At 31.5% G+C, this 72,089-nt stretch overlaps 1 protein-coding gene across 1 annotated transcript; it reads right to left on the bottom strand.

Moving 5' to 3' along the window:
- Positions 1-24,347: 24,347 nt before the first annotated feature.
- Positions 24,348-53,142, bottom strand: LOC139859833 (uncharacterized). The gene is made up of 4 exons (XM_071848602.1): positions 52,953-53,142; positions 51,930-52,889; positions 24,575-24,898; positions 24,348-24,463 (listed from the first exon to the last, which is right to left on the bottom strand). Exons 1-4 carry the CDS (start codon positions 53,140-53,142, stop codon positions 24,348-24,350), a joined length of 1,590 nt encoding a protein of 529 aa, XP_071704703.1.
- Between the last annotated feature and the right edge of the window lie 18,947 nt (positions 53,143-72,089).

Genomic DNA, 72,089 nt, shown 5'->3' with positions numbered 1-72,089 from the left:
TCAATTGTCTATATGAAAAATATTTCAATTAATCAAGTCTTAACAAGTTTGATTGCTTAACATGTTGGAAACATTTAATCATGTAAATATCAATCTCAATTAATATATATAAACATGGAAAAGTTCGGGTCACTATAGTACCTACCCGTTAAATAAATTTCGTCCCGAAATTTTAAGCTGTTGAAGGTGTTGACGAATCTTCTGGAAATAGATGCGGGTATTTCTTATTCATCTGATCTTCACGCTCCCAGGTGAACTCGGGTCCTCTACGAGCATTCCATCGAACCTTAACAATTGGTATCTTGTTTTGCTTAAGTCTTTTAACCTCACGATCCATTATTTCGACGGGTTCTTCGATGAATTGAAGTTTTTCGTTGATTTGGATTTCATCTAACGGAATAGTGAGATCTTCTTTAGCAAAACATTTCTTCAAATTCGAGACGTGAAAAGTGTTATGTACAGCCGCGAGTTGTTGAGGTAACTCTAGTCGGTAAGCTACTGGTCCGATACGATCAATAATCTTGAATGGTCCAATATACCTTGGATTTAATTTCCCTCGTTTACCAAATCGAACAACGCCTTTCCAAGGTGCAACTTTAAGCATGACCATCTCTCCAATTTCAAATTCTATATCTTTTCTTTTAATGTCAGCGTAGCTCTTTTGCCGACTTTGGGCAGTTTTCAACCGTTGTTGAATTTGGATGATCTTCTCGGTAGTTTCTTGTATAATCTCCGGACCCGTAATCTGTCTATCCCCAACTTCACTCCAACAAATCGGAGACCTGCACTTTCTACCATAAAGTGCTTCAAACGGCGCCATCTCAATGCTTGAATGGTAGCTGTTGTTGTAGGAAAATTCTGCTAACGGTAGATGTCGATCCCAACTGTTTCCGAAATCAATAACACATGCTCGTAGCATGTCTTCAAGCGTTTGTATCGTCCTTTCGCTCTGCCCATCAGTTTGTGGATGATAGGCAGTACTCATGTCTAAACGAGTTCCTAATGCTTGCTGTAATGTCTGCCAGAATCTTGAAATAAATCTGCCATCCCTATCAGAGATAATAGAGATTGGTATTCCATGTCTGGAGATGACTTCCTTCAAATACAGTCGTACTAACTTCTCCATCTTGTCATCTTCTCTTATTGGCAAGAAGTGTGCTGATTTGGTGAGACGATCAACTATTACCCAAATAGTATCAAAACCACTTGCAGTCCTTGGCAATTTAGTGATGAAATCCATGGTAATGTTTTCCCATTTCCATTCCGGGATTTCGGGTTGTTGAAGTAGACCTGATGGTTTCTGATGCTCAGCTTTGACCTTAGAACACGTCAAACATTCTCCTACGTATTTAGCAACATCGGCTTTCATACCCGACCACCAAAAAATGTTTCTTGAGATCCTTGTACATCTTCCCCGTTCCAGGATGTATTGAGTATCTGGTTTTATGAGCTTCTCTAAGTACCATTTCTCTCATATCTCCAAATTTTGGTACCCAAATCCTTTCAGCCCTATACCGGGTTTCGTCTTCCCGAATATTAAGATGTTTCTCCGATCCTTTGGGTATTTCATCCTTTAAATTTCCCTCTTTTAAAACTCCTTGTTGTGCCTCCTTTATTTGAGTAGTAAGGTTATTATGAATCATTATATTCATAGATTTTACTCGAATGGGTTCTCTGTCCTTCCTGCTCAAGGCATCGGCTACCACATTTGCCTTCCCCGGGTGGTAACGAATCTCAAAGTCGTAATCATTCAATAATTCAATCCACCTACGCTACCTCATATTCAGTTGTTTCTGATTAAATATGTGTTGAAGACTTTTGTGGTCGGTATATATAATACTTTTGACCCCATATAAGTAGTGCCTCCAAGTCTTTAATGCAAAAACAACCGCGCCTAATTCCAAATCATGCGTCGTATAATTTTGTTCGTGAATCTTCAATTGTCTAGACGCATAAGCAATCACCTTCGTTCGTTGCATTAATACACAACCGAGACCTTGCTTTGATGCATCACAATAAATCACAAAATCATCATTCCCTTCAGGCAATGACAATATAGGTGCCGTAGTTAGCTTTTTCTTCAATAACTGAAACGCTTTCTCTTGTTCATCATTCCATTCAAATTTCTTCCCTTTATGCGTTAATGCAGTCAAGGGTTTTGCTATTCTGGAAAAGTCTTGGATGAACCTTCTGTAGTAACCAGCTAGTCCTAAAAACTGGCGTATGTGTTTCGGAGTTTTCGGGGTTTCCCACTTTTCAACAGTTTCTATCTTTGCCGGATCCACCTTAATACCTTCTTTGTTCACTATGTGACCGAGGAATTGAACTTCTTCCAACCAAAATGCACACTTTGAAAACTTAGCGTACAATTCTTCCTTCCTCAATACTTCTAACACCTTTCTCAAATGTTCACCGTGTTCTTGGTCATTCTTTGAGTAAATAAGTATGTCATCAATGAAAACAATGACAAACTTGTCAAGGTATGGTCCACACACTCGGTTCATAAGGTCCATGAACACAGCTGGTGCATTAGTTAAACCAAACGGCATGACCATAAACTCGTAATGACCGTAACGTGTTCTGAAAGCAGTCTTTGGAATATCATCTTCTTTCACCCGCATTTGATGATACCCGGAACGTAAGTCAATCTTTGAATAAACGGACGAGCCTTGTAGTTGATCAAATAAGTCATCGATTCTCGGTAGTGGGTAGCGGTTCTTGATGGTAAGTTTGTTCAACTCTCGGTAGTCGATACACAACCTGAATGTACCATCTTTCTTCTTGACAAACAAAACAGGAGCTCCCCACGGTGATGTGCTTGGTCGAATGAAACCACGCTCTAAAAGTTCTTGTAATTGGCTTTGCAGTTCTTTCATCTCGCTAGGTGCAAGTCTGTAAGGAGCACGAGCTATTGGTGCAGCTCCTGGTACAATATCTATTTGAAATTCAACGGATCGATGTGGGGGTAATCCCGGTAATTCTTTCGGAAATACATCGGGAAATTCTTTTGCAATGGGAACATCATTGATGCTCTTTTCTTCAGTTTGTACTTTCTCGATGTGTGCTAGAACAGCATAGCAACCTTTTCTTATTAGTTTTTGTGCCTTCAAATTACTAATAAGATGTAGCTTCGTGTTGCCCTTTTCTCCGTACACCATTAAGGGTTTTCCTTTTTCTCGTATAATGCGAATTGCATTTTTGTAACAAACGATCTCTGCTTTCACTTCTTTCAACCAGTCCATACCGATTATCACATCAAAACTCCCTAACTCTACTGGTATCAAATCAATCTTAAATGTTTCGCTAACCAGTTTAATTTCTCGATTCCGACATATATTATCTGCTGAAATTAATTTACCATTTGCTAATTCGAGTAAAAATTTACTATCCAAAGGCGTCAATGGACAACTTAATTTAGCACAAAAATCTCTACTCATATAGCTTCTATCCGCACCCGAATCAAATAAAACGTAAGCAGATTTATTGTCAATAAGAAACGTACCCGTAACAAGCTCCGGGTCTTCCTGTGCCTCTGCCGCATTAATATTGAAAACTCTTCCACGGCCTTGTCCATTCGTGTTCTCCTGGTTCGGGCAATTTCTAATAATGTGGCCCGGTTTTCCACATTTATAACAAACTACATTGGCATAGCTTGCTCTGACACTACTTGCTCCGCCATTACTCGTTCCGACACCATTTGTTCCTTTCGTTCTATTAACCCCTGGTCCGTAGACCTCACACTTCACCGCGCTATGACCATTTCTTTTACACTTGTTGCAAAATTTGGTGCAGAACCCCGAGTGATTCTTTTCACACCTTTGGCATAACTGCTTCTGATTGTTGTTGTTGTTGCGGTTATTATTGTTGTTGGGATGATTGTTGTAGTTGCTGTTGTTGTTGTTGTTGTTGTTGTTGGGCCGTTTGTTGTAGTTGCGATTGATGTTGCGATTGTTGGGATAATTGTTTCGATTATTGTTGTAATTGCTGTTGTTGTTGTATTGGTGATTCTTATCACCGTTTTCCTCCCACTTTCTTTTGACTTGCTTCACATTGGCCTCTTCAGCAGTCTGTTCTTTAACTCTTTCTTCAATTTGGTTCACGAGTTTGTGAGCCATTCTACATGCCTGTTGTATGGAGGCGGGCTCGTGTGAACTTATATCTTCTTGGATTCTTTCCGGTAATCCTTTCACAAACGCGTCGATCTTCTCTTCCTCATCTTCGAATGCTCCCGGACACAATAGGCACAATTCTGTGAATCGTCTTTCGTACGTGGTAATATCAAATCCTTGGGTTCGTAACCCTCTAAGTTCTGTCTTGAGCTTATTGACCTCGGTTCTGGGACGGTACTTCTCGTTCATCAAGTGCTTGAATGCTGACCACGGTAGTGCGTACGCATCGTCTTGTCCCACTTGCTCTAGATAGGTATTCCACCATGTTAACGCAGAACCTGTGAAGGTATGCGTAGCATACTTTACTTTGTCCTCTTCAGTACACTTACTTATGGCAAACACCGATTCGACCTTCTCGGTCCACCGTTTCAATCCGATCGGTCCTTCGGTTCCATCAAATTCCAAAGGTTTGCAGGCAGTGAATTCTTTGTAGGTGCATCCTACACGATTTCCTGTACTGCTAGATCTAAGGTTATTGTTGGTATGTAGCGCAGCCTGTACTGCGGCTATGTTTGAAGCTAGAAAAGTACGGAATTCCTCTTCATTCATATTCACGGTGTGTCGAGTAGTCGGTGCCATTTCCTTCAAAATAGTCAAATGGAACAAGTTAATCATACAGAATATTAAGAGTAGTTAATAGTATTTCGTAGCATAATATGAACTCATTTATAAAAGCTTTTTCTTCATATTAGCGTTTTATAAGTTTAAATTCGGGTAGTACCTACCCGTTAAGTTCATACTTAGTAGCTAATATACAATTCAACTACTACAATTCTATATGAAAAACTGATTATAATAATATTTCGCGTTCAAACTTTTATACAATATTTTACAAACTTACAATACTGCTTATTTTACATAAAGCATGAAATATAGCACACAATAACTTTGATACAAGATAGTTGTGAAGATAATTCTAGCTAGTACACAAGTCGTTCAGCAAAGGCAATAAAGACACGTAATTCATACGTCCAGAAACAAGTCATGCATTCTGGTTTTACTAGGACTACTTCCCATCCTTGGTCTTGTGGAACATAACCGTTATGGCCGTTAATAAGACAGCGTGTTGTAACGTCGTCAAAGGGACGAGGGTTACGTAATGTCCAACAGTCCCGTAATAATCTAAAAACCTCATTTCTTACCCCAATTACCGACTCCGTCACTTGTGGAAACGTTTTGTTTAATAGTTGTAGCCCGATGTTCTTGTTCTCACTTTGGTGAGAAGCGAACATTACTAATCCGTAAGCATAACATGCTTCTTTATGTTGCATGTTAGCCGCTTTTTCTAAATCACGAAGTCCAATATTCGGATATATTGAGTCAAAATAATTTCTTAACCCATTGCGTAAAATAGCATTTGGGTTCCCCGCAATATATGCATCAAAGTAAACACATCGTAACTTATGGATTTCCCAATGTGATATCCCCCATCTTCCGAACGAAATCCTTTTATAAACCAAGGCATTCTTGGAACGTTCTTCGAATGTCTTACAAACTGATCTCGCCTTAAATAGTTGTGCCGAAGAATTCTGACCGACTCTAGACAAGATTTCATCAATCATGTCTCCGGGTAGGTCTCTTAAAATATTGGGTTGTCTATCCATTTTGTGTTTTTATACTGTAAAATAGACAAGAGTTAGATTCATAAAAAAAAAATACTTACTAATACAAGCAATTTTTACATATATCATAAAGCATAAGCACACTATATTACATATATTACACCACACGAATACAACTATCTTATTCCGACGCGCTTGTTTCTTCTTCTTCGGTTTTGGTTCGTTTTGCCAAGTTTCTAGGGATATATGATGTTCCCCTAATACGAACCGTCGTTTTCCACATTGGTCTAGAAAAACCTGGTGGTTTAGAGGTTCCCGGGTCATTGTTACAACTTAAGGACTTCGGGGGTTGACGATACATATAAAGTTCATCGGGGTTGGAATTAGATTTCTCTATTTTTATGCCCTTTCCCTTATTATTTTCTTTTGCCTTTTTAAATTCAGTTGGGGTAATTTCTATAACATCATCGGAATTCTCGTCGGAATCCGATTCATCGGAGAATTGGTAATCCTCCCAATATTTTGCTTCCTTGGCGGAAACATCATTGACCATAATTAACCTTGGTCGGTTGGTTGAGGATTTTCTTTTACTTAACCGTTTTATTATTTCCCCCACCGGTTCTATTTCTTCATCCGGTTCCGATTCTTCTTCCGGTTCCGATTCTTCTTCCGGTTCCGACTCTTCTTCCGGTTCCTCTTCGGGAACTTGTGAATCAGTCCACGAATCATTCCAATTTACATTTGACTCTTCATTAATATTAGGTGAGTCAATGGGACTTTTTCTAGAGGTAGACATCTATCACATAATATCAAACGCGTTAAGAGATTAATATATCACATAATATTAGTTTCCAACAAAATTTGTTAAGCAATCATTTTTCAAGTAAACACGGTCGAAGTCCAGACTCACTAATGCATCCTAACAAACTCGATAAGACACACTAATGCAAAATTCTGGTTCTCTAAGACCAACGCTCGGATACCAACTGAAATGTCCCGTTCTTATTGATTAAAAACGTTCCATATTAATTGATTTCGTTGCGAGGTTTTGACCTCTATATGAGACGTTTTTCAAAGACTGCATTCATTTTAAAACAAACCATAACCTTTATTTCATCAATAAAGGTTTAAAAAGCTTTACGTAGATTATCAAATAATGATAATCTAAAATATCCTGTTTACACACGACCATTACATAATGGTTTACAATACAAATATGTTACAACAAATAAGTTTCTTGAATGCAGTTTTTACACAATATCATACAAGCATGGACTCCAAATCTCGTCCTTATTTAAGTATGCAACAGCGGAAGCTCTTAATAATCACCTGAGAATAAACATGCTTAAAACGTCAACAAAAATGTTGGTGAGTTATAGGTTTAACCTATATATATCAAATCATAATAATAGACCACAAGATTTCATATTTCAATACACATCCCATACATAGAGATAAAAATCATTCATATGGTGAACACCTGGTAACCGACATTAACAAGATGCATATATAAGAATATCCCCATCATTCCGGGACACCCTTCGGATATGATATAAATTTCGAAGTACTAAAGCATCCGGTACTTTGGATGGGGTTTGTTAAGCCCAATAGATCTATCTTTAGGATTCGCGTCAATTAGGGTGTCTGTTCCCTAATTCTTAGATTACCAGACTTAATAAAAAGGGGCATATTCAATTTCGATAATTCAACCATAGAATGTAGTTTCACTTACTTGTGTCTATTTTGTAAATCATTTATAAAACCTGCATGTATTCTCATCCCAAAAATATTAGATTTTAAAAGTGGGACTATAACTCACTTTCACAGATTTTTACTTCGTCGGGAAGTAAGACTTGACCACCGGTTGATTCACGAACCTATAACAATATATACATATATATCAAAGTATGTTTAAAATATATTTACAACACTTTTAATATATTTTGATGTTTTAAGTTTATTAAGTCAGCTGTCCTCGTTAGTAACCTACAACTAGTTGTCCACAGTTAGATGTACAGAAATAAATCGATAAATATTATCTTGAATCAATCCACGACCCAGTGTATACGTATCTCAGTATTGATCACAACTCAAACTATATATATTTTGGAATCAACCTCAACCCTGTATAGCTAACTCCAACATTCACATATAGAGTGTCTATGGTTGTTCCGAAATATATATAGATGTGTCGACATGATAGGTCGAAACATTGTATACGTGTCTATGGTATCTCAAGATTACATAATATACAATACAAGTTGATTAAGTTATGGTTGGAATAGATTTGTTACCAATTTTCACGTAGCTAAAATGAGAAAAATTATCCAATCTTGTTTTACCCATAACTTCTTCATTTTAAATCCGTTTTGAGTGAATCAAATTGCTATGGTTTCATATTGAACTCTATTTTATGAATCTAAACAGAAAAAGTATAGGTTTATAGTCGGAAAAATAAGTTACAAGTCGTTTTTGTAAAGGTAGTCATTTCAGTCGAAAGAACGACGTCTAGATGACCATTTTAGAAAACATACTTCCACTTTGAGTTTAACCATAATTTTTGGATATAGTTTCATGTTCATAATAAAAATCATTTTCTCAGAATAACAACTTTTAAATCAAAGTTTATCATAGTTTTTAATTAACTAACCCAAAACAGCCCGCGGTGTTACTACGACGGCGTAAATCCGGTTTTACGGTGTTTTTCGTGTTTCCAGGTTTTAAATCATTAAGTTAGCATATCATATAGATATAGAACATGTGTTTAGTTTATTTTAAAAGTCAAGTTAGAAGGATTAACTTTTGTTTGCGAACAAGTTTAGAATTAACTAAACTATGTTCTAGTGATTACAAGTTTAAACCTTCGAATAAGATAGCTTTATATGTATGAATCGAATGATGTTATGAACATCATTACTACCTTAAGTTCCTTGGATAAACCTACTGGAAAAGAGAAAAATGGATCTAGCTTCAACGGATCCTTGGATGGCTCGAAGTTCTTGAAGCAGAATCATGACACGAAAACAAGTTCAAGTAAGATCATCACTTGAAATAAGATTGTTATAGTTATAGAAATTGAACCAAAGTTTGAATTGTGATGACCCGGGAATTTCCGACCAAATTTAAACATAATCTTATATGATTCGACTCGATAAGCAAAGTCTATTAAACCGAGTCTCATTATGTTTGAACTATTTCATGATAACATTTGACCTTTAACTATTTCCGACGATTCACGAACCTTTAATTGTAACTAAGAATGTAAATATAAATAATTATATATAAAACTAATTATATTAGTATTAATGAACTATTAAGTAATTTTGTTATTATAAAAGATAACATTTAATAACTAAAGATTTTCATTTTGAATATATATAGTATATTGTATATAAATGATTCAAACATATTTTACCAACGTTATCAAAATATTAAATGTACAATGTTATACTTTGTAGTTAATTGTTTAATATACATAATTAATCATCTACTCAACATTTAAAACATGATTTTATATATATGGTAGTATACATATATACATAAATATAACTATATATATATGATTTTATACATAATTATTATATTATGTATATGTAGAAATTTATAATATATCTATGATGAAATAATGTACTATTTTAATAAATATATATAATACTTACATATATAAAACATTTATATTTTTCATAATTACATACATAAGTATAATATAATTAGTATGTAAATAAATATTATAATATATTTATATTAAAATGCATAAATATATAATATTCAGTATATGTTACAATACATATTACATAATTATTAAATATTACATAATAATAGATGATATTAATAAATTAAATTTAAATACAAATATAGTTGTTGTAGTAATGTTATTTGTATCGTCAAATATCAATATTTGTATTCATAATATCACTTTATATCATATAAAGATGAAATTGGATGTATAAATTAGATTATTATTACTAATATTATTATTATCGATAAAATATTAATATTATCATAATTAGTATGGTATTATTATTATTATTATTATTATTATTATTATTATTATTATTATCATTTTTACAATTATTATTATCATTAATATTATATTTATCATTATTATTAATTTTATTAATATTATTAGATATTAATAGTATTGTTATTATATATTATTATTATTAATTAAAAAAAACAGTAGGGATCTATATTATACGCTTGACCTCTGTATCCTTTATCTCTATTATTATTTTTTTTTTTGTTTCTTTCCTGCTCCAAACTCGTGAACCTGTGTTGACATTTTCTCCATTTTTTATCAACCGATCTCTATTATTACAAAATGATTATGTATAATTGCAAATCAAATAAAAAGGAAATCCAATGGGATTAAAGAGCACAGCGATATTTTTTTTTTCTTCTTCTCTGCACGCTCCAATTTTTTTTTCTCTTAATTCAATTTCGAATAAAGTTTCAAAATCTAAAAATGCAGAAAGGTTAGAAATCTTTCTTTGAATCTATCTACAAAATCTCAACTCTCAAATCTTTATATCGATCTTGAATTTTGAAGTCAAAGTTTAGTTTAAAAAAAGTCAACAATTGTTCTTGAGACAAATTCGCGTTCGTGTATATGTTTCTGATCAAATTGACGATTCCAGTAGTTTTTATACATGTTTAGAAAACTATTTCGTGTTATAAACATTATCTATAATGTTATCTATTACGAAATCAATTTTTTTTGTTTTGTTCCAAGAACCGACGCTGCAGTAGGCCTTTAGTGTTTTTTTATTTTATTTTAGAACCCAAATTATTTTTTTTTCTGTAATGTTTTGAAGCTTTAAAAGGAACCCTGATTTTTTTTTTTTTTTGGTTATTGATGTTTTGTTGAATCCATGAGACTTGTGGAGAAGAAGAGGAATAGAAGAAAAACAGTTTATATATAAAATTTAAATTCGATATTAGTACAGAGAATCAGAATTGGTGGGATGGTCGAGAGTGTTTGCGTGTGAGCATGTGGTCACGAGATCGAGTCCAGAGGACGGTAGTTTCTTTTTTTTTTTGAAACTCTTTTCATGTGAGGTAGTTTTCTTTTCTAATTTTATTATTGTTATTATATATTAATTATTATTAGTATTATTATTATTATTGTGATTGTTTTGATTGTTATTGTTATTGTTATTATTAGTATCATACTTGTTATCATATTTGAAAGTATTATAGACATTACTATTATTATTATGATAGGTATTAATAATATTATTATTAGTAATAAACTTATCATTTTAGTATTTTATCATCATTAGGATTATGATTATCATTATTATTATTATGAAGGAAATAAAAATATATTATTATCATCAATATTAGAATTTGTACCGGTTTATAAATAATAGTATCATCAGTACATTTACAATTAATAATATCATATTTATCAGTATCATCATTAATATTTACTAGTATTATTATGATTATCATTTATCATTTTATAAATATTAGAACCCTTATTATTAACATAAGTATGGTATTAGTATTAATATTATTTTAGAGTTATTATTATTAGTATCATTAACAGTTATCATTTTCATTTTTTTTGCTATTAGTATTATCATTATTAATAAAATTATTATTATTATTAGTAAATCATTATTATCTAAATTATTATTTTAACAAATAAATCTTTTGTACACTATATATATACTTATGGTATATACTAGGATTGTATTAATAATTCACATAACAAACTAATAAAATTTCATAAATACAATACTAACCACAAATATATGTATATAAATATATTAATGTCACTATTTATATAAACGTAAATCATTATAGATATATATACATAAAATCGATATATATATATATAATATAACTTAAAATATAATATAAGTATACGTTTTAAAATAAAGGTTAGAATAAATTCTACAAAACTATAATATATAAATAATACATATTAATAAATGAAATTTTGTAACTTACATTATACGTATTAATATATACACAATTGATATAGGTTCGTGAATCCGAGGCCAACCCTGCATTGTTCAATGACGTCATATGTATTTTTACTACAAAATACAGTATCGTGAGTTTCATTTGCCTTTTTACCCTTTATATTTTTGGGCTGAGAATACATGCGCAACTTTTATAACTGTTTTACGAAATTGACACAAGTACGTGAAACTACATTCTATGGTTGGATTATCGAAGTCGAATATGCCCCTTTTTATTAAGTCTGGTAATCTAAGAATTAGGGAACAGACACCCTAATTGACGCGAATCCTAAAGATAGATCTATCGGGCCCAACAAGCCCCATCTAAAGTACCGGATGTTTTAGTACTTCGAAATTTATATCATGTCCGAAGGAGGATCCCGGAATGATGGGGATATTCTTATATATGCATATTGTTAATGTCGGTTACCAGGTGTTCAATCCATATGAATGATATTTTTGTCTCTATGCATGGGACGTATGTTTATGAGAAATGGAAATCTGAAATCTTGTGGTCTATTAAAATGATGGAAACGATTGTTTAAGTTAAACTAATGAACTCACCAACCTTTTGGTTGACACTTTAAAGCATGTTTATTCTCAGGTACGAAAGAAATCTTCCGCTGTGTATTTGCTCATTTTATAGATATTACTTGGAGTCATTCATGGCATATTTCAAAAGACGTTGCATTCGAGTCGTCGAGTTCATCAAGATTATTATCAAGTCAATTATAGTTGGATATATTATGAAATGGTATGCATGCCTGTCAACTTTCGATGTAATGAAAGTTTGTCTTTTCAAAAACGAATGCAATGTTTGTAAAATGTATCATATAGAGGTCAAGTATCTCGCGATGTAATCAACTGTTGTGAATCGTTTATAATCGATATGGACTTCGTCCGGATGGATTAGGACGGGTCTTCACAGTTGGTATCAGAGCGGTGGTCTTAGCAAACCAGGTCTTGCATTAGTGAGTCTAACTGATAGTCGTTAGAATGCATTAATGAGTCTGGACTTCGACCGTGTTTGCATGTCAAAAGTTTTGCTTATCATTTAGTGTCGAAAAATTATTTACTTATCATCCTTAAAGTCTAAGACACGTCTTACTGCCTTTATTGCATAGACAGTGTATAGTTAAATTCATATCTTAGCGTATCTGTTATTGTTACCTTTGCCTGACAGCTTCCGTAGATTCCTCCGTAGCTTATGGGATTTTAGTATTATATATGCATATGTAAATTATGTATTGCAGGGTACTAATCTACATCCTATAATCTATTTCTTATCGAAAATCCTTCATCTGATCGTACGAGATGAATCCCTCAACCAGTTCGAGTCCATCTGATTTCGATAGTTATTCCGACAGCTATTTCGATATGGATTTCCACTCGAGCTCCGAAAGCAGAGTAACCGGAATGAATCGATCAATTAGCCATCATCTATTCTGAATGAATTGGAGATGGGTTCGTAGTCGACTTAATCAATGGAAACGCGAAGAAGGCGATCATTTCCACTAACCAAATTCACCTCTTGACAATGGACCTAAAACGTTTACCGGCGAACCTGTTCGCGACACCATTTTCTCTCTCATTTCCAAAGTATCTCATCACGATCATATACTATCTCAGATTCTAAACCTCATTCATCCGCTCGTCCGAACCGACAATCATCCCGGTGTAATAGAAGAAGTTAACGAACTTCGCGCATAAGTTGTAGTCTTGGAAAATATGGTGCAAAACGTACCAGCTTCATCCAAATCACCGGCACCAACGGTACCACCAACAACTCAAATTTCAATATCACATGCCTCAACATCTCAATCTATACCTCGAGTATAATCATCATTCTACATCAGTTATCTTCGTTCGACATGGTGATTATGTAATCTCTAATGTTTTAGAGATTATTTATTCTAGTTCCAACTGAAAACTAAATGAGTTTAATATCATGTTAACTCATTAAATTCATGATTACATCTGAAGAAAATATATATGTATATATGTTTTCATAAAGATTGTAATTAAAAATTCTTTTGTACAAACTGTTAATAATAAAAATATTTTAACGGGTAGGTAATACCCGAGGAATATTTAAATTTCACATTAATAAGTTACACTGTATATTCTTTGAATCTGATTCAACAGTTATTCACTATCCTATTTACAACCACCGGGATACTTATCCGTTCACCAAAGAATAACTATTTTCATTCAAATTCAATTTCATATTTGAATTTTGACCTATCAGAATCCAACAAGTGGCATAATGAAGAAATAATGGACACAATAAAAATTGATTAGAAACAGACTAATTAACAATATTAAATTTTATTAAGAAACCACGCTAACAAAATCCTAGCTAACTGTTAATTCCGTATTACATTTTATTTATCGCAATTTATTTATCGCAATTTATTTTATCGCAATTTATATTCTCGCAATTTTATTTATTGTCATTTAATTTCTGTTATTTACTTTACGCACTTTATTTATCGTCATTTAATTTCTGTTATTTATTTTACGCACTTTAAATATCGGGACACGTATACAAGGTTTTGACATATCATATCGACACATCTATATATATTATTTGGAATCACCATAGACACTCTATATGCAGTAATGATCGAGTTCTCTATACAGGGTTGAGGTTGATTCTATAATAATATATATACTTTGAGTTGTGATCGAGTCTGAGACATGTACACGGGTCACGATACGTATTAATTAATTCAAATATTATATATTAAACTATATATGAATGATTGCACTGTCAACTGTGGACTATCGACTGTGGACTAATAACATTGGACAATTAAAATGAATTAAAATATTGAATATAACATATGAAACTAAACAATTCTTCAAGTTTGCCACTTGATTTCGTCTTAAACCTCATTTGTATCTTCACGATTACATTCTGCGTTCAAACCTTTCATGATTCTTGAAAACACCTCAATCGATAGGATGAATCAACCGCACTTCATCTACGGAAGGAAAGATTTATGCATATAGTTATGCACCTGAGAAACTCTCGGCAATTGAGTAAAAGTTCAACACGTAGCCGCGTCAGATCCTTTGGCATTTATTAACAAAAACAACTTTGCGATCCCTTTTCAAAATTAGCCAATTTTGTCACAACTCCAACAAGTCAACTTCGACTTTTCGTACGAAACAACCTTATTATAACGTTTATATATACGCGTGCTCTTTTATTGTTACCAGGTAACCTTTCATATTCCATCATATTACCATCAGCGTTTAATCATCTAAAAACACAATTCTCCTGAAACCACCTCGGATTAATAACCGATGATTCAGATATCATAGCATTAAATGCAGAGGAAACAGAAAAATGGTAGATGGTCTAAACGGACAAAAGTTTGATGATAAAGAAAGGAGTGTTAGGAACGCTCGATAGAAAATTGGGTATTGAAAAACAGATTGAGTTACCCATGAAGGAGACCAAGGACAAATACAAGGACCAAATCCTATATTCAAAGGATTCAGGTAATTCTGGATCCGTTGAAATCTTTAGAGAATATCTTGCTCCGAAGTCATGTTAAAATCTTGCGGAAAATCTTTCTCCATCAACCGTCGAACTTAGAAATTCCAAAATATCATCATCAATATCTTTGATATTTCTGAGGATATTTTCATAAATATTCTCGTCCGAAATTATATACCTCTTCGTACTTCCTGTGTATCAATATATTGGAAACATTCAATAGAAAATATAGTACCGAAAAGCAGATTATGCGAAACTATGAAGAAAGCCGTGGATAAATCACAAAGAATAAGTTTGACTTCAAAGAATCCAAATAATTCAATGTCTGCTAAAGTCTATAGTGAATAACTTGCTCCTTACTCTAAACCCTTGCAGACAATAGTTTCTATCATCCTCTGATCTTAGATATTCTGAGATATTATCGTACCTTTCATTATAAATATCCTCCATATTTCTGGAGATATTTTTATAACTATTCTTATCTGAAATCATTAATCTTTTCGTGCTATCAGTATTACATCATATAGAAACTGTTAGTTTCTATATTCTGTAAATTTTCAAGCTTAAAATATGAATGTTATTGTAGTAATGATGGGAACTGATGCATGAGTTAGTATAATATAATGACACTTGATCAACGTGATTATATTACAGTAAGTCATGCTGAGTTTCTAAATGAAACGTGATGATTCACAGATCATAACGTCATCATGTGCCATGTTACATAACTCTTTCATCCTACTTAACTCCGTAACAAATCAAGAAAATGTATTCTTGATGGTTCTATCTTCCGTGATGTTGATAAATTTGAAAATCAAATCGTGCTATCACGTTCCTTCATGCTTAAAACATTATAATCATTCGAAACTCTATATCTATAAATTCTGGACCATTATTCGCTTGACTTGAAGTCGGGAAGAGAAAACAAAAGCATAGAGCTTTGAAATATAAGGGAGAATATAAAGTCCGATAACAACACATAAATTACAAACCGTGTATATCAATGTTTATCGCAACATAAAGACACGGGAGAATTAAAAACATTATAATCCCGAGGGCGAAGTAGAAGAAAGCAGATTCCTCTGGTGGAAGTTGGAAAAGGAGAATGATTGTTGCGATAGTAAGGATGAGGACAAGGATCAGAACTGGATTAATCATTTTCAGAATCTTTTGGATGTATGAACTAAGAAAGAAAGTATAAGAATGGTGAGAATAATGGAAAGGAAGAGCTTAATTTATACTGGAAATATCAGACGTAGTAATCGGGGCAGATCACCGTATTTAATTAAAGAGATCTAAATTTCCATAAATCCTGAAGAATCAGATTTTATAGATCTTCAAGATTTTCTTTAAATCCCTTAAATTCCGGAATTCAACCAAGGCAATGTCAAAAGTTAAGACGCGCCTTATTTTCTAAATTCAAACCTGACTACGTCAAAAGTTAAAAACAAATCTTTTTTCTCATTTCATCCTTTTGTGAATAGCTTCATTCGCACTCTTCGAATAATTGAATTATTTTTATCCATATTACTCAATGATGATAAAACTCAAGTTATCAACTCATATTCGTCAGGAAAACATATTTATTGTTAGCTATGACGACCTCACTCAAATTTCGGGACGAAATTTCTTTAACGGGTAGGTACTGTGATGACCCAGGAATTTCCGACCAAATTTAAACATAATCTTATATGATTCGACTCGATAAGCAAAGTTTATTAAACCGAGTCTCATTATGTTTGAACTATTTCATGATAACATTTGACCTTTAACTATTTCCGACGATTCACGAACCTTTAATTGTAACTAAGAATGTAAATATAAATAATTATATATAAAACTAATTATATTAGTATTAATGAACTATTAAGTAATTTTGTTATTATAAAAGATAACATTTAATAACTAAAGATTTTCATTTTGAATATATATAGTATATTGTATATAAATGATTCAAACATATTTTACCAACGTTATCAAAATATTAAATGTACAATGTTATACTTTGTAGTTAATTGTTTAATATACATAATTAATCATCTACTCAACATTTAAAACATGATTTTATATATATGGTAGTATACATATATACATAAATATAACTATATATATATGATTTTATACATAATTATTATATTATGTATATGTAGAAATTTATAATATATCTATGATGAAATAATGTACTATTTTAATAAATATATATAATACTTACATATATAAAACATTTATATTTTTCATAATTACATACATAAGTATAATATAATTAGTATGTAAATAAATATTATAATATATTTATATTAAAATGCATAAATATATAATATTCAGTATATGTTACAATACATATTACATAATTATTAAATATTACATAATAATAGATGATATTAATAAATTAAATTTAAATACAAATATAGTTGTTGTAGTAATGTTATTTGTATCGTCAAATATCAATATTTGTATTCATAATATCACTTTATATCATATAAAGATGAAATTGGATGTATAAATTAGATTATTATTACTAATATTATTATTATCGATAAAATATTAATATTATCATAATTAGTATGGTATTATTATTATTATTATTATTATTATTATTATTATTATTATCATTTTTACAATTATTATTATCATTAATATTATATTTATCATCATATTAATTTTATTAATATTATTAGATATTAATAGTATTGTTATTATATATTATTATTATTAATTAAAAAAAACAGTAGGGATCTATATTATACGCTTGACCTCTGTATCCTTTATCTCTATTATTATTATTTTTTTGTTTCTTTCCTGCTCCAAACTCGTGAACCTGTGTTGACATTTTCTCCATTTTTTATCAACCGATCTCTATTATTACAAAATGATTATGTATAATTGCAAATCAAATAAAAAGGAAATCCAATGGGATTAAAGAGCACAGCAATATTTTTTTTTTCTTCTCTGCACGCTCCAATTTTTTTTTCTCTTAATTCAATTTCGAATAAAGTTTCAAAATCTAAAAATGCAGAAATGTTAGAAATCTTTCTTTGAATCTATCTGCAAAATCTCAACTCTCAAATCTTTATATCGATCTTGAATTTTGAAGTCAAAGTTTAGTTTAAAAAAAGTCAACAATTGTTCTTGAGACAAATTCGCGTTCGTGTATATGTTTCTGATCAAATTGACGATTCCAGTAGTTTTTATACATGTTTAGAAAACTATTTCGTGTTATAAACATTATCTATAATGTTATCTATTACGAAATCAATTTTTTTTGTTTTGTTCCAAGAACCGACGCTGCAGTAGGCCTTTAGTGTTTTTTTATTTTATTTTAGAACCCAAATTATTTTTTTTTCTGTAATGTTTTGAAGCTTTAAAAGGAACCCTGATTTTTTTTTTTTTTTTGGTTATTGATGTTTTGTTGAATCCATGAGACTTGTGGAGAAGAAGAGGAATAGAAGAAAAACAGTTTATATATAAAATTTAAATTCGATATTAGTACAGAGAATCAGAATTGGTGGGATGGTCGAGAGTGTTTGCGTGTGAGCATGTGGTCACGAGATCGAGTCCAGAGGACGGTAGTTTCTTTTTTTTTTTGAAACTCTTTTCATGTGAGGTAGTTTTCTTTTCTAATTTTATTATTGTTATTATATATTAATTATTATTAGTATTATTATTATTATTGTGATTGTTTTGATTGTTATTGTTATTGTTATTATTAGTATCATACTTGTTATCATATTTGAAAGTATTATAGACATTACTATTATTATTATGATAGGTATTAATAATATTATTATTAGTAATAAACTTATCATTTTAGTATTTTATCATCATTAGGATTATGATTATCATTATTATTATTATGAAGGAAATAAAAATATATTATTATCATCAATATTAGAATTTGTACCGGTTTATAAATAATAGTATCATCAGTACATTTACAATTAATAATATCATATTTATCAGTATCATCATTAATATTTACTAGTATTATTATGATTATCATTTATCATTTTATAAATATTAGAACCCTTATTATTAACATAAGTATGGTATTAGTATTAATATTATTTTAGAGTTATTATTATTAGTATCATTAACAGTTATCATTTTCATTTTTTTTGCTATTAGTATTATCATTATTAATAAAATTATTATTATTATTAGTAAATCATTATTATCTAAATTATTATTTTAACAAATAAATCTTTTGTACACTATATATATACTTATGGTATATACTAGGATTGTATTAATAATTCACATAACAAACTAATAAAATTTCATAAATACAATACTAACCACAAATATATGTATATAAATATATTAATGTCACTATTTATATAAACGTAAATCATTATAGATATATATACATAAAATCGATATATATATATATATATAATATAACTTAAAATATAATATAAGTATACGTTTTAAAATAAAGGTTAGAATAAATTCTACAAAACTATAATATATAAATAATACATATTAATAAATGAAATTTTGTAACTTACATTATACGTATTAATATATACACAATTGATATAGGTTCGTGAATCCGAGGCCAACCCTGCATTGTTCAATGACGTCATATGTATTTTTACTACAAAATACAGTATCGTGAGTTTCATTTGCCTTTTTACCCTTTATATTTTTGGGCTGAGAATACATGCGCAACTTTTATAACTGTTTTACGAAATTGACACAAGTACGTGAAACTACATTCTATGGTTGGATTATCGAAGTCGAATATGCCCCTTTTTATTAAGTCTGGTAATCTAAGAATTAGGGAACAGACACCCTAATTGACGCGAATCCTAAAGATAGATCTATCGGGCCCAACAAGCCCCATCTAAAGTACCGGATGTTTTAGTACTTCGAAATTTATATCATGTCCGAAGGAGGATCCCGGAATGATGGGGATATTCTTATATATGCATATTGTTAATGTCGGTTACCAGGTGTTCAATCCATATGAATGATATTTTTGTCTCTATGCATGGGACGTATGTTTATGAGAAATGGAAATCTGAAATCTTGTGGTCTATTAAAATGATGGAAACGATTGTTTAAGTTAAACTAATGAACTCACCAACCTTTTGGTTGACACTTTAAAGCATGTTTATTCTCAGGTACGAAAGAAATCTTCCGCTGTGTATTTGCTCATTTTATAGATATTACTTGGAGTCATTCATGGCATATTTCAAAAGACGTTGCATTCGAGTCGTCGAGTTCATCAAGATTATTATCAAGTCAATTATAGTTGGATATATTATGAAATGGTATGCATGCCTGTCAACTTTCGATGTAATGAAAGTTTGTCTTTTCAAAAACGAATGCAATGTTTGTAAAATGTATCATATAGAGGTCAAGTATCTCGCGATGTAATCAACTGTTGTGAATCGTTTATAATCGATATGGACTTCGTCCGGATGGATTAGGACGGGTCTTCACATGAATATGATTATTACCTTGTATTAGAATGATAACCTACTGTAAGAAACAAAGATTTCTTGAGGTTGGATGATCACCTTACAAGATTGGAAGTGAGCTAGCAAACTTGAAAGTATTCTTGATTTTATGAAACTAGAACTTTTGGAATTTATGAAGAACACTTAGAACTTGAAGATAGAACTTGAGAGAGATCAATTAGATGAAGAAAATTGAAGAATGAAAGTGTTTGTAGGTGTTTTTGGTCGTTGGTGTATGGATTAGATATAAAGGATATGTTATTTTGTTTTCATGTAAATAAGTCATGAATGATTACTCATATTTTTGTAATTTTATGAGATATTTCATGCTAGTTGCCAAATGATGGTTCCCACATGTGTTAGGTGACTCAAATGGGCCTCTAAGAGCTGATCATTGGAGTGTATATACCAATAGTACATACATCTAAAAGCTGTGTATTGTACGAGTACGAATACGGGTGCATACGAGTAGAATTGTTGATGAAACTGAACGAGGATGTAATTGTAAGCATTTTTGTTAAGTAGAAGTATTTTGATAAGTGTATTAAAGTCTTTCAAAAGTGTATAAATACATATTAAAACACTACATGTATATACATTTTAACTGAGTCGTTAAGTCATCGTTAGTCGTTACATGTAAGTGTTGTTTTGAAACTTTTAGGTTAACGATCTTGTTAAATGTTGTTAACCCAATGTTTATAATATCAAATGAGATTTTAAATTATTATATTATCATGATATTATCATGTATGAATATCTCTTAATATGATATATATACATTAAATGTCTTTACAACGATAATCGTTACATATATGTCTCGTTTAAAAATCATTAAGTTAGTAGTCTTGTTTTTACATATGTAGTTCATTGTTAATATACTTAATGATATGTTTACTTATCATAGTATCATGTTAACTATATATATATATATCCATATATATGTCATCATATAGTTTTTACAAGTTTTAACGTTCGTGAATCACCGGTCAACTTGGCTGGTCAATTGTCTATATGAAAAATATTTCAATTAATCAAGTCTTAACAAGTTTGATTGCTTAACATGTTGGAAACATTTAATCATGTAAATATCAATCTCAATTAATATATATAAACATGGAAAAGTTCGGGTCACTACATTATGGCCTGTTTACACTCGTTGCAAGGAAGTAACTGAACAGCAGGAATAAATATAAAAACAATGCATGCCTTTAACAATATTACCTCATCATCAATATCGTATACCGTGTATCATCATCCTAGTCATATGTCCACTAACTTAAAAGAAATATTAATTCTAAAGTGGCTTTGATTAAACAAGTAATACTCCTCTCCACTTGTTTGGTTCTAATTAATATCAAATATCATTATTTTGTTACAAGTATTATTCGACATCCTCCATAGTATCGTCTAACGTCTAGAAACAAGAAACAAAAAGAGGAAAAATAAAATAAGGTAAGGGTATTAAGGGTGTAAGGTGATGAGTTTACCAATGGTGACGGTTACGGTTAGTTTAGGATGGTTCACTTGTGAATCAAGAAAAAGAAAAAGGAAGTTGGTGATAATTTTCAATGGTACATCAATACGAGAAGAAGGAAATAAAATATAAGGTGGTGTAGCAAGATAGGTGGGTGGTTAATCGTGGTGGTAGTGGTGGTTAAGGTGGTTCTTGTTTGGAGGTGATCAGGGTGATCTTCGGTGGTACTATATAGTGACCGGAGCAAGAAAAAAAATGGAGTTGGCGAGAGAAAAGTGGTTGATGGTGATGTTGGAGGATTCGGTGATGGTGGTCGATGTTTTGTGGTGTTGGTTCACAACAAAAAATGAAAGATGGTAATTATGGTGTAGAAAGTGATGGTTGGTTTATAGGTGATTGATGGTGATCGTGAACCAGAAATAGAAACAAATTGAGACCCAAAATTAGTATATGAAGATTAGTAGTTCAGAGGTGATCTCGGCTTGTATTGAACTGAACTAGAACCGAAACATAGGCAGAGTAACAATCGTATGTAGTGGTTATTTGGGTTTTGAGGTTGAAAGAAAAATATAATCAATATGATTGATCTTAATGGGTTCTCGGTTAGGGAAACAACAAAGGATAAAAATGGTTAAATGTATTGTGTGTTGGAGTATAAAGAAATCAATTAATGGTAATAGAAAGGGTGGTGGTGATGCTCACGGTGGTGACCGGCGGTTCATGGTGGATGGTTGAGAGTTGTAGTTGATGAAGAGAAAAATGGTGGTTTACTCTCGGTTTTCAGATGAAAAATGTATATGTACATTACATATATAGATATAAAATAATATAACTATAATATAATAATAATAAATTAACATGTGGAAGGAAACACAAAAAATATTGAAATGGAATCAAAAACAGTAGCCCACAGTAATGCAGCCATCGAATTTGGAATGATGCTACCGACAGTTTATCCCGGATGGCTATACCGTGTCCATTGCTAAACAGTTAGCGTATAGAAGTGTTCCTAAAAATTCCAAATTTTTAGATTAAATATATTTAATTATTTCACTCATTAACTGTTTGAAACTTGATCAAAAAAGGTTCGAAAATTTATTTATTTTCTGTTCCGATTTATATGTACGGAGTACTGATATTTAAACTTAGAAAGGTAAAAATACTTTTAACAAATCTAAAATCTTCGTAATCGATTTACAGTTCAACTTTTATTTTAATCCATCATAAACTTATATTAAATCTATATGAACACTAACGAAATGTCAACCGAGTATTACTGACGTTTACTAATTAAGCTTGAAATCATTCATTTTCAATATACACATTCTATATATATATATATCAAATCTTAATTAACAAGTTTAAGTAAATAAATATATTAATTATATTCTTTTAAACAACTAAATATAATATTATATATTTACAAGTAATATTTATATATGGGGGATGATTCTCACACACACTTTTTTGATCCTCACACACCAAGTGAGTATTATTAGAAGAGTAAAAGGTTAAAATAGGTGTGTGAGGATCAAAAAAGTGTGTGTGAGAATCATCCCCCTTTATATATATATATATATATATATATATATATATATATATATATATATATATATATATATATATACATATATATTTAAATATATATGTAACTATTTAAAAATAGTTGTTCGTGAATCGTCGGGAATGGTCGAAGGTCAATTGAATATATGAAATAGTTCAAAATTTTTAAGATCCAACCTAAAAGATTTTGTTTATCGTGTTGAAAATACAATATCGTATCGAGAGTTTGATTTAAAATTAGTCAAAATTTTCCGGGTCACTACACACTAGTAGCTAGAAAATGCTCACTTTTGGTTAAACGGTCCACTATTACCCAAATCATGTCATTTCCTTTCTGGGTTCTGGGTAGTTTTGTCACAAAATCCATGGTAATATGTTCCCATTTTCATTCTGGAATCTCTAATTGATGCAATGACCCATATGGTTTCTGGTGTTCTACTTTCACTTGGGTGCAAATATGACACTTTTCCACGTATTGCGCGATGTCTGCTTTGATAGTTGGCCACCAATAAAACACTTTCAGATCATGGTACATTTCTGTACTACCGGGATGGACGGATAATCTCGATTTATGTGCTTCATTTTAGATCAAATCCCTCAATTCTCCAAATAACGGTACCCAAACTTGTTCACGTTAAGTCTTTAATCCTCGAGAATCAATCATCAATTCTACTCTTTTTTTCACCATTAACTCAGATTTCAAATGTTCATCTTGTAATGCTTCGAGTTGAGCTATCTTTAGTCGATCCACTAAATCAGACACAACCTCAATTCGCATAAATTTTACACTATCAGCGGATTTCTTACGACTTAATGCATCAGCCACAACGTTTGCCTTGCCAGGATGATATCTGATCTCACAGTTGTAATCCTTAATCAATTCTTGCCACCGTCTCTGACGCATGTTCATCTCTTTCTGCAAAAAGATATACTGTAAACTTTTATGATCGGTGCAGATAACACAATGCGTACCATAAAGATAATGTCTCCATAACTTTAACGTAAACACTGCCGCAGCCATTTCTAAGTCATGTGCTGAATAATTTTTTTCACTTGGTTTTAACTGTCGAGATGCATACGCAATCACACGATCTCTTTGCATTAATACACAACCTAAACCGGATAAAGACGTGTCGTTATACACAACGAAGTCATCGAACCCCTCAGGTAAGGCTAACACTGGTGCTTGACACAACAAACTTTACAAGTTAACTTTGTCAAAGAACTTGCAATCTTGGAAAAATCTTTAATAAACCATCGGTAGTAACTGGCCAATCCTAGAAAACTCTTGATTTCTGTCGGATTCTTTGGTGAATTCCAATTCATCACAGCTTCAATTTTAGACGGATCAACTTTTATACCTTCTGCACAGATAATATGACCCAAAAATTGAACTTCACGTAACCAGAACTCACACTTGGAAAACTTTGCATACAATTATTCACGTTTCAAAAGTTTCAACACTTGTCTTAAATGTTCAGCATGCTCGGATTCGGTTTTAGAGTACACTAAGATGTCATCAATGAACAAGATAACAAACTTATTCAAAAACGGTTTAAACACCCTATTCATAAGATCCATGAAAATTGCTGGAGCATTGCTTAACCCAAACGGCATGTGACGATCGCTCCAAATCCATATGGACGAATACGGTATCCATCGATTTCATTGCGAGGTATTTGACCTCTATATGATACGTTTTATAAACATTGTATTCTTTTGAAAAGGTAGACCATAAATGAATACTTAATTCCAAGGTTTTCGACATCTGATGATTTCTACATATAGACAATCACCGTAAATAATAGTTTACAATAATACATCTGTTGACAATGCAGTCAAAATAGATACATGGTGATGATTTTGTGAATGCAATGTTTTCTCGAATAAAGTATGTATGACTCCATGAACATAGCTTGTCTAACATATAAGCAAACAGTGGAAGACTTCTAGGGAACCTGAGAATAAACATGCTTTCAAGTGTCAACACAAAGGTTGGTGAGTTCATAGTTTTAATGTTTCGCATAATCTGTATATAAAGGTGGATCACAATATTTCAGTTGTTTCATATAGAAACGTTTATCAAAATATTCTACAAGATTGAGCACCCTGGTAACTAAGCTTTAACGTTATAATAAGTACCCCTGTTTTAACATACATGCAACCAACATGTACAATACACGCAATCCAACGTGTATTAAACTCAAATAGCATACGTCTGTTTGATAGTTCAGGCTAGGGTTTCTATACCTGGAATAGACGGGGATGTCAAACCCTATGGATCCATATACTACTACTCGCGCCCACCAGTTCTTATAACTGGCAGTTACTAGTTACCAACGCTAAGGGATTTTCGGTTCAAACTCAGTGTAGAATTTAGTATGTACTTGTGTCCATTGCATTTAAAATAAAGTGCATGTATTCTCAGCCCAAAAATATAGATTGCAAAAGCAATTAAAAATGGAGCAAATGAAACTCACCTTAGCAGCACATAAAGTTGTTCACAGAAATGTGACCGAAACTCAGAATATCAAATAACCGTAGATCTCAACCTAGAGAACATATGTTGGTCAATAAATGTCTATCAAGCTAGGTCAGGTCATAGTGTATCACAATTCTAATGCTCGAGATCGACAAACAAAAGTTATCAAAAGTTATTTAAAAAAGTCCTTTTTGACAATTGTTCAACAAAACGAGACGTGCCTTATATAAGGATTTATTTACTCGGCTGGTAATATTTAAAAATTCATTTTATCAATCTTATAAACAAGTTGTTTAAATATCAATTGCAGATTCAAAAGCAATTTGAATTAACCTCAATCATAATTCAGTTGATCATATCTTTTAATTCGTTCACCGAAATTACGCGATTTCTAAATGAAAAGTTATTGATTTTTCGCCAGCTTTCCAACGACATGCATATCATATATCTTTTATCAGTAATATATGTATTTAATTCGTGATTCATCATAAACTATCTAACGACGAAATTTAGCATAAAAGCATGCATAAACATATATACTCGAGCACTAGACATGGATACACTTATTAATATATAAAAGATAAGATATGAATGCTCACGTATCAATATTGTGATTCAATATTGCAAGAAAGTATGTAGACACAACAGAGATAATAAACACTAGGTTTGACTTGCAAACAATACCCACGAACATTACCCATAACCTCCATAGCTATAACCCATAATTTCCTTAGCTCTATCCCGCTCGAAAACTAGTTTTGAAAGTGACACGCTCATAACCTCGTCGTAGTATTTTATGTATAATACTAATACTACTAATAATAATATTAAGATTAATAATAATATTAATCTTAATAATAATAATAATAATAATAATAATAATAATAATAATAATAATAATAATAATAATAATAATAATAATAATAATAATAATAATAATATAAATTATAATAATAATACAGAGATAAATGGATAGATATGTGTGTGTTTGTGAACTAGAAAATGATCGATTTATATAGATGTTTGATGAGGCTGAACCCCATGCGATCGCATGGGTTCTATGTCCTTCAGCCATGCGATCGCATGGACAACTGGAACCAGCTCACAATCGTTTAACTTCTTATTTGTCGACATAATTTTATATAATATATATAATATATTTAATTTATATAATTATTTATATATTATATTATATTTACGTGTATAGTTAACTTGTAACTTTTGTTCCGATAAGTCATACGTCGTCACTCGACTTATGTCCCGGTTCTGGCTTTTCGAACGTCCTTTCGTACACTGAGAAAACTTGTACCTTACGTTTCGCGACTCGTACCTTTTCCAGAATATAGACTTAAATTATCCATAAACTATGTCACTCAAAGTGTATCTTAACTTTTGAGTGTTTTGGTCATTTACTTCTATAAATCATTGTCTCGTTATTTACTAATATAATAGTATTATCAAATGTTTTATAACCAAGTTAATATTATATTTTATCATATTGTTGAATATATATTTTCAATATTCATAAACACGTTTTAAAATACACATCGCAAGTTATTCATATATCTAATTCTAACATTTAATATTCCTTATTATTGTATGTGTCCAAATTACGTTATTTAAACAAACACTTTACCATTTATTCCGAATACTGTTAAAAATGAACGATTTCCCAAATCAACGTGGACCTCAAAACAGAGACCCGTGATAATATAATAATTCTTAAGGGACTCAATAAATATCTTTTAATTCAATCATTTGGCATAATCGTTTAACTCCGTAGTTAAATATATCAATCAGATAATCAAACCAATAAGTTTAATGCACAGTATCATTTACTTAACACTTTGTTACGTTTTCAAGTTATAGTATATATATGTATCTATTTACATATTATTGTTCGTGAATCGTTGAGAACAATCGAAGGGTATCTGAATAGTTTCAAAATTTTGAGATTCAACTTTACCGACTTTGCTTATCGTGTCGGAAATATTAATTCATTTATAGAATTTGGCTCAAAATAAGTCAAAATTTTCCGGGTCATCTGATAATGCTAAAAACGAACATATATTTCATAGCATTATCCCTCAAGAAAGACAAGCTTTTAGTTGCAATTGTTCTATTTACAAGTGATATTCGTATAAATAATAAAAGGTGAAGACAAAAGACAGATTTGACGAATTGAAGACGCAAACGACCAAAAAGCTAAAAAGTACAAAGTACAATCAAAGTGGTTCAAATTATTAATGAGAAACGTCTCAAAATTACAAGAGTATAAGACGCAAAACGCAAAGTACAAGATATTAAATTGTACGCAAGGACGTTCGAAAATCCGGAACCGGGACCAGAGTCAACTCTCAACGCTCGACGCAACGGACTAAAAATTACAAGTCAACTATACACATGAATATAATATAATTATAATATATAATTAATTCTTAAAATTATATATATATTATATCAATTAATAAAACCGTCGGCAAGAAGCAAACAAACGAATGTGAGCTGGAATCCCAGGCCATGCGATCGCATGGCCAAGAAGAAGAATCTCCATGCGATCGCATGGAGCAAAAAGTTGGGCCACATTGCTATAAAAGGAGCGGTTTCAGTCGAATGTAAAACACATCTTTTTTCTCTTCTCTATCTCTCAACGTAATATATATATATATATATATATATATATATATATATATATATATATATATATATATATATATATATATATATATATATATATATATATATATATATATATATATATATATATATATATATATATATATATATATATATATATATATATTATAATTTTAATTTTAATTTTAATTTAATAATAATAAGGGTATGTTAGCGAATGTTGTAAGGGTGTAAGTCAAAATTCTGTCCGTGTAACGCTACGCTATTATTAATCATTGTAAGTTATGTTCAACCTTTTTAAATTAATGTCTCGTAGCTAAGTTATTATTATGCTTATTTAAATTGAAGTAATCATGATGTTGGACTAAATATTAAAGACGGGGTAATTGGGCTTTGTACCATAATTGGGGTTTGGACAAAAGAACGACACTTGTGGAAATTAGACTATGGGCTATTAATGGGCTTTATATTTGTTTAATTAAATGATAGTTTGTTAATTTAATATAAAGATTTACAATTGGACGTACCTATAAATAACCATATACACTCGATCGGACACGATGGGCGAGATATTTATAAGTACTAATAATCGTTCATTTAACCGGACACGAGAATGGATTAATAGTCAATGGACTTATTAAAATAGGGGTGAATTATATACAAGGAAAATTGGTATAATTATAGTTTAAGTCCCCAATTAGTTGGAATATTTGACTTCAGATATAAGGATAATTTGACGAGGACACTCGCACTTTATATTTATGACTGATGGACTGTGTGACGACCCGGAAAATTTTAACTTATTTCAAACCAATTCTCTATATGATTTCGTCATGATAAGCAATGAATTTTGACAAGTTTTAAAACTTTTAAAAATGAGTTTTATACAAACAATTGACCATCCATTTGTCCGACGATTCACGAACGTCATAACTTGTATTAATTATATACTTATGTATATATATGGATATATATATATATATATATATATATATATATATATATATATGGATTATATCTAACTTGAATATATGATAATTTAGTATCTCATTAAGTATATTAATAATGGGTTATATATATAAAATGAGACTACTAACTTAAGGGTTTCGAAACATTATATATATGTAACGCTTAACGACGTAATAACCCTTATGTTAAAATGAATATATATGTATTGTATTAATATGTAATATACACACTTTTGAAAGACTTAAATACTTGTACTAACATATTTATACTCAACAAAGATAGCTATACTCGTATTCGCATTCGATTTTCTCAAGAATTCTACTCGTATTCATACGGTATTTATACCCGTATTATACACAGTTGCTAGATGTATCTACTATTGGAATATACCAATAGGAAAACATCATTTTCAACCTTTTATCATAGAAAATGACATTTTTGTTATTATATATGACTCATGAGACATGTAGTATATACAATTACTATATACAATTTCTAGATGTATTTACTATTCGTATATACCAATAGTAAAACATCATTTTCAACCTATTAATCATGGGGAAACATTTTAAACATTTCTTAACTTCTAGTATTAAACTTCTAGCTCAAAATTCAACTTAGGAATCCCTTTATGAGGAATCAAAAATGACGCCTAACTACATACACACTTAACCATTTCCATTTCAATTCTAATCCTCATTTCTTACTCTATAAAACACACACACTTGAAATCTCTTCTCAACCTCCTCATCTCAGCAAAAACCCATCATAATCTAGCTTCAAAAACAATACATAAACACCATAGAAAGAATCACTCAAGAACACCTTCAATAATCACTTGATCATAAAATCGTTTACATATTCGGACTCCTCTCGAAGACCTCTACACATATATACCAACAACTTCTTGATTAGGGTAAGTTTCAAAAACTCTAATTTTTGGGTTTTCATGTTTTTGTTACATTTTAGGGTAGATATAGTGTCTAGTGCTCAAGTCCTTGTATGTATGCTTGATAGTATTCGTTAATTTGATCGTTTGATGACTTTTTGATAAATCACGAATTTGTATTTGATGGTAACAGAAATTTGAATTTTTAAATTGCATGATATTATCTGATATTCAGAATCCTCATGAAAAACTATTGATTTTAGGCTTTGGATTTGCTTGATTTCGTTTCCGTATGCTTATGTTATGACCGTTTGAATTATCGTTGTGTTTTTATGCTTGATCAGAAAAATATTATTGATGGGTCAAGAATTGGCTTATGTGTTGATTACCATTGGATATAAAATTCAAAAACACTCAGGTTACACTAGGATATCACGTCATTTGCTTGAGTAAAACTCGTGTTATGCTTAATCGAATGAAAATGTAGATTTTTCCAGCACATGCATGAAAACGGACTTGTATGCTAAAATGTATTGACTTCTGAGATGAGATCTTTTCATATCTGAAATATAAACAGAAATTAATTCACTTTTCGTGTAGATATCATGGTCTAATTGTATCTATATCTTCGGCTAATTGCATGCGAATGTGACTAGCTAAACTAGGATTGAATCTTCCACTTGTTCTCTGATTTGTACTCTGTGGTTTGTGTTTTGTGAATTAACATGAATGCTTCTGGAATTTGAATCTTTACATGATATTTGATATATGTTTAGTTTATTGCAACCTCTAAAAACTTATTCATTGTGCACACTAGGGCCATAGTTTTGGTAATTTCTGAAATAAACTGAAACAGGACATCCAACTTTATTGAATAAACTGTACCAATTGGCTAAACCAAAGTTACTTATTTTTGGATATGTTATATTTTGACTTGTCGTTGAACCATGGCCACTGACCTTGTATTAATTCCATGTCCCTAGCTCCGGTTATAGCCATTACGATATCAGTGCGCGGTCAGAAACTGATTTAGTAAATGATAAATGTACCCCTTCTGATTCCCGACTTGTATATATCGTATGAGACCCTGGCCGGACTTTTTAGAATCTATTTTAAGTCTATTTGTGATCTGGATTTTGCCATTTTACCATGAATTTTGTGCTATGAGATATTATGCGAAGTTTGCTACATGTACATGAACGTTATGCATGACAATAAACTATGATTGTGTAATTGACCATTTATGAACTAAAACGTGTTGTTTGACCTATGTTTTACTATTTGACCAAGTTGAGTAATATTATGAGATTTTGACTTGTGTTAACCATGTTGACTGTGTTTGACTTGCGTTTGACTTACATTTGACTTGCGTTGACTTTTGTTGACTTTTGCTAAATTTATGAGTCGGACTTGAGCAATAGGAATATACTTACTCTATGGACTGACCTAGCTTATTAGACACTTATTAACCAACATATATTCTCTAGGTTGAGGTCTACAGTTACTTACATTTCGATATTCGATCACATCTCTGTGATTTATTTCTGAAGTTGTCAGGTGAGTTTTATTTGCTCCCTTTTTAATTGCTTTTGCAATATATATTTTTGGGCTGAGAATACATGCGCTGCTTTTATAAATGTTTACGAAATAGACACAAGTACTTAAAAATATATTCTACGTTGAGTTGTACCACTGGCATACTTCCCTGTAGCTTGGTAACTACTATTTACATGTGGTATTGTAAACGCGAATCCTGTTGATAGATCTATCGGGCCTAACAACCCCAACCGGACTGGACGACCAGTATTCAACGGTTGCACAGTACTTCGTTTCGGTGACTACACTTGGTACGGTGTAGTGAGATTTCATAATAAAGGGAATATGCGACGTGATTAAATGTTAAGTATGGTTACCAAGTGCTCAACCACTTAGAATGCTTTACATACACTTGCGAGTGTATTATGTTTATGATTATGAAATCTTGTGGTCTATTAATATATTGAAATAATTGATACGATAAACCTATGAACTCACCAACCTTTTGGTTGACACTTTTAAGCATGTTTATTCTCAGGTACGAATTAAGTCTTCCGCTGTGCATTTGCTCATTTTAAGGACATTACTTGGAGTCGATCATCGCAATGGGACCAAATGTTGATGACTTCATCCAGATGGATTAGGACGGGTCATTTCAGTTGGTATCAGAGCGGTGGTCTTAGCGAACCAGGTCTTGCATTAGTGTGTCTAATTGATAGGTGTTTAGATGCATTAGTGGGTCTGGACTTCCACCGTGTCTGCATGTCAAAAGTTTTGCTTATCATTTAGTGTCGAAAATTATTTGTTTATCATTGTTAGTCTAGACACATTTTACTGCATTGACTGCATGAATAGTGTATAGACAAAATTCATATCTTAGCGTATCTGTTATTGTTACCTTTGCCTGACAGCTTCCGTAGATTCCTCCGTAACTTATGGGATTTTAGTATTATATATGCATATGTAAATGATGTAATACAGGGTACTAATCTGCATCCTATAATCTATTTCCTATCGAAAATCCTTCATCTGATCGTACGAGATGAATCCCTCAACCAGTTCGAGTCCCTCAGATTTCGATAGCTATTCCGACATGGATATTCACCTAAGCTCTAAAAGCGGTGTCACCAGAATGAATCAATCAATCAGCCATCCCCAATTCATCTGATGGGTTCGTAGTCGACTTAATCAATGGAGACGCGAAGAAGGCGATCCTTTTCACCAACCGAACTTACCTCTTGGCGATGAACCTGAAGCACTTACCGACGAACCAGTCTGAAACACCGTTTTCACCCTCATTTCCCGAATATCTCACCACGATTATATTCTATCTAAAATTCTAAACCTTATTCATCTGCTAGTTTTGACCGACGATCATCCCGGAATAATGGAAGAAGTCAACGAGCTTCGCGCTCGAGTAATCAATTTAGAAAACATGGTGCGAAACTTACCAGCTTCAGCAACATCACCAGCACCAACAGTACCACTAACAACCAAAGTTTCAACATCACATGCCTCAATATCTCATTCTGTACCTCGAGTATAATCATCGTTCTACATGACGTTCTACATCATTTATCTTCGTTTGACATGATGATTATGTAATCTCTAATGTTTTAGAGATTATGTACTCTAGTTCTAACCAAAAAGCAAATGAGATTAATATCATATTGACTCATTAAATCCATGATTACATCTGAAGAAAATATATACTTATATATGTTTTTATAAAGATTGTAATTAAAAATTCTTTTGTACTGTTAATGGCGAAAATATTTTAACGGGTAGGTAATACCCGAGGAATATTTAGATTTCACCTTAATAAGTTACACTGTACATTCGTCGAAGCTGATTTAACAGTCATTCACTATCCTACTTACAACCACCGATATACGTATCCGTTCACCGCAGAATAGCCATTTTCATCCAATTTCATATTTGGATTTTGATTTACCAGAATCCAACAAGTGGCATAATGAAGAAAACATTGAACAAAATAAAATTTGTTAGAAACAAACAAATTAACTTTGAGAAATTCTATTAAGAATCCACGCTAACAAAATCCTAGCTAACTGTTCATAGCTAACTGTTAATTCCAATTACATTTATTTATCGCAATTTATTTATCGCAATTTTAATTCTCGCAATTTTATTTATCGTTATTTAATTTCTGTTATTTATTTTACGCACTTTAAATATCGGGACACGTATACAAGGTTTTGACATATCATATCGACGCATCTATATATATTATTTGGAATAACTATAGACACTCTATATGCAGTAATGCTGGAGTTAGCTATACAGGGTTGAGGTTGACTCTACAATAATATATATAGTTTGAGTTGTGATCGAGTCTGAGATGTATACGGGTCACGACACGTATTAATTAATTCGAATATAATATATTAAACTATATATGAATTACTGGACTGTTAAATGTGGACTATCGACTGTGGACTAATGACATTGGACAATTAAAATGAATTAAAATATTAATTATAACATATGAAACTAAACATCTCTTCAAGTTTGCCACTTGATTTCATCTTAAACCTCATTTGTATATTGACGAATACAATCTGTGTTCAAACTTTTCATGATTCTTGAAAACACCTCAATTGAGGGGATGAACCAACCGCACTTCATCTACGGAAGAAATGATTGACGCATGTAGTTATCCACCTGAAAACACTCGGAACCTGAGTAAACATTTAACACGTATTTGTGCTAGCTCCTTTAGTGTTGTTATTACCCAAAATAACTTTACAATCCCTTTTTAAGATAGCCAATTTTGTCACAGCTCTAGCAAGTCAACTTCGACTTTTCGTTCGAAACAATCATATTATAACCTTGATATATATGCGTGCTCTTTTATTGTTACCAGGGAACCTTTTATATGCCACCATATTACCATCAGCGTTTAATCATCTAAAAACACAATTCTCTTAAAACCATCTCGGATTGATAATCGATGATTCAGATATAGCTGCATTAAATGCAAAGGAAACAGTAAAATTATAGATGGCCCAAATGGCCAAGAGTTTGATGATAAAGAATGGAATGTTGGGAACGCTCGATAGAAAATTTGGTACTGAAAAAAAAATGAATTAAGCTAACCATAAAGGAGACCAAGGACAAATACAAGGACCAAACCCTATATTCAAAGAATCCAGGTAATTCTGGATCCGATGAAATATTTTGAGAATATCATTCTCCGAAGTCATGTTAAAATCTTGCGGAAAACTCTTCTTCATCAACCTTCGAATTTAGAAATTCAAAAAAATATCATCATAAATATCTTCGATATTTCTGAGGATATTTTCATAAATATTCTTATCCGAAATTATCTACCTCATCGTGTTTTCTGTATTCCATTATATTGAAAACTTCTATAAAATCTAAGTATAAATTATGAATGAATTGTAGAGAAGTGTTGGAAATTGAAGCATGGGTTAGTATAATATAATGATGCCCGGCCAACGTGATTATATTACAGTAAGTCATGCTGAATTTCTAATGAAACGTGATGATGGTTCACAAATCATATCCTCATCAGGTACCATGTTACACGACTCTTTCATTCTACTTAACCTCTAAACATGTTAAGAAAAATATTTTCTTGATATTTCTATCTTTTCGTGATTTCTGGTAATTTAACAAATCAGATCGTGCTATTACATTTCCTTTCTGATTAGAGGATTTCTTTAAATTCCCTGAATTCTGGAAATCAACCTACGTCAAAAGATAAGAGGAATTTCTATTTCTATATTTCAATCCTTTGCGATAGCTTCACTTATACTCTTTGCGTAATCGAATTGTTTTATCCATATTACTCAACAATGATGAAACTCTATTTATCAACTCATATTCGTCAAGAAAACATTCTTATTGTTAGCCACGACGATCTCGATCAAATTTCGGGACGAAATTTCTTTAACGGGTAGGTACTGTGATGACCCGGAAAATTTTAACTTATTTTAAACCAATTCTCTATATGATTTCGTCATGATAAGCAATGAATTTTAACAAGTTTTAAAACTTTTAAAAATGAGTTTTATAAAAACAATTGACCATCCATTTGTCCAATGATTCACGAACGTCATAACTTGTATTAATTATATACTTATGTATATATATGGATATATATGGATATATATATATATATATATATATATATATATATATATATATATATATATATATATATATATATATATATATATATATATATATATATATATATATATATATATATATATATATATATATATATATATATATATATATATATATATATATATATATATATATATATGGATTATATCTAACTTGAATATATGATAATTTAGTATCTCATTAAGTATATTAATAATGGGTTATATATATAAAATGAGACTACTAACTTAAGGGTTTCGAAACATTATATATATGTAACGCTTAACGACGTAATAACCCTTATGTTAAAATGAATATATATGTATTGTATTAATATGTAATATACACACTTTTGAAAGACTTAAATACTTGTACTAACATATTTATACTCAACAAAGATAGCTATACTCGTATTCGCATTCGATTTTCTCAAGAATTCTACTCGTATTCATACGGTATTTATACCCGTATTATACACAGTTGCTAGATGTATCTACTATTGGAATATACCAATAGGAAAACATCATTTTCAACCTTTTATCATAGAAAATGACATTTTTGTTATTATATATGACTCATGAGACATGTACTATATACAATTTCTAGATGTATTTACTATTCGTATATACCAATAGTAAAACATCATTTTCAACCTATTAATCATGGGGAAACATTTTAAACATTTCCTAACTTCTAGTATTAAACTTCTAGCTCAAAATTCAACTTAGGAATCCCTTTATGAGGAATCAAAAATGACGCCTAACTACATACACACTTAACCATTTCCATTTCAATTCTAATCCTCATTTCTTACTCTATAAAACACACACACTTGAAATCTCTTCTCAACCTCCTCATCTCAGCAAAAACCCATCATAATCTAGCTTCAAAAACAATACATAAACACCATAGAAAGAATCACTCAAGAACACCTTCAATAATCACTTGATCATAAAATCGTTTACATATTCGGACTCCTCTCGAAGACCTCTACACATATATACCAACAACTTCTTGATTAGGGTAAGTTTCAAAAACTCTAATTTTTGGGTTTTCATGTTTTTGTTACATTTTAGGGTAGATATAGTGTCTAGTGCTCAAGTCCTTGTATGTATGCTTGATAGTATTCGTTAATTTGATCGTTTGATGACTTTTTGATAAATCACGAATTTGTATTTGATGGTAACAGAAATTTGAATTTTTAAATTGCATGATATTATCTGATATTCGGAATCCTCATGAAAAACTATTGATTTTAGGCTTTGGATTCGCTTGATTTCGTTTCCGTATGCTTATGTTATGACCGTTTGAATTATCGTTGTGTTTTTATGCTTGATCAGAAAAATAGTATTGATGGGTCACGAATTGGCTTATGTGTTGATTATCATTGGATAGAAAATTCAAAAACACTCAGGTTACACTAGGATATCATGTCATTTGCTTGAGTAAAACTCGTGTTATGCCTAATCGAATGAAAATGTAGATTTTTCCAGCACATGCATGAAAACGGACTTGTATGCTAAAATGTATTGACTTCTGAGATGAGATCTTTTCATATCTGAAATATACACAGAAAGTAATTCACTTTTTGTGTAGATATCATGGTCTAATTGTATCTATATCTTCGGCTAATTGCATGCGAAAGTGACTAGCTAAACTAGGATTGAATCTTCACTTGTTCTCTGATTTGTACTCTGTGGTTTGTGTTTTGTGAATTAACATGAATGCTTCTGGAATATAAATCTTTACATGATATTTGATATATGTTTAGTTTATTGCAACCTCTGAAAACTTATGCATTGTGCACACTAGGGCCATAGTTTTGGTAATTTCTGAAATAAACTGAAACAGGACATCCAACTTTATTGAATAAACTGTACCAATTGGCTAAACCAAAGTTACTTATTTTTGGATATGTTATATTTTGACTTGTCCTTGAACCATGGCCACTGACCTTGTATTAATTCCATGTCCCTAGCTCCGGTTATAGCCATTACGATATCAGTGCGCGGTCAGAAACTGATTTAGTAAATGATAAATGTACCCCTTCTGATTCCCGACTTGTATATATCGTATGAGACCTGGCCGGACTTTTTAGAATCTATTTTGAGTCTATTTGTGATCTGGAGTTTGCCATTTTACCATGAATTTTGTGCTATGAGATATTATGCGAAGTTTGCTACATGTACATGAACGTTATGCATGACAATAAACTATGATTGTGTAATTGACCATTTATGAACTAAAACGTGTTGTTTGACCTATGTTTTACTATTTGACCAAGTTGAGTAATATTATGATATTTTGACTTGTGTTAACCATGTTGACTGTGTTTGACTTGCGTTTGACTTACATTTGACTTACTTTGACTTGCGTTGACTTTTGCTAAATTTATGAGTCAGACTTGAGCAATAGGACTATACTTACCCTATGGACTGACCTAGCTTATTAGACACTTATTGACCAACATATGTTCTCTAGGTTGAGGTCTACGGTTACTTGCATTTCGATATTCGATTTCATCTCTGTGATTTATTTATGAAGTTGTCAGGTGAGTTTCATTTGCTCCCTTTTTAATTGCTTTTTCAATATATATTTTTGGGCTGAGAATACATGCGCTGCTTTTATAAATGTTTACGAAATAGACACAAGTACTTAAAAATATATTCTACGTTGAGTTGTACCACTGGCATACTTCCCTGTAGCTTGGTAACTACTATTTACATGTGGTATTGTAAACGCGAATCCTGTTGATAGATCTATCGGGCCTAACAACCCCAACCGGACTGGACGACCAGTATTCAACGGTTGCACAGTACTTCATTTCGGTGACTACACTTGGTACGGTGTAGTGAGATTTCATAATAAAGGGAATATGCGACGTGATTAAATGTTAAGTATGGTTACCAAGTGCTCAACCACTTAGAATGCTTTACATACACTTGCGAGTGTATTATGTTTATGATTATGAAATCTTGTGGTCTAATAATATATTGAAATAATTGATACGATAAACCTATGAACTCACCAACCTTTTGGTTGACACTTTTAAGCATGTTTATTCTCAGGTACGAATTAAGTCTTCCGCTGTGCATTTGCTCATTTTAAGGACATTACTTGGAGTCGATCATCGCAATGGGACCAAATGTTGATGACTTCATCCAGATGGATTAGGACAGGTCGTTTCAGACTGTTATGGATAAAAACCAGACGGACATATTGAATAATCCAGGACAAAGGACAATTAACCCATGGTAATAAACTAAAATCAACACGTCAAACATCATGATTACGGAAGTTTAAATAAGCATAATTCCTTTATTTCATATTTCATCGCACTTTTATTTACTGTCATTATATTTAATTGCACTTTTAATTATCGTAATATTTAATTATCGCAATTTTATTTATTGTCATTTTATTTATCGCACTTTTATTTATCGCTCTTTAATTATTGTCATTTACTTTACGCTTTAAATTAAGTTTTATTTTTAATATTTTACATTAGGTTTTAACTGCGACTAAAGTTTTAAAATCGGCAAATCGGTCATTAAACGGTAAAAACCCCCTTTTATAATAATAATACTACTTATATTTATATTTATATTTATACAAATATAGTTTTAAAAATATAGCGTTAAACTTGGCTAGCTCCCTGTGGAACGAACCGGACTTACTAAAAACTACACTACTGTACGATTAGGTACACTGACTATAAGTGTTGTAGCAAGGTTTAGGTATTTCCACTCTATAAATAAATAAATAACTTGTGTAAAATTGTATCGTATTTAATAGTATTTTGTAGTAAAAATATAACTATTTCGTATACACCTCTACGCACATCAAGTATTTTTGGCGCCGCTGCCGGGGAACTGCTTAAACGCCGGAAGCAAAACGATATATAAAAAAAAGATTTTTAATTTACTTTTGAATACGTTTTAATTTTTAAAAAACACAAAAATATAAAAACAAATACAAAATTTATATATTTTTAAGTGTTTGTTAAATATATATATAAAATTATAAAATATTTATATTTCTATTTTTAGTTTGTAAAAATATAAGTTTTTATTTAATTTATATAAATATTTTATATAAATATTTAAACAGAAAATTTAAAACAGAAAAAAAAATTTAAAAGTATATGGGCCACTACACTATAGCAGCCCAACTTCTGGCCTGCTATCTTAAGCCATGCGACCGCATGGTATTACAACAGTCAGCTCATGCGATCGCATGGACTGATTTGACAGCCCCGGTACCTTAGTCAACGAATTAGGGTTACGTTTTTATTATTATTATTATTATTATAAATTATAATTAGGGTTAAATATTATATTATTTGGTATTAGTTTTAGTTAATTTGTATTTTTAAGTTTAATTAGTTTTATTAATATATAAAAATTAATACTTTTATAAAATAAATATAAAAATAGTATTTTTATAAAAATACATAATTTTATCACTTTTTATATCTTTTTATATTTCATATCTTTTTAATCGTTAATTCATAATCTTTATATTTTTCGCTCGTAACTAGTTTTAAGATATAGTATTTGCCGTAGTTATTTTTATTTCTAGATTTTTAGGCTTTACCGTAAAATCCCTTAAGTGCTTTTTCTTTAGACTAAGATATAGGTGCTTTAGAATTTTGCGACGCCGTTTTAAGATTTTAGTACTTTTTAAATAATTGCCGTTTTGGATATAGTATTCCTTTTAAGCTTTAATACTTTTAGACGCAACTTTAAATTCTTAGTTTTTAGACTTTTAAGTTTTGACGCGCTACATTCTTTTTATTATTTTTGGACCTTTTATTTTTAGACGTTTTTCGACGCGCTCTTTTTCTTTCTTATTTCTCGACGCTCTAGTTTTTAGGACTTAGATTTTTTTCTATTTCTTTTCTAAAATTTCTTTAAATTTCAACAAAAAATTATTTTAAGCGGTTAAATTGATAGACATCCAAAATTTTCTGGTTCGTAGTAATAGTTGGATTTGTTAGTGGCGAGTTGTGGGCTTCCGATTTAAAGGGTCCTGGCTACCTGCTGCATCTATTGGCTATTCGAAACGTGGGCAAAATCAGAAAAGTCTATTAATTTGATAACTTATATAATTTTTATTTTTATAACTAATAGGATATTCAGTGAACGCACCGAGCAAAACGTTCACCACCTTTTATACGTTCACCACCTGTAACTCGATCAAGACATCTAGCTAATATTGTCGCCGTTGATTTTTCTTTAGAATCGTCATCAAATCGACCAAGTACTCCAATTCAAATTTCCGATAATCCATTTTTTGAACCCGACCTCACAATTGAGAATCCGCAGGATATTCAGGGACAATTCAGAGATCCTGAACCATTAATATTTCCTTTGGAACCACCAATCATTCAAGCAGAGATTGTCGAGGAACAAAACATTAAATCAGAATCCTCTAGTGATTCAGATTCAACAAATTCAATCATGGAAAATCTGGAACCTCTAAGTATGGAAGACCGAATGAGAGCTAAACGCACTGGCCAAGGTCATGCAATTACTCAACCAGACATTAATGTGCCAGATTATGAAATCAAAGGACAAATCCTACACATGGTAACTAATCAATGCCAATTTAGTAGTGCACCGAAGGAAGATCCAAACGAACATCTTCGTACCTTTAATAGGATTTGTACTCTATTTAAAATCCGAGAAGTGGAGGATGAACAGATCTATCTCATGTTATTTCCCTGGACTTTAAAGGGAGAAGCCAAAGATTGGTTAGAATCATTACCTGAAGGGGCGATTGATACATGGGATGCTTTAGTTGAAAATTTTCTTAAACAATTCTTTTCGGCATCTAAAGCCGTGAGACTTCAAGGAGAAATTGTTACTATCACACAAAAGCCAAATGAAACTCTATATGAAGCGTGGACAAGATTTGGAAAGTTGTTTAGAGGATGTCCGCAACATGGTTTAGACTCTTATCAAATAGTATAAATATTCTACCAAGGATGCGACATCACTACACGAAAAGATATCGATATAGCAGCTGGTGGTTCCATTATAAAGAAAACCGCAACTGAAGCTTACAAAATTATTGATAACACTGCTTCCTACTCACATGAGTGGCATCAAGAAAAAGATATCGTTAGATCATCTAAAGCGGCTATAGCCGATTCTAGCCATGACTTTGATTCCATTTCTGCAAAGATAGATGCTGTCGAGAGACGAATGGAAAAGATGACTAAAGATATTCACTCAATACGAATTAGTTGTGAGCACTGTGAAGGACCACATTTGACAAAAGATTGTCTCAGTATTGAACAAACAATGGAACAAAGAGAGAATGTTTCATACATGAACCAAAGGCCTGGAAATAATTATCAGAATAATTATCAACCGCCAAGACCAATCTACAATCAAAATCAGAATTATAACCGAAATGTTCCATACAATAACCAACAAGGTCCTAGCAATCAACAAGTATCCAATAATACTTATAATCAGCGAAGACCTATTTTCAAAATAAATCACCACAAACCGATGATAAAAAGCCAAATTTTGAAGATATGATGTCGAAGTTAGTTGAATCTCAAACGCAGTTTTTCACATCTCAGAAATAAACCAATGAACAAAATGCTCAAGCATTTAGAAATCAACAAGCTTCTATTCAAAATTTGGAACAAGAAGTAAGCAACCTAGCAAGGTTGATAGGTGAAAGAAAACTGGGAAGTCTACCTAGTGATACAAATGTTAACCCCCGGAATGAAACAGCTAAAGCCATTACCACAAGAAGTGGTATTACACTTAAACCACCTGAAATACCTGTAATTTCTTATGAAGCTATTTCCACTCCACAAGAACCACAATCTGAGCAAGATAAGGAAACACAACCGGTATTTGAAAAGGTTAATGAAGATAACACAGTTAAGACTAAACCTTATGTTAAACCATACCAACCACCACTTCCTTACCCGAGTAAAATGAGAAAAGAAAGACTTGAAGCCGAACAATCCAAATTCTTGGATATGTTTAAACAAATAGATGTTAATCTTCCTTTCATTGATGTAATTTCAGGAATGCCGAGATATGCTAAATTCTTGAAAGATCTAATCACAAATAGAAAGAAAATGGAAGAACTCTCGGCTGTTACTATGAATGCTAATTGTTTTGTAGTGCTGTTGAATAAGATACCAGAAAAATTATCAGATCCAGGAAGTTTCACGATTCTATGTTTTCTGGGTAGTCTTAGTTCAATAGAAGCATTGGCAGATTTTGGTGCTAGTATAAATTTAATGCCGTATTCACTATACGCTAAACTAGACCTTGGAGAATTGAAACCAACATGAATAAGCATAAAACTAGCCGATCGATCAGTAAAATATCCTAGAGGGATAATGGAGAACATGCTAGTTAAAGTTGGTACTTTAGTATTTTCAATAGATTTTGTTATTCTGGACATGGAAGAAGATTCTCGAGTTCCTCTCATATTAGGAAGACCATTCTTAAACACGGCTAAATCAATAACAGACGTGTTCGGTAAGAAACTGACCCTAAGTATAGAGGACGAGAGTGTTACCTTCTTTGTTGATAGAGCCATGCAACAACCGCAATCTGCAGATGATACATGTTATTATATTCAAACTATAGATTCACATGCAGAATTGTTAGAAGAATTTCCAGAATTACAAGGAACAGGAGAATGTTCTTTAGGAGAAGGAACTGAACCAATTGATGAAGCTAAAATGTTAGCTACAGTTATGGCTAATGGATATGAACCAACAACAGAAGAAATTCAAATGCTAAAAGAGGAAGACAGATATCGATATAAATCATCGATAGAAGAACCACTGACATTAGAGTTAAAGCCACTTCCAAACCATTTGGAATATGCTTATTTACATGGTGAATCTGAATTACCTGTAATAATATCGTCTTCTCTTACGAAAAATGAAAAATCTCAACTCATTTCTGTGCTAAAAGCTCATAAACCAGCTATTACATGGAAGATTCATGACACTAAAGGTATAAGTCCTTCGTATTGCACACATAAAATCCTTATGGAAGAAGGTCATAAAACGTATGTGCAACACCAATGAAGACTAAATCCTAATATGCAAGATGTTATTAAGAAAGAAATTATTAAACTGCTCGATGCAGGTTTAATTTATCCAATCTCTGATAGTCCATGGGTAAGCCCAGTTCAATGTGTACCTAAGAAGGGTGGCATGACTGTCATCACAAATGAGAAAAATGAGCTTATTCCTACTAGGACTGTGACAGGATGGCGTGTTTGTATTGATTATAGAAAATTAAATGACGCCCCCAGAAAAGATCACTTTCCCTTACCTTTCATTGATAAAATGTTGGAAAGATTAGCCAGAAATAGTTACTATTGTTTTCTTGACGGTTTCTCCGGATATTTTCAAATTCCAATAGCACCCGAGGACCAAGAGAAAACCACGTTCACGTGCCCTTATGGTACTTTTGCTTACAAACGCATGTCATTTGGACTTTGCAACGGCCCTGCAACCTTTCAAAGGTGCATGATGGCGATTTTTCACGACATGATAGAAGAATGCATGGAAGTTTTCATGGATGACTTTTCAGTTTTCGGTGATACATTTAAATCATGTCTAGTTAATCTTGAACGAATGCTTATTAGATGCGAACAATCAAATCTAGTTCTTAATTGGGAGAAATGCCATTTCATGGTTAAAGAAGGCATCGTTCTTGGTCATAAAATTTCAAAGGAAGGAATTGAAGTGGATAGAGCTAAAGTAGATGTAATTGCTAAACTTCCACATCCCACAAATGTCAGAGGAGTTAGGAGTTTTCTAGGACATGCCGGTTTTTACCGACGTTTCATAAAAGATTTTTCTAAAATTGCCACACCTATGAATAAACTCCTAGAAAAGGATGCTCCATTCATCTTTTCAGATGAATGCATCAAATCTTTTAATATTCTTAAAGAAAAACTCACTAATACGCCGATCATGATAACTCCAAATTGGAATCTACCATTTGAACTCATGTGCGATGCAAGTGATTTTGCAATGGGAGCCGTTTTAGGACAAAGGATTGAAAAACAATTTCAACCTATTTATTACGCTAGTAAGACGTTAGCACAAACGAATTACACAACTACTGAATAAGAACTCCTTGCTATTGTCTTTACTTTTGACAAATTTCGTTCATATCTCATTCTAGCTAAAACGGTGGTCTATACCGACCATTCTGCTCTTAGATACCTATTTTCAAAATAAGATGCCAAACCACGATTAATCCATTGGATCTTACTCTTACAAGAGTTCGATATTGAAATCCGAGATAAAAAGGGGGCAGAAAATCTCGCCGCTGATCATCTTTCTCGTGTTGAAAATCCTGAATTAGAAGTTCTAAATGAATCAGCCATACAAGATAACTTTCCTGATGAATATCTATTGAAGATAGATTATAATGAAATTCCATGGTTTGCAGACTATGCAAACTACTTAGTATGTGGATTCCTTGAAAAAGGGTTGTCGTACCAAAAATGAAAGAAATTCTTTAGTGATATAAAACACTATTTCTAGGAAGATCCACATTTGTTTAAAAGTTGTCCCGATGGAATAATACGCCGATGTGGATTCGGAGATGAAGCCAGTCAAATCTTAAACCATTGTCACACAGGACCAACAGGAGGGCATTATGGGCCTCAACTTACATCAAGAAAAGTTTACGATGCTGGATTCTATTGGCCTACAATTTTCAAAGACGCACACCTTCTTTGCAAATCCTGTGATGCTTGTCAAAGGGCCGGAAAAATAAGTCAACGTGATGAAATGCCACAAAATGTCATTCAAGTATGTGAAGTATTTGACGTTTGGGGTATTGACTTTATGGGTCCATTTCCAAAATCTCATAATAATCTATACATTCTCGTTGCCATTGATTATGTATCTAAACGGGCGGAAGCACAAGCTCTTCCAACAAACGATGCACGAGTTGTAGTCAACTTTTTAAAACGTCTTTTTGCAAGGTTTGGAACACCGAAAGCTTTAATAAGTGATCGGGGTACTCATTTTTGTAACAATCAACTTGAGAAAGTTCTCAAAAGATATGGAGTAACTCATAAAATCTCAACCGCTTATCATCCACAAACAAGTGGATAAGTTGAAAATACCAACCGAGCTTTAAAACGTATTCTAGAGAAAATCGTAGGATCAAATCCAAAGGAATGGTCCATGAAATTGGAGGATGCACTCTGGGCTTTTAGAACAGCCTACAAAACTCCAATTGGAACCACACCTTTTAGACTCGTGTACGGAAAAGCATGTCACCTTCCAGTAGAAATTAAACACAAAGCATTTTGGGCTTTGAAGACATGTAATCTTGATTTACATGAAGCTGGACATCTACGGTTGAGCCAACTAAACGAATTAGAAGAATTAAGACATGAAGCATATGAAAATTCGTTAATCTATTAGGAAAGAACGAAGAAATGGCATGATAAAAGAATCAGAAGTTCAAAAGAATTTAAAGAAGGAGACAAAGTTCTTCTTTTCAATTCACGATTCAAGCTATTTCCTGGAAAATTAAAATCAAGATGCTCTGGACCATTCATAGTCAAAAGAGTTTTTCCATATGGATCAGTAGAATTAATAAATTCAAATGGGATTGAATTTAAGGTTAATGGTCACAGAGTTAAACATTACATAGATAATCCAATGGAAGTTGAAGATGAAGTTAATCACAATTTCGACACCACAGCTAACTAAGTGTGGGAAGGTTCAAATCTTTTTAGAGTAAAATATATACCTGTTAGAGTTAGATATTCTATTTTCGTGTAGTTTCCGAGAATGGAATCCGAATGGTCTTTCCCTAGCAGACCCTAAAGAACTAGTCTTCTCCCCCAATTCTGAATTTTTATTTTTTATTTTAGGTTTTACGAGATGAAGAATTCCTTTGATCTGAACCATGGTCTAATGCTACACGCTATGATTACTAAACGTAATAATGACACACTTCCGAGTGAACTGGTATCCTTCATAAGAGGTAAAATGGACGGAGTAAGAAAAGACCTCAGGATCACTACGTACCGACCCGACCTGCTTACTATCCTCCACACCAGCCCGATATGCGACCACCATTTACTCTCTACGACCCTAACCAGGCCTATCAGTACACCTATAACCAACCATGGAACCCGCCCGATGACATGAACTGGAACCCCTATCCAGATTGATATAGTTCCCGTTGGTGATTTTTATCTTTTTATTATTTTTATTTACTTATGTTTAAAACATATGATATTGTGATACTTTAGTGTAATGTTTAATATTTTTATTATGTTGTACTAATATTTCATATTTGATTTGAAAGTGGGATTTTTAGTCCCATTTCAAATTACCATGCATTTTATTATTTGTATGTATGTATATTGTCAATTGTACACAACATGGTAAAACAGCGTATTTTCAAAGACTGGCATTAAGTTCGGCAAAAGCTACTAATTTTGACGACAAAATGAAAAACAAATGTGATGTAACAATAAAGACGGAATGAACAAATGATGTGCACCATTTATCATTCAGCAAACAAACGCCAATATGTTTGGAAACTTTGGTAAAATTTAATCATTTTTCTACGCTAATCACCCTCAATAATTTAAATTGTTACTGATTTCTTGCAAATGAGGGCATTGCAAGATCTTAAGTGTGGGAAGGGGTTAAATTCTTTCGGATTTTAAAAAATTTTTGACTTATACACTTGGTTACCATTAAAAATACTAGTAACGCAGTAGTTGTATTAGAATCTAGTGCTCTCTGATAATAAAGAACAGCCCTAGTCTTATATACTGACTACCCAATTCTAGTAAAATTTTTCAAAATTTTCAATTAAATGAACTCAAAACCATGTTTATACATATTTATGAGCGATAAAACTAGGTGTTAACACCGAAATTATTATTACCTCGGAAAGGACATAAATTGAGAAACAACCCAAAATGTTAGAATTCATTTAAAATGAAATAGAGGACAATAAAAAGGCAAAGAAAGGAAAATAAAAGCCAAGTGTGGAAAAAATTTACCAACTTATTTAAAACATATATCACATATTTTTGTATAAATAATTGAAGATACTTTTGTTTTGGACAAAATTAACCGTTTTACCCGGTAAATTGTAATATATTTGAAAGAAAGATGGATCTACACGATGAATCAATTCCATCATTAAAAGGAAGTAAATCTTCCGAAAAAGACACGCGCTTCTTGATTTAGGTCAAGAAGTTTTCGTCCAGACCAGCTGTAGGTTTGAAAAATCTAAAAACGTCATCTCTAAAATCAGCAGGAAATCCACAGACCTCGGCATCAAACAGGGTCGCCAAGTGGTCAGACTTATCCTAACCATGAGAGGATCTGTCTCGTAAAATGGGGAGGGCACCGTGCAAAGTAGCTTGATAAGACTAATGAATCAGATCCCTAGAAAGGATAATCTCCTTAAAGATCAAAAATCAGCTTTTAAGACTGATATTACTCAATCCTTGAGATTGACCTTAAAGATTGAGAATTCAAACTCATAGAATTCGATGATATCTAAGCTTGAGCTTGAACGAGAAAATATTTTGATCAAATTACAAACCGATTTGTTTTCTGAAAACCTATTTTCAATGCGTTCATTACCATTGAACGTAAAATCCTAGGAATTCACCTGGAATTCATTAGGTCACCTGAACCAAATCGGGTGTCAACTGTAAGAACGGTGGTTACATAGCATGGTCGAAGACAGGACCTTGTGCCAGACCGAAAAACTATAGGGTGAGCTTTAATATTGCTCCTACAAAGGATGGTAATTGCATCCGACACGTTATAGACCATAATTGAAAGCATGTCATGGGACATTACCTTAACAGTTACTTGTTCAACGCTTTCCTTTACAACCGGACGGTAGTTTACCGAAAGGTAATGTACGGAGCAAGTATATACTGGACGTGTTGCTTTCCCAATATAAGGTTACCAAGTAGGTGACACAAAACCTCAAGTTTTGAGCTAAAATTTTCAAATCCGAAACCCACAAAACCCACAAAAACAATTTGCAAACACCGGTGAAGGGTTATTCCGGAAAACTTATCTAGGGTAAAAGCTAGATTTAATTTTCAAAAGATCAAATGTTTTCATAAAGATCCAATTTCCTTAAAGATCTAAATTTTCATAGTCATGTGGGACTATAAACCACATCGTTACTACCATTGTTCATACCGCCATATAGAAATCACTGATGTACAAAGTGTGAAGAATAAAGAAGTGATTCTAGTATTTTTATTTCAAGACTATATTGCTTGAGGACAAGCAACACTCAAGTGTGGGAATATTTGATAATGCTAAAAATGAACATATATTTCATATAATTATCCCTCAAGAAAGACAAGCTTTTAGTTGCAATTGTTCTATTTACAAGTGATATTCGTTTAAATAATAAAAGGTGAAGACAAAAGATAGATTCGACGAATTGAAGACGCAAACGACCAAAAAGCTAAAAAGTACAAAGTACAATCAAAGTGGTTCAAATTATTGATGAGAAACGTCTCAAAATTACAAGAGTACAAGACGCAAAACGCAAAGTACAAGATATTAAATTGTACGCAAGGACGTTCGAAAATCCGAAACCGGGACCAGAGTCAACTCTCAACGCTCGAAGCAACGAACTAAAAATTACAAGTCAACTATACACATGAATATAATATAATATATAATTAATTCTTAAAATTGTATATATATTATATTAATTAATAAAACCGTCGGCAAGAAACAAACAAACGAATGTGAGCTGGAATCCCAGGCCATGCGATCGCATGGCCAAGAAGAACAATCTCCATGCGATCGCATGGAGCAAAAAGTTGGGCCACATTGCTATAAAAGGCGCGGTTTCAGTCGAATGTAAAACACATCTTTTTCTCTTCTCTATATACATATATATATACATATATATATATATATATACATATATATATATATACATATATATATATACATATATATATATATATATATATATTATAATTTTAATTTTAATTTTAATTTAATAATAATAAGGTTATGTTAGCGAATGTTGTAAGGGTGTAAGTCGAAATTCTGTCCGTGTAACGCTACGCTATTATTAATCATTGTAAGTTATGTTCAACCTTTTTAAATTAATGTCTCGTAGCTAAGTTATTATTATGCTTGTTTAAATTGAAGTAATCATGATGTTGGGCTAAATATTAAAGACGGGGTAATTGGGCTTTGTACCATAATTGGGGTTTGGACAAAAGAACGACACTTGTGGAAATTAGACTATGGGCTATTAATGGGCTTTATATTTGTTTAATTAAATGATAGTTTGTTAATTTAATATAAAGATTTACAATTGGACGTACCTATAAATAACCATATACACTCGATCGGACACGATGGGCGGGATATTTATAAGTACTAATAATCGTTCATTTAACCGGACACGGGAATGGATTAATAGTCAATGGACTTATTAAAACATGGGTGAATTATATACAAGGAAAATTGGTATAATTATAGTTTAAGTCCCCAATTAGTTGGAATATTTGACTTCGGATATAAGGATAATTTGACGAGGACACTCGCACTTTATATTTATGACTGATGGACTGTTATGGACAAAAACCAGACGGACATATTGAATAATCCAGGACAAAGGACAATTAACCCATAGTAATAAACTAAAATCAACACGTCAAACATCATGATTACGGAAGTTTAAATAAGTATAATTCCTTTATTTCATACTTCATCGCACTTTTATTTACTGTCATTATATTTAATTGCACTTTTAATTATCGTACTTTTTAATTATCACAATTTTATTTATTGTCATTTTATTTATCGCACTTTTATTTATCGCTCTTTAATTATTGTCATTTACTTTACACTTTAAATTAAGTTTTATTGTTAATATTTTACATTAGGTTTTAACTGCGACTAAAGTTTTAAAATTGACAAACCGGTCATTAAACGGTAAAAACCCCCTTTTATAATAATAATACTACTTATATTTATATTTATATTTATACAAATATAGTTTTAAAAATATAGCTTTAAACTTGGCTAGCTCCCAGTGGAACGAACCGGACTTACTAAAAACTACACTACTGTACGATTAGGTACACTGCCTATAAGTGTTGTAGCAAGGTTTAGGTATTTCCACTCTATAAATAAATAAATAACTTGTGTAAAATTGTATCGTATTTAATAGTATTTTGTAGTAAAAATATAACTATTTCGTATACACCTCTACGCACATCATCATCACACGGCATCACTAAGAACTCATAATGACCCTAACGAGTACGAAATGCAGTCTTAGGAATGTCAGATTCAGCAACATGAACCTGGTGATATCCCGAACGTAGATCTATTTTCGAAAAGAACGAAACTCCTTGAAGCTGATCAAATAAGTCATCTATTCTAGGAAGCGAATACTTATTCTTCACTATTCTTTTATTTAGTTCACGGTAATCTATACACATTCGGAGCGTACCATCTTTCTTTTTCACGAATAACACTGGTGCACCCCACAGCGAAGAACTCGAACGAATGAACCCGCGGTTCAATAGTTCTTGAATTTGGGACATCATTTCACGAATTTCTGAAGGAGCTAATCTATACGGAGCTTTAGCAACCGGTGTAGCCCTTAGCACTAACCCGATCTTATATTCAACTTCCCTGATCAGCGGTAAGCCTGGCAATTCATCTGGGAACACTTCTGGATATTCAGACACCATTGGAATGTCGGACACTACCTTCTTTTCATTCTTTACATCGATCACATAGGCTAAGAAAGAATCACAGCCCTTGGCCAAAGATTTCTGAGCTTTCATCATTGACAATAATGGACAACGGAACCTGCCACGATCACCACGAGCCACTACCCGTTTTCCATAAGCCACCGGGATATAGATAACTTTCCTATCGTACTTAATATCGGCCTTATGTTCACTAAGCCAATTCATGCCTAACACTACATCAAAGCTTGGTATAGGCATCACTAAACAAGTCACAGGGAAAAGACTACCCTCTATGTCAATAGTAATTCCAGACACAGATTTTGTGACTGGAACAATTCTACTGTCACCCACTTCGACACTTATGGGTTCATTTAATACACTAACAGGCACATTTAACTTAGTACAAAATTTAGTTGACACAAACGAGCGATTTTCTCCACAGTCAAATAGTACACGTGCCGGCACAGAATTTACTAAGAACATACCGGTGATTGCATCATCAGTAGCAGCGACAGCGTCTACTGACATTTGAAAGGCTCTAGCTTCAGGTGGTGGAGGATTCTTACGCTTCTGCCCCACAGAGGAATCAGATGATCCCCCAGCTGACACAGCACGTACCCCTGACCCGGACCCCACCCCGGAATAACTCTTTCTTGCAGCTGGACACTCTGCAGATCTGTAACCCTCTTTATGATAGTTCCAACACACATTATTCTTAAATGAACAATCTTGAGGCTCATGTCCCACTATACCACAACGCAAACACCTTTTCGTTAATGCTGAACACTACCCACTATGTGAAGACTTACACATTCTACACCATGTCTTCTGACCACTTGACACTGATCCACCCTGGCTAGATTGCCCTTTTGGCTTAAACCGACTTGATTTCTTTGATTGTTGGCTAGACTGACTTGCCGCTAATTTCACTTGCGACACACTTTCAGTTTTCACACTTCTGGCCGGCTTAATATCACTTTCAGTTATCTTTGACAACATATGCGCTTGTGACAATTGCAATCGTGCGATACTCAGGTCACAAAATTTCTACAAACCGTTGCACGCTGGACTGTTCGTCAGGTATCCACTGATGCACGAACCTTAATTTGTCCATAAACTTCTCAAACGCTTCATCGACTATCATATCTTCAGTCATCGTCATTTGCATGAACTCTTGCTTCAATCGATTGATATTAAATGCGGTGCAGTACTGCTCCTGGACCTTTGCAGAAAATTCTTCCCATGTGACCTGATTGAGTTGCTCTTCGGACAACAGAGCCGTAATTGTATCCCACCAAACCATAGCTCGATTCTTTAACTGTCGGCTAGCATAAGTTACCCGTAATTCTGGTTCACATTGACAGGCTTTCAATGCCCGTTCAAATTCCCTTAGCCAATTCATTGTCACAATCGGATCGGGATGACCCGAATACTCAGAGGGCTTGCAGTCCATAAACTGCTTGAACGTACACTTCTTCTTCTCCTGCACCACTTGCTGAAACATAGGAGTTTGAAATAGATTCGTTGTTGCGTACTGATATTGAAGAGGGTACTGGTATTGTTGGGAAGATTGATATGGTGTTTGAGGTTGAACTTGAGGTTGAGACTGGGGTGGTTGATAAGCACTACCCGAAGGACCTGATGTATACTGAGTACCAGTAAACCCTGGAGGTATCGGTGGATTATTAGCTTCATAAACCACAGCTGAATGCCTGACGTGGGCCTCCAATTCCTTTACCTTTTCTCGAGTTTCCTGTAATTCTAACTGATGAACATACTCATCTGGATCATTTTCTGGGCTATGTTCCACTGATGGCGCTCAAAATATTCCGCGTCCGGGAGTCACAGGGGCATCGTTAGTTCTGGTCTGGTCAGCCATACCTGTCTGCAAACACATCATCTCACAAAAGTTTAGTTGATAACCTGTTAGCACCTACCACTAAGCGCAATCACCTAGGCACATATTTCTACATTCACTTATTCCCCACCCGGATGTTTGACACGAGACATTCATAAGTTTGGGAGTAAGTCACTTACACAGTATACATACTGCCAAACCTGTGACGACCCCAAAATTTCTGATCAAATTTAAACTTAATCTTTATATGATTCCGACACGATAAGCAAAGTCTGTGACGTTTAGTCTCGAAAATTTTGGAACTATGTTCATATAATCATTTACCCTGTGACTATTTCCGACGATTCACGAACCCTTAATCGCAAATAGAAATATATATATATAAATAATTATACATGTAAATATTTATATATTTTAAATTAATTATATTAATGAACTATTATGTAATTGTGACATAAAACTTAAACTTGTTATTTAAAAATGTTTATTTAAATATAGAAAGTAGATTGAATATACAAAATTTACCAATGTTAACAAAGTATTAATTATTATACTCTGAGATTATTTGTTTCAATATTTACCTACTTGATAATTAAATTATAATTATATATATATATATATATATATATATATATATATATATATATATATATATATATATATATATATGATTTCCATATATAATTATTGATTGTATGTAGATTGTAATATATTAAGATGTATAATTATTAAATATTCAATATGTGTGATTATATAATATATATTATATAATTAGTAAATATTATATAATTAATAATATGCAAGGTTAATGTATTAAATGTAATTACAAGTTCAATTCTAATTGATATATTCATTATTATTATTAATATTAATATCTGTACTATTATAATTAGTAGTAAAAATTATGATTTTAGTTACTATTAAGATTATCATTTTCATTATTTTTATAATTACCATTATCATTAAAATCAATATTAATATTATAAATACTATAATACAAATTATTATTATTATCATTAATAATATCATACTTAAGAGTATCAATAATAATTATTTTTATTTTCAGTATTGTTACGATTCTTATTAACTATTATTATTATTATTATTATTTATATAATTATTATTATTAATAGTATTATTATTATTATTATTATAAATATAATTATATATACTAATTATTAATATTAATTTTATATAAAACAAATCATCAAGAAAAAGGAGCTGGATTCAGTTGAACGTAGCCATCATCTATTTATAAATTTGTTCCTGTCTCCTATTCGATTACCAGTTGGATTAAACTTCAAGCATAAAACAAAATCAGTTAAATGTATTTATCTGTTTATTATTTTTATGTCCTGATTGAAAAACAAATCGTACTTCTTGTCTGTGAATTGCTAAAACATCGATTTCACAAAATCAATTAAGTTCAAATTTACTGTTAAATCAGGTAAGTACTAACATTATATACATATCCTCTTCTGCAATTCGAAAATCAAAAGAGAAAAATAAGAAAAATAACCCACGACCTCTGTTCTTGTTTCTTTTTGGCCATAATTCGATTTTGAACAAATTTTCAAAAAGTAATAATGCAGTCGTGTATAAAATCTTCTTATAAAACTATCTGCAAAGTATCAACATCCAATTTTCTGTATCGGGTTCCAATTTTAGAGTCAAATTTTATTTTTCAAAAGTCAAACTATACGTTCTTGGTAAAATTCGAACACTAGTTGTTGTTTCTGATTCAATTGGTGATTTAGAAAGTTTCTTTGAAAGATTTAAAGGGTATTTCATGTTGTAAGTATGGTCTAAAACCTTCTTAAATTTCGAAAGTGATTTTGGATAATAAAAAAAACGTGTTCTTCAGCTTCTTTTCCAGTTATTATATATTTTTTTTCTTTTCTTCTTATTCTGTTTTTGATTAATTTGGTTAACTATATATAGTTCTGGTTAGCTTATGAATATCAAAAATGAATTCAATGTGTATTTTGTCGATTGGTTTAATCATGATGGAGAAAATGGGGATTAACAGAAAACGTTACATGTATATTTTAGGATAGTGTTAAATCAGAAAATGAGCAGCAGCTCAATGGTTTGAGGTGTTTTTGGGTTAGCGTGTGGTCGAGGGTTCGAGCCTGGGCTTGGGCTGTTATATTTTTGAAACCAATTCTGTTTGAGGTAGCCTTTTTTATTTCTATTATTATTATTATTATTATTATTATTATTATTATTATTATTATTATTATTATTATTATTATTATTATTATTATTATTATTATTATTATTATTATTGTTAATATTATCACTATAATTATTGTTATTATTGATTGTTGACATCATTATGTTAAAATTAATGATATGATTATTATTATTATTATTATCACTTTAGTTATTATTAAGTAATATAATTAATATTATTATTATTATTATTATTATTATTATTATTATTATTATTATTATTATTATTATTATTATTATTATTATGTGTATTATTGTTATTATTATGAAAATGATTATTATTATTATTATTGATGTCATAAAAATAGCACAAACTAATATTAATATCATTAGTATTAGTATTGCTATTAAATTATAAGTATTAGTATTATTATTATTATTGTTATTATTATTAACATAGGTATTATAATTGATATTATTATTATTAGTATGTTTATCATTATTGTTATTATTAAAAATTGTTATCATTTTGTTTAAAAAGTATAATTTCATTATCGTTAAAACTATCAATATTATTACTATTAGTATTATTACAAAGTATTAATATTATTAACATTAACATTATTATTATTATTATTATTATTAAGTATTATGAAGATTAACATTATTATTATTATCATTATTATTACTTTTATCACTACTAATATTATCTTAGTATTATTAAAATACTGCCTTATCAAACAAATGATATATATATATATATATATATATATATATATATATATATATATATATATATATATATATATATATATATATATATATATATATATATATATATATACATATATATATATATATATACATATATATATATATACATATATATATATATATATAATACATATAACATGACAAAATTAATATTTTATTTATTTAAAATATATAAAATGAATATAAAAGGAAATATACATAAGTTATTGATATAAAACTATATAGATATCTAATAATAATATATATATTTGTTCAAATTACAAGTATATGTTTTAATATATATACAAATTAAATAAATAATATATAAAGATATAGTATGTGAAATTGTTCGAGTACTGTTATATGTATTGATGAATATACAAATGATATAGGTTCGTGAATCCGAGGCCAACCCTGCATTGTTCAGTTTCGTCGTATGAATATTTTTACTACAAAATATTGTAGTGTGGGTTTCATTTGCTCCCTTTTTAAATGCTTATATATTTTTGGGACTGAGAATACATGCGCTGCTTTATAAATGTTTGACGAAATAGACACAAGTACTTAAAACTACATTCTATGGCTGGATTATTAAATCGAATATGCCCCTTTTTAGTCTTGTAATCTAAGAATTAGGGAAACAGACACCCTAATTAACGCGAATCCTAAAGATAGATCTATTGGGCCCAACAAGCCCCATCCAAAGTACCGGATGCTTTAGTACTTCGAATTTATCATGTTCGAAGGGAGTCCCAGAATGATAGGGGATATTCTATATGCATCTTGTTAAGGTCGGTTACTAGGTGTTCACCATATGAATAATTTTTATCTCTATGCAATTTGCGAAATGCCTGATATGAGATGTATATTTATGGAAAAAATGAAAATCTTGTGGTCTATTAAAATGATGGCAATGAATGTTTATGATAAACTAATGAACTCACCAACCTTTTGGTTGACACTTGAAAGCATGTTTATTCTCAGGTATGAAAGAAATCTTCCGCTGTGCATTTGCTCATATTAGAGATATGACTTGGAGTCATTCATGAAATATTTCAAAAGACGTTGCATTCGAGTCATTGACTTCATCAAGATTATTATTAAGTCAATTATAGTTGGATATATTATGAAATGGTATGCATGCCGTCAACTTTCGATGTAATGAAAGATTGTCGTTTCAAAAATGAATGCAATGTTTGTAAAATGTATCATATAGAGGTCAAGTACCTCGCGATGTATCCAAATAGGTCATTAGAAAACCTATGCTCTGATACCAACTTGTAACACCGTACTTTTTACATGCTTTTTTTTTTTTGAAAAATCACAGCGGAAGACTTTAAGATTTACACATCATATATTAATACATAGTAATATGATTACACAAAATCACAGGTGTTACGTTATTAATACAAACCATTTAACCATATTGTTTATTACAAAACACATCAGAGTAACACTGTGTCAAACATCTTCGGTTGTCCTGCAAAACCCACCAAAAGCTGCTAATACACACCTGCAGGGCAAAACACTGTGGGGGAATTAGCATAACGCTAAGTGAATGGAAATATCTAGGTGGACATCACTACAAGCATCAAGCACAGCTTATAGGCACTGGTTACTAATCACTTAAAGCCATACACAAGAGGACCGGCAAGCCATAGCTGATTAAGATGGAATATACAGATAGTCCACATTACTGAATCACTGGTATAGTCTTCCGGACATGACGCACTCGTCATTCACACTATACCACTAATCAGTAACACTTGGACCCAATACTATCACCCTAAATACACAAGGTAAATAGCATTGACCTCTTACGTCGCACAAAACACCTCGACGTTCACTAGTGCACACATAATCACATATTGTCACAATATTGGTCACAGACTCATTACACAGTCTAATTATAAGCATGGCACAGATCACTATACTTGTCACTATATAATCACATCCATAAGGATAATCCCACTCACCTGGAAGCACAAGTACTCAGTTGTCTTATATCACTGAGTCTTCTCCGTTTCTTTATTACCTGAGAATATCATATCTCAAGTTAGCACATATCCAACTAATAATATGATCAATTATACTCTAAACAACATCATATAGTATAATATATCAATATATGACAAGTTTACATGGTTTCTCATTCAATTGCAACTATCACACGCGTGCAAAACGAGGCATACACGCTATCCTGTCATTTTGACCAAAATTAAAGTTTGATTTAGTGTTTTAAAACTTCACCATTAGAAACTACTCCTCATTACATTTCCAACGGTATTTTATTCATCAAAAAGGGAGTTACGGTTTAAAAGTTACGGCCAAAACAAGTTTTCCAAAAAACTGTCAGACTGCAACCGCACGGGAGCATCTGCAACTGCACGGTTGCACCTGCTGAAATGTTCCATTCATATTGATTATAAATGTTCCATATTAATTGATTTTGTTGCGAGGTTTTGACCTCTATATGAGACGTTTTACAAAGACTACATTCATTTTTAAAACAACCATAACCTTTATTTTATCGATAAAGGTTTAAAAAGCATTACGTAGATTATCAAATAATGATAATCTAAAATATACCGTTTACACACGACCATTACATAATGGTTTACAATAAGAATATATTACATCAAAAATAAGTTTCTTGAATGCAATTTTTACATAATATCATACAAGCATGGACTCCAAATCTTGTCCTTATTTTAGTATGCAACAGCGGAAGCTCTTAATAATCACCTGAGAATAAACATTCTTAAAACGTCAACAAAAATGTTGGTGAGTGATAGGTTTAACCTATATATTATCAAATCATAATAATAGACCACAAGATTTCATATTTCAATATACATCCCATACATAGAGATAAAATTCATTCATATGGTGAACACCTGGTAACCGACATTAACAAGATGCATATAAGAATATCCCCTATCATTCCGGGAAATCCTTCGGACATGATATAAACGAATTCGAAGTACTAAAGCATCCAGTACTTTGGATGGGGTTCGTTAGGCCCAATAGATCTATCTTTAGGATTCGCGTCAATTAGTAGATCGCTTTACTAATTCTTAGGCTACCAAGCAAAAGGGGCATATTCGGCTTCGATCATTCACCCATATAATGTAGTTTCATTTACTTGTGTCTATTTCGTAAAACATTTATAAAACTGCATGTATTCTCATCCCAAAATATTAGATTTTAAAAGTGGGACTATAACTCATTTTCACAGATTTTTACTTCGTCGAGAAGTAAGACTTGGCCACTGGTTGATTCACGAACCTATAACAAATATGTACATATATATCAAAGTATGTTCAAAATATATTTACAACATGTTTAATACGTTTTACTGTTTTAAATTTATTAAGTCAGCTGTCCTTGTTAGTAACCTATAACTAGTTGTCCACAGTTATATGTACAGAAATAAATCGATATATACTATCTTGAATCAATCCATGACCCAGTGTATACACGTCTCAGGCTAGATCACAACTCAAAGTATATATATTTTTGGAATCAACCTCAACCCTGTATAGCTAACTCCAACATTACTGCATATAGAGTGTCTATGGTTGTTCCAAATAATATATATACATGGGTCGATATGATATGTCAAAACATTTTCATACGTGTCTATGGTATCCCAAGATTACATAATATATTAGAATACATGTATAATACAATATAAGTTAGCTAGCATATGATTTGTATAGAATTGTTACAATATTTCCCGTAGCTACAACAATCAAAAAATATTCAATCTTGTTTTACCCATAACTTCTTCGTTTTAAATCCGATTTGAGTGAATCAAATTGCTATGGTTTCATATTGAACTCTATTTTATGAATCTAAACATAAAAAGTATAGGTATATAGTCGGAAATATAAGTTACAAGTCATTTTTATAAAGGTAGTCATTTCAGTCAAAAGAACGACGTCTAGATGACCATTTTGGAAAACATACTTCCACTTTGAGTTTAACCATGATTTTTTGGATATAGTTTCATGTTCATAAGAAAAATCTTTTCCCCAGAAGAACAATTTTTAAATCAAAGTTTATCATAGTTTTTAATTAACTAACCCAAAACAGCCCGCAGTGTTACTAAGACGGCGTATATCCGGTTTTAAGGTGTGTTTCGTGTTTTCCGGTTTTAAATCATTAAGTTAGCATATCATATAGATATAGAACATGTGTTTAGTTGATTTTAAAAGTCAAGTTAGAAGGATTAACTTTTGTTTGATAACAAGTTTAGAATTAACTAAACTATGTTCTAGTGATTAAATGTTCAAATCTTCGAATAAGATAGTTTTATATGTATGAATCGAATGGTGTTATGAACATCATTACTACCTCAAGTTTAGTAGGTAAACCTACTGGAAGTGACAAGAAATGACCTAGCTTCAAAGGATCTTGGATGGCTTGAAAGTTCTTGAAGTAGAATCATGACACGAAAACAAGTTCAAGTAAGATTATCACTCGAATTAAGATAGTTATAGTTATAGGAATTGAATCAAAGTTTGTATATGAGTATTACCTTGATTTAGAATGATATCTTACTATAAACAACAAGGATTTCTTGAGGTTGGATGATCACTTTACAAGATTGAAAGTGAGCTAGTAAACTTGGAAGTATTCTTGATTTTTATGAAACTAGAACTTGTAGAATTTATGAAGAACACTTAGAACTTGAAGATGAAACTTGAGAGAGATCAATTAGATGAAGAAAATTGAAGAATGAAAGTATTTGTAGGTGTTTTTGGTCATTGGTGTATGGATTAGATATAAAGGATATGTAATTTTGTTTTCATGTAAATAAGTCATGAATGATTACTAATATTTTTGTAATTTTATGAGATATTTCATGCTAGTTGCCAAATGATGGTTCCTACATGTGTTAGGTGACTCACATGGGCTGCTAAGAGCTGATCATTGGAGTGTATTTACCAATAGTACATACATTTAGAAGTGTATTGTGCGAGTACAAATACGGGTGCATACGAGTAGAATTGTTGATGAAACTGAACGAGGATGTAATTGTAAGCATTTTTGTTAAGTAGAAGTATTTTGATAAGTGTCTTGAAGTCTTTCAAAAGTGTATGAATACATATTAAAACACTACATGTATATACATTTTAACTGAGTCATTAAGTCATCGTTAGTCGTTACATGTAAATGTTGTTTTGAAACCTTTAGGTTAACGATCTTGTTAAATGTTGTTAACCCATTGTTTATTATATCTAAAGAGATGTTAAATTATTACATTATCATGATATTATGATATATTAATATATCTTAGTATGATATATATACAGTTAAATGTTGTTACAACGATAATCGTTACATATATGTCTCGTTTCGAAATTCTTAAGTTAGTAGTCTTGTTTTATATATGTAGTTCATTGTTAATATACATAATGACATGTTTACTTATCATTTATCATGATTAAACATAGTGTAACAATATCTTAATATGATTCATATGTAATTAGTAAGACGTTGTTATAACGATAATCGTTATATATATCGTTTCGAGTTTCTTAATTCAATAAACACAATTTTATGTATATAACTCATTGTTAAAATACCTAATGAGATACTTACTTATCATAATATCATGTTAACTATATATATAATCATATATATGTCATCATATAGTTTTTACAAGTTTTAACGTTCGTGAATCTCCGGTCAACTTGGGTGGTCAATTGTCTATATGAAACCTATTTCAATTAATCAAGTCTTAACAAGTTTGATTGCTTAACATGTTGGAAACACTTAATCATGAAAATATCAATTTCATTTAATATATATAAACATAGAAAAGTTCGGGTCACTACACCTGCAACCGCACGATTACACCTGCAACCGTACAGATGCACCCTGCAACCGCACGGATGCACCCAAAATGGCCAAGATACACCCCGTAACCGTACGGATGCATCTTGCAACCGTACAGGAGCTATTCATCAGTACCAGGTTGTTGTTTTCGTCATTTTGAGACCCAAATCTCGTTTTTGCACTATTTTGACTCTAAAAATCACTTAGAGAACATACATAACTCATATACAAATATTTTCTAACATCAATTTAACATAAACAACACTTCAAATACAAGATTTGATTTAAAAACCCACTTTAACCCAAAAACTCATAAAACCTAAAAATTAGATTGATTTAACACTTGAAATCACTCGTTAAATACCTTATGATGTTACTGAAATCACAAGACACGAATTTCAGTTGAAAAACGAGATCAAGAACACAAGATTTAGGTTAGGGTTTGTGAGAGTTGGTGTGTTTAAGCTCGGTGTATGATTTTTCCAAAAATGGAAATAATGAAGTAGCAGGTCTTTTTAAGCCAAGTGGATTTCCTTCACATGAGGGAAACCTACTTCGTATATCACACGGGTATTTACCAGTTATCTAAAATACGAAATCCTTAATAACTTATTCATTTTAAGTCCAAATCACAAAAGGAAATATGTTCTGTGACCCTTGTCACAAAACGCACATTATCCCATACACAATAATTATAAAACACATAATTATTAAAATCACTATTTTAGCATAGAAGAGTAAATAAGTCATTACCTACTAGGCCAAACGTAGGATGTTACACTAGTTCTTGCACATCATCACTACCAAAACCTATAAACACTAAGTATAAACCGATCGACACCTCTAAAAGGGACTAACAATTGGTATCAGAGTAGGACTAAACATCGTGCCTAGTAGATCCGTTGCTCGAAGGTCTCCATCACATTTTTGAAGTGTTTGTGCTCTCTACTTCGGTTTAGGTACAATTAAAAACTCAACTCCCTGTTTTTGCTTGGTTTAAGTTCTTATAACTTGTTATATGTTAATCTAACCACTAAAACTTGAAATCTCGTTAAATATATACACATACAAACGTACATTTTTGTTGTGTTGTTGAGAACACAAACTGATTTTGAACTTTATACCATCGACAACTCACTGATTTTGTTCAACTTGTTATGTTTTAAAATTTATGTTGTTAAGATTTCAAACATATATGTGTAGTTAACTTGTGAACTGTTTGTATTTGCTTGTTATTGTGAACAAAAGTAATTCTTGAACTGCTTACATATGCCTACAAACAACTTGTTAAAAACACTTAGAGTAACTTTTCGGACAAAACAATCTGCCCTAAAACCATTGTTTTTGTACGAAATCTTTAAACTTATACTCAATGAAAACCTTGTGTTTTGACACCTACTGCCCGAAATTCTTGAATTTTTGTACCTATTTGCTCTATAATCTGGTTCGGTTACGTTATAATCTGGTCCTAGTTAGCTTCTAAACATTTACCAATTAGATTATTATGTTCCCAAAGTTTTTGTATACTTCCATGCAAAGGTGTGCTTCCCTAAGTTTCTAACGTACAAAAGATGCTTCTTAATTTGTGTGATTAAGGTTTCTTAACTAATGTGTCAAAGTACAACAACCTAGGATTATAGAAAACATTTGTTTACTGTACGAAAACTACATCAAAATTGTTGTACGAAAACAACTGTACAAAAACTATCTTTGTGTACGAAAAGTTGCTGTTCTAAAAGAAGTGTACCAAAACTTTGTGTACGAAAACATTTAGCTATACGAAAACATTCAGCTGTACGAAAACCTCACCTGTACTAAAACCTCCTGTACAAAAACCTCTGCTCTTGTAGTCTTACTCGAGAAATTTGATCAAACTCACCTTGTGTTTCAATACTCCTACTCGAAAATCATTTCCAGGTCTCCCTTCGCATCCTTGTTGCTCGACGACATGGTACCTACTGCTCGAAAACCTTCTTGAGATTCGAAAACCTGTTGCTCGAGAACTTGCTGCTCGAATTTGTGGTGCTCGATTTTTTTGTTTGTTTTTTGTTTCTAGTTTTAGCTTCTAAGGGAAGAAGAATCAGATACACTAAAAGGACGGTGGCAGTGATTGTAATTTCGTTGAACTTTTGCCGGTAGGACCCACACGGTTTGTCTCCTTATCCCTCTTTTGTCCACAGCAAGCCAAACAAAATGAACATGAACCTCCTTATCAACCAAATTTATTGTGATCCTTTGGTACTTGAACCTCTGTGTGAACTGTGGACCATCTGAACTATGAACCCCTGAACCTTTGTAACTTTGAACCAAAGCTCATCCCTTGAACCATTTAAACTTGTCAGCTCATTGTCTTTTGAATTCCCTATCACTTTAATCACTTGAACCCCCTCCATTCCATTTAACCTTGAACCACCCATTAATCATGAACCTCAACCCAGTTCAGATCCATAACTGACCTGGTCTGTTATTCAAAAAAAAAAAAAAAGTAAAAAGGCAGGAAAGCGTGAGTAAAATTTATTTTTTTCTATGGTCTAAAAACAACTTTTTTACGCGAGATTTAAATTTTCACGACAGAAAATATTTCGGCCCCAAAAAACACCCGAAAACGCACGATTTTGAACGAAATTTGACAGAAAATTTCGTAAAAAGTCAAAATTTTTCCTCAACCCCTCGGTCACATATTAGCTCATATCTCAAAAGATTACGACATAAATTTTTGTCAAAAATTTTTGGAGGGAAAACCAAAGCGCGCACTTAACTGATACTTAACGGACACTTAACGAAAAGTTAACGAAAACCAACGAAACCTCATTTTCAAAATTTGATTCATGTGGATCATATTTTGAGGGGGAGAAAAGTTATATTTCTTAAGTTTATTTGTCGTTTCGTGGTTTGCTCGTAAACCTTGTCTGTCTTAAGCCCTTTGTTGAACTCCCGTCCTATTAACATGGCAAATCGTGATGATCATGTGTCCTCTAATATTGAGGAAGAGGTTCAATTATACACTAATATTACTCATGAATATTAGAACTCTGTGCATTATAGTTCTGTGTTTATATCTGATGTATTGCAAACTTGTCCTGAAACACCTCTTGATCAAAATGATACAATTGCATGTAGCTCTGCTTGTCATACCCCACTCCCACCTGTCCAAATGAAACTGCCCATCAAATCTGAACCTGTGCCTTTTAGTGATGAATGTGTGTTTCCTAAACCACCTGATATGTATGTAGACAACTTTGCCAAGATGAATAGAGACCTTACATCATTTGCTAGTCAAATTAGCGAACTAAAAAAATGATAACTCTAGGTTGAAATCAGAATTGGAAACAAAAGTGTCAAATCATACTTATTTGAAAATAAAACAAGATCTAGCTGACAAAGTAACTGAATTAAGAGAGCTAGAAAGTAGTGCCTATGAATAGAAAGGACAAATTTTAAACTGAGGAATGCAGTTCTCACGGAAAAAGTTAACAACACTGAAAAAGAACTTAAGAAGCTTAATGATTCTAAGATACTTTTCCTAGAGACTGTAGAACAGAAAACTAGAAAGCATTTGAATGACCTGGCCGAGAAGACTTCTGAATGCTCTAAGTTACTTATAGAAAACTTAAACTTAAAAACCCAACTAAGTTTATTTGAAGAGAAACTTTACAAAACTGACCAAGCAAAAGTAGTCTTAGATAGCCACATTTCTAAACAAGCTCTGTTCTTGAATCGACCCAAAAACTCCTACCAAAAACACCAGGGGTTTGGGTTTGAAAATCCTCAAATACAGTCCAAGATCTCCAAAGCCGAACCTAGTTTATATGATGGTAGATACATTAAGATAGGTTTTCCAGAGAGACTCACTTTTGCCAATGAAAGTGAGATTGAGGAGAGAATAGCCAATCGATCAACAAAAATGAAACGTGAGGTGTCATTAATTTATGACAAACTAAATGCAACTTACATGAGAAAAGATGATTCATATTATAACACCTCTCACGAGTTATTCAATGATTTTGAAAGTTTGAATGCTCAAAATAGTCCTAAAAACGTATAATCTATTTACCAACCTTGGTTTTAGAAAGATACATCATCAGTCTGGAGGACGAACTTGATAAAAACAAAATCAAATATTTTGACAACGAACTCAAATTTCAAATGATCATCAAGGCTTTACAACACCAAATCTCTGTCATTGAATCCTGATGATACGTATCATGATCCGTCTCAAAATGACACTAAAAAGTAGCATCCCGGCTAGGATCTTACCCGGCACGGCTCCTTCCCGACATCGTCCGACATCATCCGACATCATCTCAGTAACTTGATCAGGAGATTACTTATGAACATACCCGAGTAGGACAACGCTGGACGAACGGCTAGTCGGGAATGCCATATAAAAACACAACCCGGATGGCATGCACGTTACCAGCATCATGTAGCCGATCATTGTGACTGATACCGTGAAGCAACACTTGGAGTAAATAGAAAGCAAAAGCTTCCCGGTAAGATAAGGTGCTCCGTGATATCCTAGCCGGAACCAACATACTACCGGGACCGTCACTACCTCTTGGTTCAGTATTTCGACCCGGTACAAAGATACCTTCCCGGGACAAGCACGCTATTTCGGAGAAGTGCACTGTCCCGGAACAGATACTTCATACCGGAACAGACACTTCATCCCGGAACAGACACTTCATCCCGGAACGAGTACTCGATCCCGGAACAAACACACAAGCAAGTTGCACGCCACGTCAGCCCGGGAATCTAGGAAAGTTTGTTAGGATCTGCTCGATTATTCCCTTGAAAGGGACAGGTGCCACGTCACCCCTCAGAATGGGAAAGTTTGTTACAACCATGAAAGGGACATGTGCCACGTCAACATTTCCTCATAACATCTATATATACGCAAACAAGATCATTCATTCAACAACAATGGATGCATTAATGTTACTCTACCCAAATTAATAACAGCATCATTTCTCCAGTCGTTAATACAATTCTGATCAACACCCCGGTCGTTATCGGGGTTAATCCTCACTTTAAGATATTAACTTATTCGATCCCGATTGAATAAGGTTAATTCAATCGATTATTTTATGCCCTTGAAAGTTTTATAACCCGTCCTAATCCATCTGGATGAAATCCATATCGATTATAAACGATTCACAATAGTTGATTACATCGCGAGGTACTTGACCTCTATATGATACATTTTACAAACATTGCATTCATTTTTAAAAGACAAACTTTTATTACATCGACAGTTGACAGACATGCATACCATGTCATAATATATCCAAACATAATTGACTTAATAAAAATCTTGATGAACTCAACGACTCGGATGCAACATCTTTTGAAATATGTTCTGAATGACTCTAAGTAATATCTCTAATATGAGAAAAATGCACAGCGGAAGATTTCTTTCGTACCTGAGAATAAACATGCTTTCAAGTGTCAACCAAAAGGTTGGTGAGTTCATTAGCTTAACATAAATAATCATTTCATAATTTTAATAGACCACAAGATTTCATATTTCCATTTCTCATAAACATACGTCCCATGCATAGAGACAAAAATATCATTCACGTTAACTTAATGCATAGAATATCCCCAAAACAGAACCTCTCATCTGTATAATAATCTCGAAGTACTAAAGCATTCGTACCCCGAATGGACTTGTCAAGGTCCATAGATCTATCTTTAGGATTCGCGTCAATCAGGGGCCATTTCCCTAAATTCTTAGGTTACCAGACTTGAAGGGCGATATTCGGTTTAATAATCCAACCATAGAATGTAATTTTAAGTACTTGTGTCTATTTTGTAAAATATTTATAAAAGCAGTGCATGTATTCTCAGTCCCAAAAATATATATTGCAAAAGCATTTAAAAAGGGAGCAAATGAAACTCATTGTACTGTATTTTGTAGTAAAAATACATATGACGACATTGGACAATTGAACAATGCAGGGTTTGCCTCGGATTCACGAACCTATATCATTTGTATATTTATTAATACACATAATCGTAATCGAATAAATTTAATTTATTATATCTTAATTTATATATTATATACTTAGTTGTGTATATATCCAAAATGTTTAATATATATGTAATTATATTTATCTCATATTAGTATTATTTTGAAAATATCTAACTTGTCATTTATGAATATTTATATACAAATTGTTATACGATTAATACATATTTATAATCTTAATAATATCCTTAACTTTTATTTTCAATAAAATCTTAATGTTAATATATATTGATAATATTAAAAATAATAATACTTAAATGATATAATTGATAATAATCTTAATAATACTAATGTTAATAACATGTCTAATACTTATAAATTTAAATATGATATTATTACTAATAACTATAATACTAACAATATCAACAATAATAATAATTAATCATAATCTTAATAACGATACTTGAAATGAAAGAAATTAGTAGTAATAATTATATAAATCATACTTAAACTAATACTAATATTAATGATGATACTAATAATATTTAATGACAATCTAGTAATGATAATGATAATGATATTAATAATAATACTAATTATATTATTAATCTTAGCATGTATAATAACAATTGTAATTATTAATAATAGCAATAACAATATAGTAATAGTTCATTAAGAATGATACTCATAATAATAACTATGATAAGGTTAATAATAATAATAAATACTAATAATACTACTTACATTAACATTACTACTAATACATAATAAATACATAACAATAATAAAAGTATATTACTAATAATAATAACAATAACAGATAATAATAGAAGTAAAAATTATAATAATGATAATCATAATAATTAATAACAACAACAAAAATAAAATATAGTTGTGTATACCCTTTAAAGCTTGTGTAAAAAGATTTGCTCCTAACAAGGCTCGAACTCGTGACCCCACGCTCAACTGCTAATCCCTTAACCAGTTGGGCTATTGCCCGTTTTCTGCAATAACTCTCATCTTTATTTTATTTATTCGTTGTCTGATTATAACCCCTTCTTCTTCTTCCATTAATTACGACTGACCAGAGAGTAATTACCACTCAATTAACTAACACAATTTAGTTTAGAATTCTTAATTGAAATAACAACAAGTTGTGTAATTTGTTTAAGTTAACAGAAACGATAATAAAAAAAAAATCACACTAGCAGGAAAAAAAAAACGTAGAACAACTCAACTTCTGATTTTTAATTTAAGATCGTTTTAGACTTTACTTTCAACATGAAATGGGTTACAAAACCTTTTTAGAAACTATCTGTATTATCAATTTGATAGGAAACATGAAAACGATTTTGAATTTCCTCAAAAACAATTAGGTTGACTTTTTGAATAATAACTTTGACTCATAAATTAAAATTAAATATGAGGAATTGGGAGATAAACTTTTGCAGGAAGTTTGTTTAGAAAATTCCCAACAAAACCTCATTATTAGATTTGGAAATTAAATTCGAATTCAAACGTTTTAAAAAAAAAAAGAACCTGAACAGAGGACGACTGGTTCAGCGTTTTTCTTTTCTGTTTTAATTCATCAAATGAAACCTGTTATACTTAATAATTGATAATGATAGAGAAGAGTAATCGAATGGTTCTCATTTATATATGAACTGATCGGTTGTTGATGGTAAGGGAGTTCGACAGAAAGTTTACCCAGGTACCGAAAATAAAAAGAAAAATATAAAATATAAAAGCTGATTGGGGTTGTTAACATGCTTTGTTTTCTAGCACATAGGAAGAATCAATTAGAAGAAATAACAATAATAAACAGACAATAAAACTTTTCTTGATTGATACGACCCTGATCTCATTAGATATTAAGAACAAAAATTGTAAAAGTGGAAAGTAATCTGTGATTAAATTTAGTAAATTCGCATCTGTTTTTATATTTATATCTGTTATTAATAATAAATAAGTAATAAGTTATTAATAATAATAATACATTTATTAATAGTAGAATTAATAAAAATACTAATATTAATAATAATAGTACTAATAATAATTCTATTATTAATTCAAGAATACTAATAATAACAATAATAAAATTAGTAATAATATTGATATTAATATTTAAATAGTACTGGAAAAAGAATGATAACAATTATTGATAATAATCATAATCTTATTATAATAATTATCTATATTACTAATGATAATAATATTATTAATAATAATATTATAACAATCTATATATATCAAGTTTCATGTTTGTATGTTATATTCATAATACTAATTTTGATATTAATAATAATAATGATATCAAATAATACTTATCATGATAGTGAAACTCTTTTAGTAAAAATAATATTAATAACACTATTAATAATACTAGTAGTTATGATAATAATAATTCTATTAGTTATAATAATATTACTATTATAATGATATTAATGATAATATAACCACATGTACTTATTAAGTTTCACGTATTTTACACTAGAGGTAATAATATTAATAATACAATTATTAATATTAAAATTATTATTAATAATACTAAAAGTAATGATGATAATATTAATATAACAATTATTATTCAAACTTGTAATTTAATATATTACAATTTATAAATTTTATCCTAGTTACTAATTATTTAATATATATTATATAATAACTTATATTAAGTAGTTAATATTTATAATACATATAATATTATTTATGTTCAGAATTCATGTATATAAAATATATATATATATTTTAATAGCAACTGTTTTATTCTGTGTTTTATTTTTATATTATTAATTCCAATTGTTTGGAGTGTATTTTATTAATTCACATTAATATCTATGTATACTTGGATTTATATTTATATCTATATATTTATTTATAAACAATTATTCGTGAATCATCGAGAATGGTCAAAAGGGCAAATGCATTCATATAATTGTTCCAAAGTTTTCAAGACTCAACATAACAGACTTTGCTTGTCGTGTCGAAATCATATAAAGATTAAGTTTAAATTTGGTCGGAAATTCCCGGGTCATCACAGTACCTACCCGTTAAAGAAATTTCGTCCCGAAATTTGAGTGAGGTGGTCATGGCTAACAATAAAAATGTTTTCATGACAAATATGAGTTGATAAATTGAGTTTTATCATCATTGAGTAATATGGATAAAAATAATTCGATTATTCGAAGAGTACGAATGAAGCTATCATCAAAGAGTGAAATAGGAAAGTAAAGATTCATCTTAACTTTTGACAGTGTCAGGGTTGAATTCAGAAAATAAGGTGCGTCTTAACTTTTGACGTTGTCTTTGTTGAATTCCGGAATTCAAGGGATTTAAAGAAAA

The sequence above is a fragment of the Rutidosis leptorrhynchoides genome, chromosome 7, assembly GCF_046630445.1.
Source record: "Rutidosis leptorrhynchoides isolate AG116_Rl617_1_P2 chromosome 7, CSIRO_AGI_Rlap_v1, whole genome shotgun sequence".
In the NCBI taxonomy this organism is placed as follows: domain Eukaryota; kingdom Viridiplantae; phylum Streptophyta; class Magnoliopsida; order Asterales; family Asteraceae; genus Rutidosis; species Rutidosis leptorrhynchoides.
Note: the sequence above shows the minus strand (reverse complement) of the source record. Positions and strands in the feature narration are given on the sequence as shown.

Excerpts from the sequence above, each read along its gene's own strand:
- LOC139859833 (XM_071848602.1), bottom strand. The coding sequence starts at position 53,142 with ATGTTGTCAAAGATAACTGAAAGTGATATTAAGCCGGCCAGAAGTGTG. Across the intron at positions 52,890-52,952 it reads GAAGACATGGTGTAGAATGT|TGGGACATGAGCCTCAAGAT; the intron begins GTAAGTCTTCAC and ends GTTGTGGTATAG. Across the intron at positions 24,464-24,574 it reads ATTGATTAAGGATTACAACT|TGGATCGACTAAAGATAGCT; the intron begins GTGAGATCAGAT and ends TGTCTGATTTAG.